Genomic DNA, 72,089 nt, shown 5'->3' with positions numbered 1-72,089 from the left:
AATTGGAATTCATTGTGAAACATGGAAGATAGTGGCATAGCACTACATAGCATCGACTCCTCATATCAAAAAAGATGCTATATCCTATAAGCAAAGCAGAATTGCAATAGTTCAAAAGAAAAAATGAGAAGCACAAATGTAGACATCTTTATTCCCAATAGTCATATGTTTCAAATTATTATCTAAAATGGTTCAATTAATTTAAAGGTTTACTAGTAGAAATCCTATTTTATTTTCACATTCTCTCCAATTCTTTTTTCTGTCATGTTACCCAATCTGATAGGTATAAGATGGTATATCAGAGTTATTTTAATTTCTAATTCTCTAATCAGTGATTTAGAGAATTTTTTCATGTGATTATTGAGAGCTTTCATGTCTTCTGAAAACTGTCCATTTGTATCTTTGACCATTTATCACTTAGAGAATAGTTCTTCTCATTTTTTGCATATTTGGCTCAGCTCCCTTTATATAATATTTATATTATGTAAGAAATGAATCTTTTTGACAATACTCCCTAAACTAACCTATTTATTTAGTGCTATACCATTCAAACTCCCAAGAAACTATTTTACTGACCTAGAAAAAATAACAACAAAATTCATCTGGAAGAACAAAAGGACAAGAATTTCAAAAGGAATTAATGAAGAGAAGAGCAAATGAAAGTGGCCTGGTTGTACCAGATCTAAAACTATAGTATAAAGCAACAGTCATCAAAGCCATTTAGTATTGGCTAATAAATAGAGAAGTTGATCAGTGGAACAGGTCAGGTTCACAGAATAAAGTAGTCAGTGATTATAACAAACTAGTATTTGACAAAACTAAAGGCCCCAGCTTTTGGGATAAGAATTACTATTTGACAAAAACTTCTGGGAAAATTGGAAGCTAATATGGCAGAAACTAGATATAGCCACACACCTAACATCATATAGCAAAATAAGGTTGAAATGGGTTCATGATTTAGACATAAAGAATGATATTATAAATAAATTAGAAGATTATAAGATAGTTTACCTGAAAATTCTGGTTCAGCTTTCTTCAGGTCTTTGTACTAGCCTTTGTTTCAGCTGAGTAATCACCATGAGAATAGCCAGATAATAAAGTCCAAATTCTTTATTATCTTCTTGACAGTCTTGTCTCTTTGTAAGGGCCTTGGCTAGGTTTCTGGAGGACTTCATACTGGCCTTGGTCTCAGTGAGAAATGAAGGACAGGCCAGCCACCACAGTGGTGGGAGATGGAGTGAATATGTCTCCTCCAGTCCTCCAGTTGGTTCTTATATAATCTATTATAATTACAATATTGCAGGTGTGAATCTTGTAGAATAGGTATCAATCTTGGAGAACTATATTAAGTACTAAGTACATGAACTAGAGAACTATAAATCACCATGCTAAACTAGATAACCATTGTATTATCAATTCCACTGAATCAACACCTTGTTGTAAGAATTTCTCCAGAATTCTGGTCCATTACAATTTACCTCTCAGATTTGTAGATGAGGAAGGAATTTGTGACCAAAGAGATCTTAAAGAAGGGCAAAAAAATTGGTAGCCCTTTTTTGTAGTGGCAAGAAACTGGAAATTGAATGGATGCCCATCAATTGGTGAATGGTTTAATAAATTATTGTATAAGATTGCTATGGAATACTATTGTTCTGTAAGAAATGACCAGCAGGAGAATTTCAGAAAAGGTTGGAGAGGCCTACATGAACTGATGCTAAGTGAACTGAGCAGAAGCAGGAGACCGTTATACACAATAATAAGATGATCAATTCTGATGGATGTGGCTGTTTTCAATAATGAGAGGATACAAACCAGTTCCACTTGTTCAGTGATGAAGAGAGAATCTATACCCAGAGAGAGAACCATGGGTACAGAGTGTGGAACACAACATAGCATTCTCACTCTCTCTGTTGTTATTTGCTTGTATTTTGTTTTCTTTCTCATTTTTCTTTCCTTCTTTCCTGATCTGATTTTTATTTTTTTTTTAATTTTACTTTTTTATAGCTTTTTATATACAAAACATGTGCAAGGGTAATTTTTCAACATTGACCCTTGCAAAACCTTCTGTTCCAACTTTTCCCCTCCTTTCCCCCACCTTCCCCCATATGGCAGGTAGTCCCATTCTGTTAAACATGTTAAAGTATATGTTAAATACAATATATGTATATATATATATATACATATATATATCCACATAGTTATCTTGTTGCACAGGAAAGATCGATTTGGAAAGAAGGTAAAAATAAATTGAGAAGAAAAAAACAAAAATGCAAACAAATAGTAACAGAAAGAGTGGAAATGTTATGTTGTGGTCCATACTCATTTCTCAACGTTCTTTCTCTGGGTGTAGCTGGTTCTGCTCAATTCATTGATCTGATTTTTCTTGTGCAGCAAGGTAACTATAAATATGTAAAAATATAGTAGATTTAACATGTGTTTCAACATATGTAATATGTATTGGACTACCTGCAAGTGAGGGGAGGGGGTAGGGAGAAGGTGGGAAAAAAATTGGAACAAAAGATTTTGCAAGGATCAGTGTTGGAAAAATTACCCATGCATATGCCGTGTAAATGAATAAATAAATAAACAAAAGAAATATATCTTTTATCAGAGAAGATTGTTCTGTAAATTTCATTCCAATTTTGACTACCTTAGTTTTGTCTATGCAAAAGTTTTGCAATTTCATATACTTAAAATTGTCCATTTTACTTTCTATCATCTCCATCTTGTTTGGTCATAAACACATTTCTTATTCATAGATTTAACAGGTACATTTTCCCATGCTCCCCTAAATTACTTAAGATATTACTCTTTACATCTCACTCCTCTCCATTTTGACCTTAACTTGGTATATAATGTAGGTTATTGGTCTCTCCCAGTTTCTTACAAACTGCTTTCCAGTTTACTTAGCAAATGTTATCTCTTATAGAAATTATGAACTTTGCAAGTATGAACAAAAATGCTGTCCATTGTAGAGGGCTGGAACTCTGGAGAAGTATACTTGAAACAAGGATACTTACAACAAGGTGTTTACTCAGTAGAATTGATGAGATAATAGTTCTCTAGCTTACATATACTTAATACTTTGTATGATAATGTAATGGTTCTCCAGTTCACACATATTTAGTATGTTGTAATGAAGTAATCCTAATTGGGTATTTAAGGCCTGAGAGAATCAGGCAATGAGTCAGTCAGAGTGAACAGACTGTGAATGAGTCAGACTAGGAAGAAGATAATAAAGACTTTAGATTTTATTACTGACCATACTGACCATCCTGCTGAGACCAAGGCCCATCCAGAAATCCTCCAGAAAGCTAGCCCAGACATTACAGTGCACAAAATAGAACAAAAAAGTTTATATGTGAAACTTTAAATATTATAACTAACTTTAAAATAGCAAATTTACTATTTTACTTTCAAAACTACCCTTATTTTCTTTCCTTCTGGGTCTCTACCTTTTTAATGTGCAAAATACTTCAATGACTCTTTTTCTTTTTTGTTTTTTGTAATACACCAACAGCTCTCTGCTCCCTATCAAATCACCCCAAATTACAAAGAAGAAAAAGACAAAAAAAATCATTTGTAATCAATAAACATAAGTAAGCAAAACAAATCTCCACACTGACCATTTCAGAAAACGTATAATTCATTCTAAGTACCTTACAATGAGAGGTAATTTTGAAGACATTAAAATAGTTTTATAGCCCTTGGGAAAAAGTTCCAAACTCTTCTCCAGAAGATCTTCATATCTTCACTAAAGTGCAGTTGAATACCTATTTTTCCACATTCCTTCCAGCATTTGTCATTTTCTTTTTCTGTCATGTTAGACAATCTGATTGGTGTGAAGTAGCATCTCAGAGTTGTTTTAATTTTCATTTCTCTAATTAGTAGTGATTCAGAGCACTTTTGTCACATGACTTTTGATAATTCTGATTTTTCTTCATCTGAAAACTGTCTATTCCTATCCTTTGAGTATTTATATTAAGTGAAGCATAAAACAAAGAGATAAGCTTCACTAAAAGATCTTTGCTACTGACACAGACGATGTCTAGTAAGGAGTCCAAGTAGAAAAGGACTTTTAGTTGTTGAGATCCTCTGGATGTTCTTTTTTTCAGGGGTTGTGCTAATTGCATTAAGGTTTAAAATATATAGAACTTCCATAATCATTTAAAGATTCCATCATAGCTATATATGAAAACAAATAAACAAACACAAAACATGAATATCTGTTTTCTAAACTATGACAACCACTTGAATAATCTGGGCATCAGCACACATATCTTAGATGGATTCAGCTCATCACTAAATGGGAAAAAGTTGCAGGTTAGTTTGCTTTTCAGCAGTTGTACAGTAGCTTTAATGACCTCAAGGTTTCATTTTTAACATAAATATTCTTCCACAGTTATACAACTGTAAAATAATGAAGTTTACCATTTCTAGAGAAATTAACATTGTATGTTTCCAAAAAGGTAATAAAGAGATGTATGTTAGGAATTAATGGACTGCAGAAAAAAAAATTTAAAAGATATAATCAGAGAAATGTTTTACCAGCAAAGGAGGTTGGTGAGTAATTTAGTAAGAGCAAGTAATAAGCTCAGAGCCACATCTTATATTGATTCCCATATTATACATACCTAAAAGATATCTTTGAGAATGTAGGATTGATCCCTTATGGTAGATTTGTGAAAGTACATGAACAAAAGTCACACAAGAGGGAAAGACATGAATGGCCATGATCTATGCTTGTGGAGGAAGTTATTTATTGTGGTGGTTATTGCTGCTGTTTGTTCTTTGTTTTTGAAGAGGACCAATGACATTTTAAGGTTGTAATATTTCAGAGTCATGTGTAGATTGGATTTAAGTGAGGCAAAGTTAAACAAAGTCATCAGCCTCACCCTCTCTTCCAAAATCATCGAGGACAAGTTAAGATGATTGGTGATGGTGGCTTGGGATGTATTGGATTACTTTTTGCTGCATTAATGACAAACAGATAGCTCTAGAATACTGGGTATGGAGCTAGGAAGATCTGAGTTCAAATCCATCCTCAGATAGTTATTAGTAGTATGAACTCCACAAGTCCCTTAACTTCTATTTGCCTATGAAGAAGTTAGGTGGCTCAGTGGATGTGTCAAGTCTGGAGTCAGGAAGAGCCAAGTTCATTCATATATGGCATGAGATATTTGCTACCTGTATGGATCTGAGTAAGTCATTAAACATTGGTTTACCTTAAACCACTAGAAAATTAAATAGCAAGCTACTTCAATAACTTTGCAAATTAAACCCCATGAACTGTTTGGCACATGGGGTCATGAAGAATTGGATACAACTGAATAACTGGACAACAATTATATTTGCATTGATGAGATGTATGAAAAGATTAATAATAATTATGTAGCTAGCATTTATGTAGATTATACTATGTGTCAGAAGCTGTGCAAAGTACTTTACAAATATTATCTTATTTGATCCTCAAAAAAAAAATTCTTGAGGTAGGTAGTACTGCCAAGGATAATCAAACAGCAAGTTGTGTATGATAGTCATTACTTAGTCAAAAATTTGGAAGATGAGGATCACCTGAATATATATGTATTAGCTAGTAGATGTGAGAGGAAATAAGAGAGGAAATGAGAAGAAACTGAGACCATTTCTCTAAACATTTGGCAAGCTAATTTGCAGGCCTGCTCTTGGTCAATCAGCCTTATTTCAGGTTCTCTTCACTTAGTGATCTCATGAATCCCTCTAGCTTTCCCTCTGCCATCTATTGAGAACTTTCATCTAGTAATTCAAAAATGAGTTTATATAATCCTGTTTAGACTTATCAGTTGTTTTCATAGCACTATAACTGAGTGCTTAATACTTTCACAGTCTCATTAATGAACCCAGCTAAGAGCTAAGCCTCTGCTAGTATGTCTATTTTCCCTATGTCCAGGAAGACACTAAAAAAGTAGCTGACTCGATAAATTGAATTCAAAACCAGCACAGGGATCATCTGGAATCTTCTGATGTCCTTACAGAGCAAAAATGAGGAGACTAGTATGATTTATTTCTCTTTAGCTACATATTACAATTTTATACTTCTAACAAAAAAATGAAATGATGTTCCATTTTCTATTGTCTTGATTTTTAAAAATATCAGTGGGACAATCCTTCCTTGGATAATTTCTGAAAAAAATATTAAAAAGATAGATTATATAGTTTCTACTTGGGGAGTCAGATCTCCCAAGCTGAGTCTGAAAGTCATACGAAAGCTAACAACTTGAAGGAATAGCATCTTTAGATCATCAGAGAAGCTTTAGGAAGCAGGCATGCTGAAATTCAAAGTAAATTAAAAATAGTATTCATTCAAACCAATTTCACTGATCCTCTTAGCAGTAGCCAATCTCCTGTTTTTTCTCAGAGGAGAGTCCAAAAGTTGGTTTTCACTAACTTGAAAAAAAAAAACAACCTTTATGAAATTTTTTTCAGTTTTCTAAAGACATAACTAAAAATTATAAAAGCCAATTTTAACATAACTTTTACCTAGACCACTAAAAATATAAATAATATGAGACTGGGGATTTACACAAGTAGATACTTTCTGATAAAGGTTCCAATGGGCATAATATGAGAGGCCAGGGCTGCCATTGATGCTAGTGATGATAATACTTCTGTTTCTATGGTAATGACAACAACAAAGGATGATTCTATCTATAAACTCACATTGCTATAGTATTCTTTTCTCTTAAAAAAAAAAAACCTAGTGAAAAAATAAAAGTCCTAGAAGGAACTCAGCAGTGATTGAAAGGAGACAACAAGGTCAAAGGAAGGCTAAGGTAAAATATGGTAAAGTCCAAAGATCGGAAAAATTAGTTGGGAGGGTAATATGCATAAGTTCTTCTTTGTATTTCTTTGCAGTCTTATCCCTACACACAATGCCTGGCAGTTAGTCATTAATAAATGTTTGTAGACTGACTGTGCCATTTGGGGCAAATCACTTCACTTCTGTAAATCTCCAGATTCCTAATAAGTTCTGTAAATCTTCCAAGAATAAATGTTCCTCATTTGTAAAATGAGGGCATAAGATTAGACAGACTAAGTTCTTTTTATCTCTATGCTCTAAATAAAATAATATAAATCACATCAGGAAAGGAATAAACCCAGGCAATAAAAAATTATTGAGGTAGTCACACTTAGAAGTGATATGATAACCTGGATTAATTTTAAAAATGGGAGTAAAAATGCAGTATAATGATTTATACACACACACACATATGCTTATATGCATGTATATACACACACACATATATTTGTGCCTGTAGTAGTCATCTCTAGGGTGGAAGGGGAGAAGAGAAAAGAAAAAAAAATCACACCATAATTTTGTTATATATTTGAAATGAATAGTAAGTTGTACATAATAGATTTGCCACTTAATATAAAATTGTATTTTTTTTGTTTTATCATGTTATATAAATGTTTTTTATTTCTTAAATTCAGAATAAAATAAATTATTTTTAAAAAGAAAGTTAATGATTGGAGTTAATGATCCACTTGAAAGCATTTTTCTTCTCTTAAGTTTTAATTTGTCATTGTACATATTTTCCCTTGATATTTCTCCTTTATTAAACTAAAATTGTGGAAGATATGAACAATACATTCTCACAATGTGCATGTAAGATCCTGTCCTAGGTAAAGACAAAGGAATCAGGTATTTTGAGGTTATGACAATCATAGAACCCCCTAATCATGGTCTGTTACTCACCAAATCTTGAGGGAAAGAGAGATCAACTGGCCTCTGGTTCCTTGGTATTGTAATATAAATCATTACTATGGAGATAGCCATAATAATATCCTTGTTTATACAGGAGAAGAAACTGAGTCTCTGAAGATTTTAATTAATTTTTGAAGTTCTCTTGTTGGCAAAATTGAAACCCAGACTGAAACCCAGGTCTCTGATTATATGTGTAGGTTTTTTCCCACTATATCATATGGGCTTTCAAGATTTGGAGCTAAAGCATTTTTTTTTTCAGCCAGGAATTGTTAGTTCTTACTCATGAAAAGTAATGGTGAAGCTTGTCTCTATTATTTATTATTATAAATAGCTAAATAAGAGTAGGAATGAAATTGTTAAAATTGTTACAATGATGAGGCTACTATATCTGTATAACATAGAACCATTACAAATATAGTAAAGTGGAAGACAAGAGAGAGAGAAAGGACAAGAATTTAACCCAGGAAACAGCAAATTGATTCTCAGACTGAAAAGATGAAAAAACCTGTGCTGAAAGTTAAAGCAAGAAGTCTAAGCCAAGTGCTTTAGGGTTGTAGGAAGAGTGAGAAACTGTAGCAGGAGAAACATTATATCAGAGATAAGTGAACTTTTTAAAGGAGAAAAAATGCACTGGACAACAACTCTTAATTAAGGTTCTCATTGACATAGAATTGTATAATCATGGATGTAAATCTGGAAAATGTCTTAGAGATTAATAGTTCTAATTCCCTTGCTTTATACTAAGAAAGAGAAAACTAAGGCACAGACAACTCAAATGACTTGCTGAGGGTCACAATTCAAATCTAATTCTTTCTAACTCCAGGGTCTAATTCTCATGGTACCTCATTACATTTCCCATGGTTGTTGTAAAAAAAAAATCCTCCTAATTAATTTGCTTGTCTCTAAAACATATTCTTCACTCAAGTATTAATGTCATTTTTATTTTTTAAAATACATTTTGTTGATATAATTTTATATCATCTAAATTGCTCTCCAAACTCTATAGCACTTTTAAAAAATGCTTGTTGCTTTGACTTGTTGCTAGCTCTTCAGAAGGATGCATTGTAAAGAGAAAGAGGGGAAGGGAGAAAAAGGAGAAAAAGGAGAACCAGAAGGAGGAGTGGGGACAATCTGATGATATATACATACCTGTTGTGTTTTCTCCCTATCCTCTATCTCGTCAAAGGAATGTGAAGAGGTCTTTTCTAATATCTTTTCACTGGGCCAAATATGTTCATTTTCTATTGCTTTTAGGTTGCCATTCTTTCTATTTACATTGTTGTAGTCATTTTACTTTAGATCTGCTCATTTCACTTTGAATCAACTTGTGTCTTTTTTTTTAATTATTTTTTTCAACAAAAAGCTTCCTTTTCACTTTCTACCTCAAACCCCAGTTGAGAAAGAGAAATGAGACCCCTGTTACAGACATGTATAATAAAGAATAAAACTAATTTCCACATTGACCATGTAAGAAAAAAAAGTCTCATTCTGTGCTATAAATTATCAATACATCTGTCAAGAGGTGGATACCATGTTTCATCATTTAGTCACTAAAGTCTAAATTTTTCAAAGTTGTTTGTCTTTAAAATACTGGTGACAGAAATTATTCTCTTGGTGCTATATTCTTCACTTTGTATCAGTTCATGTAGAACTTCCCAGATTTCTCTGAAACCATCTTATTTACTATTTTGTTTTTTATTTTTATTTTTATTATAGCTTTTTATTTACAAGATATATGCATAGATAATTTTTCAGCATTGGCAATTGCAAATTCTTTTGTCCAACATTTCCACTCCTTCCCCCCACCCTTTCCCCTAAATGACAGGTTGACCAATACATGTTAAATATGTTAAAGTATAAGTTAAATAAAATATATGTATACTGACAAAAAAGTTATTTTGCTGTACAAAAAGAACTGGGCTTTGAAAGAATGGACAATTACTCTGTGAAGCAAATAAAACATTCAGCCGGACAAAAATAGAGGGATTGGGAATTCTATGTAGACGTTCATTGTCATCTCCCAGAGTTCTTTCACTGGGTGTAGCTGGTTCAGTTTATTACTGCTCTATTGAAACTGATTTGGTTCATCTCATTGTTGAAGAGAGTCATGTCCATAAGAATTGATCATCATATAGTATTGTTGTTGAAGTATATAATGATCTCCTAGTTCTGCTCATTTCACTCAGCATCAGTTCATATAAGACCCTCCAGGCCTCTCTGAAATCATCCTCCTGGTCATTTCTTACAGAACAATAATATTCCATAATATTCATATACCGTAATTTACCCAACCATTCTCCAATTGATGGGCATCCACTCAGTTTCCAGTTTCTGGCCAGTACAATGAGGGCTGCCACAAACATTCTTGCACATACAGGTGCCTTTCCCTTCTTTAAAATCTCTTTGGGATATATAAGCCCAGTAGTAAAACTGATGGGTCAAAGGGTATGCACAATTTGATAACTTTTTGAGCAGTTTCAAATCATTCTCCAGAATGGCTGGATGTAGTCACAATTCCACCAACAATGTATCAGTGTCCCAGTTTTCCCACATTCCCTCCAACATTATGCATTATCTTTCCTTGTCATTCCAGCCAATCTGACAGGTGTGGAGTGGTATCTCAGAATTATCTTAATTTTCATTTCTCTGATTGATAATGATTTGGAGCACCTTTTCATATGGCTAGAAATTGTTTCAATTTCTTCATCTGAGAATTGTCTGTTCATATCCTTTGACCATTTATCAATTGGAGAATGGCTTGATTTCTTATAAATTAGAGTCAATTCTCTCTATATTTTGGAAATGAGGCCTTTATCTGAACCTTTGACTGTAAAAATGTTTCCAGTTTATTGCTTCCCTTATAATCTTGTCTGTATTAGTTTTGTTTGTACAAAAACTTTTCAATTTGATATAATCAAAATTTTCTATTTTGCGATCAATAATGATCTCTAGTTCTTCTTTGGTCATAAATTCCTTCCTATTCCACAGGTCTGAGAGGTAAACTATCCTATGGTCTTCTAATTTATTTATAATATCATTCTTTATGTCTAGGTCATGAACCCATTTTGACCTTATTTTGGTGCACAATTTTAAGTGTGGGTCAATGCCTAGTTTCTGCCATACTAATTTCCAATTTTCCCAGCAATTTTTGTCAAACAGTGAGTTCTTATTCAAAAAGCTGGGGTCTTTGTGTTTGTCAAACACTAGATTATTAAAGTTATTGGCTGTTTTGTCCTTTGAATGTCACCTATTCCACTGATCAACTAGTCTATTTCTTAGCCAATACCAAATAATTTTAGATCTGCTACAGCTAGGCCACCTTCATTTGATTTTTTTTTTCACTAATTCCCTTGAAATTCTTGACCTTTTGCTTTTCTTATTCGCTATTTCTTAATGCATAATAGTATTCAATCATATTTATATGCTTCAACTTATTCATTCTTTAATTGATTCTCTCTCAATTTCCAATTTTCTACCCTCAGAGTTTGTTTTACTTAGGACTAATCTCACCCTTAATTTGGGTTCCCTCTAATTCTTCCTTTTCCTATCTCCTCTTTTTCTCCTATTTCTCTTCAGAGTGGCTGCTTAATCAATTGTAATGCCAATAATATTTCATCAGTATTAATTCTTTCTTTCTGATTTTATCTTTAATTGCATTAAAAACTATAATTGATTTTGGCTTTAACATTTCTGGAGCATCATTTTGTGGGGGTCATTTTAGGAAATGACCAATGGATTTTATATCTAATTTATCTTCTTGTTGCAAGAGGTCTTAATAGTTTAATTCAGTTGTTTTTGAAATATAATCTCTCAATTCTTTTTGATCATGACTTTCAGGTAGCCAAATGATTCTTAGATTATCTCCTCTCAATCTGTTTTTTTTAGACCTTTTTTTTTCTTTTGGCTTTGTGATGCCTTACATTTTCTTTCTTTTTTTAGTTTTGCCTTTTTAAAATTTGTTATTGCTTCATAGAATCATTAGCTTCTATTTGTTCTGATGTAATTTTCTAGCAGTTTATTTCTTGGGTTGTGGTCCCATTCCCTCTTAAGAAATCACAGAGTTCAGTGATTTAGCAGATGTTGCTTGAATATTCTGCCTTGTTGCTTTTTATATCACTTTCTTAACTTTGGGATCAGAGGTTTGCAGGACTCCACTCACTTCCTGTTTATTCTCAAATCATATCAAAATCTCACCAGGCCTACAGGTACTAGAACTTTTATTTCTCCCCATTCTCTTTTTTTCTTGGAGTTATTATTGCTGTCTATAAACAACCCTATTTAAACATTTCTTAAATTAAGGTTTTGTTTCTATAAGAAGAATTTATCTCCTAATTTATAAACTTCATGATCTATAATCTGGAAAAAAATTTTTATCAAGTACTTACAGTAAAGTGAAGTCATTTTTATAACTGTTAGTAGAGTGCCTAATAGTATTTATGAATAAAGTCTTATTACATAACTTTATTAGAGAGAAGAGCTAATTTCTTCAGTGGTTTTTAATTCTCTAGGACCTTGCTTCTTCATCTCCCTCCTGTTTTGCCCCTCTGCTATTGCTACTAATGCCGCTTCACTCTCTAAATGGGCTCTTGTAGAGAGAACTACCAGCAGGTGCTGTCTTAAGAACCTCAGAACTTTTAGGATCATGCTTCTATTTTAACTTCTTGTTCTAACAAATGTAATCTATCAACATTGTCATTGCCTTGGAAAGGATATGCCAGTCCAAGATCCAATTGCTCTACTCACTCTCCTGTAACTTCACAGCATGAAAAATCCTTCTTTGACTACTGCTCTTTTCTTATATGTAATGTCTTCTCCATTGGACTATAAGGCCCTTGAAACAAAAGAAAACCTTGCTTTATATTCCTATTTCCAGTACTTAGCACAGTGCTTGACACATAATAAGAATTCAATAGATACTTTCTATTCATTCATTAAATAGAAATATCAAAAAAATAAGCAAGAAATATATATGCTATGAAAGAAGGTATCTAAGACTCCACAATTCTGTAGCTCTTCATTCACTTAGAGAAAAAAAATGATAATGATAACAATAACAGCAACAATAACAATGAGGTTGTAATAATAGCTAGCATTCATATAATGCTTTATGGTTTTCTCAACAGTTTACATGTTATACTGGAGTTACACAAGTGCTAGGGAAAAATGGATATGAAACAAATTGAGTTTTACTGTGTTTATGTAGTGTCTTGCATGCTGTGGAAATGAATGGCAGGTGTAAACTTTTGAAGATTATAAAAGTAGCTCTTCTATTGCAGCTCATTGATCTTTCACATTCTTCCCTGTTATTGCATATGATATCTGGCTCCTGAGTTCACTCTACTTCCTACCACAGCTTCTAGAAGCAGCAAGGAATCAAGTTATGAGTATATCAAAAATCACATAAAAGTGATGGTGATGAGTGAAAAACTCACCCTAGACTTGCAGATCTGAGCCTCAACAGCTGAACTCAATTGCCCATTGGAATTTAATGGGAAGAACCTTGACCATATTTATTCTCAGACATTTTGTGATTCATTTGCCTAAATCCTTTTGCCTTTTTATGATTCAGTTCTAGCCTTTAAAAAATCTGTGTGTGAATAGAAGGAAGAGGAGAGGTAAAGATTTTATTTATCATCTACCATGTGAGGAAGAGGCAAGGATTTGTTTAATAATGAGATCTGCTTTGTAGTTGTTTTTCTCACACACAACAATCCATAATGCTTCCTGTGGAGAAACAGACCACTGACAATATCACTCCCCCCAAAATGATGATGATGGTGAACATAAAAGGTAGCTCAGAATTATTTTTAAAAAAAGACAGTTCATGCAAATCCAAAATATCTCTATTTCTTATGATAGACTTTCTAATGTTCTCTCAGAGGATTGGTCTTACCAGAATGGAAAATTATAATCTTCTGAGTCAGCTATGTTGGGATTCTCCTACAAATTGATCCTTAATTCTAAAAAAAAGTGTAGTTCTGAAGATTCCTTCTCCATACTTCAACTTTGTGCCTGGAGCAAGGGCAGTTTTGAAATGCACTAGCTTAGCCACTTGCCGGTTTTTCATTCCTCTTCCCTTTAAAGAGAATCATTTATACCTGATGTAGCTGAATTATAGTCTGCTGAAAAATGAAGATTTATAAATGCACAGTAAAGATGTAATGCCATAATAGGAATCATAAAATAGCATTATCAAGAGTGGTTGGTGGGCATGCTTGGAAGTGATTTTTCAAGTATTAAATACTGCCTTTTAGTTATTTCAAAATCAAAACATGCTTTAAAAATATTCATGTGCCAGAGGTCACATTCTGAACCATCTATAAATTATAATCTTTATGAGACTTTTTTACCTGAAAGCAGGATAAGAAAGGAAGGTTTAATAAGGTTTAAAAAAAAAGTCACATTTAGCTCATGAACAGCATTTTAAAATGTTTTGATAAAATCACAATTCTTTTAGAGTATTTTTATAAACTTGGAATTTGAGTCTTTTTGTATCTATTTATATTCTGATTCTTCCTTGAAGATGCTTGTTGTAGACATGGTAATTTCCTGGACATCTAGGGCAGTGTTGACAGATTTCAGAGTGTAAGGAACTGCTTACTTCTCTAAAATGTCTATAAGCTATTAGTTAATGCACCATCAAAAAAGCCAGCTCTTTGCTTTTAAATGGCTGAGTAGTTAAGAAAATACTGTCCCTCCTGTTTGCTGTTATCATTGTCTAAGATATAAAGACCAATATAGTCAGTGTTACTTTCCTCCATATCTTCCTCCCCCATAAAGTTTAGTCTTAACAATTAGCTACTCACTTGCTCTGACCCATTCTTTGAATGATATAAACTTTTCTTTATTGTTTATAGACAACACTGGGTTTACCCTTTGGGCTTGTCATGATGGGAAGGCGGTAAAGTAGAGTAATGCTCTAAGACCATTTGTTCTTAATGAAAGCGATTTATTATGAGCCAAAGGAAAAGTGTCCTTTGTCCTTCTGCCAAAACTGCCTTGCTCTGTCATCTGCATTTGCTGAGGTTGTGCAGATTAATGGGACTATTGCAAGATGCATTAAGATAAACAGCATTAGTAGAGGGACACAAAACATTCTCCTAAAACAATGCCAAATACCGGTGAACTGGTGTCTTATTTAGAGTCATCAATTATGCAACCTGCCTAAAATTAAGTTCATTATTCCTAATTGCCTTCCACAAAATGGTGCCTATCTTGCCCTGTTATCCATTCCATGATAAAATGTTCTGTGCTTTGATTTCATTGAGTAGGGAGGCAGAGGACATTGAATAAGAATAGTAGCATGCACCAAGACCACATAGTTTTAAAATTATATCTATTTTATTTTATGTAGGATTAAGCCTAGAACATATAATCTCATTTTACACTTTATAATCCCTTTGAGATTAGTGTTAGGACCAGTTGGGGAAAGGACACAAACAACCAAACAACCTTAAACATCCTCTGAGATTAACAGGTGTTTTTAAAAAAATAAACACTGAAAATGTAAAAGAAGATAATAAAGAATCTTGGCAAAGTCATAAGTGATACAGATATTATAAAATTTTTTTCATCATGTAATTGTTAGACAGAGAAACCTGAATTTAGAGAATGTTCCCTTTTTGTAAAACATGTTCTAATTTTAATAATGTATAAATGCTTAGTTTGCAATAAATTTTTATACAGGGATGATTCCACTATTTCTCAATAACTATCCTGGACATTTAGATTTAGACATATAGAAAACATCTTCTCTTTCCTTTTTTAAATTATATTTGATAGCTATTTCCAGTACCTTTCCCCCTTCTTTAAATTCTATAAATTCTTTTTTGTTCTTTATAATAAATACTTGGTGAATAGGATTTTTGTATTCAGTGAAAAAAGAGGGAATGGCAAATTTGAATTTGGGATTTTAACAAAGTAAACCCTGTTATTTTTTATTGTCTTCTCCCACTGCCAGTATGGTTTCATGCAGTGATAGCTATACATGCTGAAGAGAATATTAATCTTGGAAAATAAATGATGAAATGATTTCTGCCTAAGGGAAACATGTCTGACTCATTGTGGACTGTGAGTGAACCACTGAGGACAGGGATATCCCAGGTTTTCAGTTGCTATCTTCATCATCTCATTTCAGGGGAATGCTTTTTCATTAGATGTTTAAGTCAGTGTTGATTCATCTAACTCCCTCAAGTTCTGACTGGTTTTGGCCTTGATATTTATAGCTCTGAGATCAGAGAGCTCTCCTTCCACTCCAACACCAATCATAGAAATAAGGGAGAGGTGGGAGTAATTCATAACTTTGTACCAGAATCTTGCTTTAGGCTAAACTATATTGTGAAAGTTGACTGCTGAGAACTCAAAACACAAATTTTATAAGAAATATAATCTGCAGATGTGATCAGAGTGAGTCAACATTAGTGTTGACTCTTTTTTTGTTCCTTCAAAGTTTTGTTGCCTACAATATTTATAACAGTCTCTCTAATACCTAATTTAATGTTTTAAGTAAGTAGACATAATAGAGGTTTAAAGTCTTAGTTTATCAGGACCAGTGGAATGATATCCTTTTCATCATGGGATCATTGTCTTGTGCCATAATATGTATGGCATATCCCATTCTGAAAGGAATACCACTGGAGATAAAAAGGGAATCCATCATCTTCAGTCATGTGCCTCTTTATATGTCTCTTAGCTGAGTTTATTCACTTGGGTACCAATTAGTATCACTTGTGATAGTACATTAGCTGCCTGAACACATGCCAATGAAGCACCTTGACTGCCAACTCTCCAAATTGTTATCTGATTTGGCAGGGATGTTTGGTAACTATCACCATATAAAAAGCAGAGACAGAGATCTGGCTCATAATGGTTCATGATTCAATAGATAACCAATTTGTTTTTCAATATTTTCATGTGGGAAATTTTCAAAAATAGGGAGGAGAGTTACCAAAAACTTTGCTAAATAATTACAGCCTTCTTAGATTTTCTTATTAGCCATCCAGAGGCAACCAACTGAGGCAGTAAATAGACCACTGGACCTGGAACCAGAAAGAACTGAATCCAAATCCAGCTTCAAAAACTTACTAGTTTTATAATCTAGGGAAGGTCATTGAGCCTCTCGTTTTCTTCAACTTTAAATTTTTTTCTTTCTTCAACTGTAAAATGGGGATAATAACATCTACTTCATAGACTTATTATATAGATCCAATGATATAATATTTGTAATACATTATGTCTGTCATAAGTTCTTAATAAATGCTGATTTCTTCTCCTTCCCTCATGTCTTCTCTTCTTTCTTCTCCTCTCATCCTTTCCCCCCTTTTTTTGGCCTTTCTTCCTCTTTTGTTATCTTCTTAGTAATGATGAAAACAATAACCATGGGAGTTAGCTAACAAAATGATCAGATGAATATTTAGAAGACGTTCTTCCTTAGCATCTGTGTTTATAACCACAGGCAGAATAGCCTTATGTAAATCACATGTCATCATCAAATATTAATTAGTAAATGGAATATAAATATTGGTTGTTATTTTTAACTGGAAATGAGAAACCAATTATAAGATATATGAAGATCAAATAGCAACCATAATAGTAATATCTTATATTTTAATAGTACTTTAGAATTTACACTGTGCTATCTTGAAAGTGAGGAAGTCAAGTTTTATGATTACTCATCTTTTATAGATGAGGAAGGTGGGTTTAGAAAGGTGAGAAGATTTGCCTCAAGAAAAAAGTTGGTGATAATGTTAAGACTGGAACCCACATTTCCTGATTATATAGTCAGTTATCTTCCAGTCATTACATCATGATTCCCTTTTTCTTATAAAAGATAAAAAAAGGTGTCCAACAATTCAACTTAATTAGGTGAGCTTATTGTTGCTATTATAGTAAGTTGACAAATCTCATAAATCTCATAAATGTGAAATTTGAGCAAGAAGGTTGAAGATAATGATGTTTTATGGGGGAAACCTAAGAAAATTAATTTTAGATATATTTTCTTTAGTGGATTTCATTATTTTGTATTCAGCCAACTATGTTTTACTATTCCAAGCTGTTGACTCTTGCATATCTCTCATTTCTCTTCCCAATTTTTCTTCTACCTTTCTTATTTGACCTTTAAAGGTTCTTTGGGCTTCAGACCAATTCATACCATACTTTGAACTTTCACATATAGGCATTTTGTCCTTTTCTGAGTTGGTATTTTGGTCTTCCCTGTAGCTATCTATGATCAAGGATCTTTCTTTCTTCCTTTCTTCCTTTCTTTCTTTCTTTCTTTCTTTCTTTCTTTCTTTCTTTCTTTCTTTCTTTCTTTCTTTCTTTCTTTCTTTCTTTCTTTCTTTCTTTCTTTCTTTCTTTCTTTCTTTCTTTCTTTCTTTCTTTCTTTCTTTCTTTCTCTACATTTCTTTTTCTCTCTTTTTTCTTTCTCTTTCTTTCCTTTCTTTCTTCCTCCCTCCCTTCCCTTTCTTTCCTTCCTTCCTCCCTCCCTGTCTCCCACCCTTCCCCTATTCTTCTCTCTCCCCTTTCCTCCCTCTCTCTCTCTCTCTGTCTCTCTCTTTCTCTCCCTCTTCCCCACCTGTCTCTTCCTCCTTCATTATTTCTTTCCTTCCTTCCTTCTTTCCTTCTTTCCCTCCTTCCTTCTTTTCTTCCTTCCTATTTTGTGACTTTAAAAATAGAGCTCTGCTTGTGATGGTGATACTGTTCCAGCTTCTTGTGCAGATTTGAGCTTTGTTTTTGAGCACAAGGGGCTCTTGTGTTTGGGGTCAGTACTGAGGTAACTCAATCTAGTCCTACCTGTTGTTGCCTATTTTCTGGAGCTAAAAATTACCTTCTGGTTGGCATAGGTGGCTACCCCCCTGATCTGCACTCTTCAATATTCTATTAATTCAGGACTGAGGGTGTTAGTTGAACCATTCTGTGATTAAGATCCTCTCCTTGTAAAACTCTATTTGATCTGGGGTGTGTAATCCTTTTCCATCAGTGAAGCCTATCTTTTTGGAAGTCTTTCCAAACTATCTTGAGGTAGAAAATAATTCCATTCCATCTCTTCACTGACTTTGGTGTTCCAGACTCTGAAACTGGGAGAACTCAAGCAGCTTCCTGGCTTCACTCTACCATTTTGGCTCCCCTCATTTTGGACATATTAAGTTCATATTTACACAAGTTGGAAAGTGAAAATTCTCAAATAGACTTTCATAATTCCAAATACTTAAGATCATGTGTGTCTACAAGAAGCTTATGATAGCCTTCTCAAAATGATGCTTTTAAAACCATAAAATATAATATATGAAATTACATAAGAAATCAATTTCATTGACATAAAAATTAACTTCTTTTCTATCCAAGTTTATGAACTGTGGAATCTTTCCACTGACCTTAGAGTAAGATCTGCTGATGAAATCCAAGGCCTTTATTTGACAAATGAGAGATATTAGATGACACATCTAATTTTGGCAGATCTCAGATTCAAACTCAGGCTCAATGACTCCAAACCTGATTCTCCTCTATTGTATACTCTGACCATCATGGTTTTTCAAAATTAAATTTGCCCTTAACTTTGTATAATTAAACAACATATTTGTAAAATGCTTCACACATAGTTAAATATATGCTTACTAAATGCTTGTTCCTTTTCTCTTTTCCCTTAATTACTTTTTTTTTATTTTGATGCCTTGCAAAGGGAGTCATTTTGATATATAATGTCAAGAACAGATGAATTTAATACATTAAAATATGACATATGTTTTAATATGGTTAATAAAAAACACTGAGAAAATTTAACAAATGATTTTAAACATATTCCTGATTAAATTTTGGTTTTCCTGCTCTACTTTGCTTTTGTTGTTTTTATCTCCAATGTATACTTTCAAAAATAGAACCTCAAGTGAGCTGTGATTGAACATAGAGCAGGAACAGAGATTAACAGAACCCTATAGATCCCTTGACTATAAGCAAAATCTTATGAAATCACAGAATTTGATAACTTAGAAAGGACCACAGGAGTAATCTAGTATAACACTTACTCAAGACATGACTTCCTTAATTAATTGGACATTTGCTTTGTAGCTTGCAATTCTTGAATAATACTGAGACAGACTGAAGAATTTTATAACCCTGAAAACTTTTACTAGAAAGTTAGTAAATATGTCATGCATCAATAGTTACTTAATAAATGCTTATTGAATAGAACTGATATCCAGAAAGTATGAGGAAAAGGGAAGTGGTAAGTATTTGGATAGTATTATGATGTGCCAGGCATTGTGCTAGGTGCTTTGCAAATATCTCATTTTGATCCTACACAACAATCTGAAATAAATGTCATTATCAGCCTATTTTATAATTGAGGAAACTGAAACAAACAGAAGTTAAGTTATCCAAGTTCACATAGCTAACCAGTGTCTGAGGTCAGATTTGAAATAAAATCTTTCACTTCAGGTTTGAACTGTAATGACTGGACCATCTAGTTCCTGGTATACCTGCTCAGCTTTGTGGAAGTTGCTCAAATTTGGGGAAATCAGATGTAATGAGCATAACATGGGAACCTCATCAATGAAGGCATGGCCATTAGTATTCCCATTCTCAATAATAAACTCAGTCTACACTGTTTCCAATACATTTTATGTCCTTTCTTCCCACCATACTCTCTGAACTCATGTTCCATTATTAAATTCTCTTTCATTTTAGATCTTTCCCTCTCCCATTCCTTCCATGTTCCAGTAACTTGCTAAAACCTCATTTTCTTTTAAAGACACCAACTTTTCATATCTCTTTAAACTCTCTTGATGAATCTTTCCACTGACCTTAGAGTAAGATCTGCTGATGAAATCCAAGGCCTTTATTTGACAAATGAGAGATATTAGATGACACATCTAATTTTGGCAGATCTCAGATTCAAACTCAGGCTCAATGACTCCAAACCTGATTCTCCTCTATTGTATACTCTGACCATCATGGTTTTTCAAAATTAAATTTGCCCTTAACTTTGTATAATTAAACAACATATTTGTAAAATGCTTCACACATAGTTAAATATATGCTTACTAAAAGCTTGTTCCTTTTCTCTTTTCCCTTAATGACTTTTTTTTTGTTTTGATGCCTTGAAAAGGAAGTCATTTTGACATATAATGTCAAGAACAGATGAATTTAATACATTAAAATGTGACATGTTTTAATATGGTTAATAAAAAACACTCAGATAAAGTTAACAAATAATTTTAAACATAGCCCTCTTCAAAACTGATTGTTTCTTATGCTTCTAATACTTAGATTCAGGTGGAGAAGTTGCATGTTTATTCTCCTCAAAGACATTTTTAGATATTTCAGCCAGCACCATTACTTAGCAGTCACTTTAAAGTTCACTGTCATTTTCAGATCATTATCACTACCATGTGTGATGACATAAAAGTTTTTTACTTATTCATTCATTCATGGATACCTAGATTGTCCTCTTCTCAACATTCACTTGTTGGACTTTGCCCAACAACAAATCTATCCCATTGCTAAAATTTTTAGATAGATTCTAGGAAGAAGTTATCATATTATTCATGAAGTATATTCATTCTCTTCCAGTATGGACCTTTTCATCTTTGTCTTTATGTTCCTAGCACTCAACACAACAACAAGCACATAATAGATATTTAAGACATACAATCATAAAAATAGCATTTAAGGAGGCTGCCAATTTGGACATTCTGATGCAGAAACACAATAGATCACATGGTTTCAAATAGTGACTGATTCAGCCTCTGGATGTTACATAATTGTTTGACCATGGATAGATGATTAGAAAAAGGTAGGTGGGAAACATGAGTGTCAATGTGTTTCAAGTCTTTTGGAATGAACAGGAAAATACTTTTCTCAGAGTGTGGGGGAAAATACATATACTCATTCACACATACACAAGTACACAGAAAAGAAATCAAGACTGACTTTAACTAGTTTTTATTTATATGTAGTTATCTTATGCATCTAGAAGGCCTAAGTTCAAATTCAACTCCTACCACTTAATTGTATTGTGACTTTGGAGAAGTAACTCAATCTCATTCAGCCTCCCTTCCCTGTATGTAAAAGCAAAAAGTTACTCCCAGGGATTGTTGTGATAATGAAATGAAATATTTGTAAAATTTGCAAATCTTGATGAACCACAAACATGTTTTAATAATTGCTATTATTATATAGTAATACAGAATAATATCTATCACAAAATACTGTTAACAGTTTTATCCAAATTAAAATAATATACTTTAAATTAAAATTTGAAGCTAGGATTTAATTTTGTGCTTTAAACTCAATTGCCTGCATTCATTTTTGTTGTGTTAAATTGTCTTTACTGAACTGTAAAAGATGTATATCTATACATCTCTAGCTTTATATATTTTTAAATCATGCCTTTAGTTAATTGATAAATCATAAATTTTGTTTTGAGATTTTATTCATTTGAACAAGGAATATGTCAAGCTATTATATATATATATATATATATATATATATATATATATATATATATATATATATATATATATATATATATATGATTCTTTTTCTTCTTTCTTAATAATCAGGTTTATTCTGTTATTTTAAATCACATTTATTCCCAAATGGAATATCAGCAGAAATAGAACCTAATCATTTCAAAATCCCTTAAGAGTTGAAAAGCAGAAGCAATATGTATACGTTTTTGCTAGTACTGTAATATTTTCTAATAAGAGTTACAATTTCCTGAGGTTATTACACAAAACCCTATGATTGACGAGCCCCATTGAGATATTCACATGTTAGAGTTTTGAACTGCAGGAAAGCTCATCAACATTGATGCACTGAATGATAAATGAAATGCTAAAACTATGGGACACTTTCCAAAAGAAAAGTTAATCTAAATAAATTAAGTTAGTTAAGGGGGAGGGTAGAAATCCTAATTTCTAAGTTAAGGATTTATTATTGGAATTAATAAGAAACTTAATAAATGATCTGGTTATTCTAAAATGTAACATTCAGGGAAATGGTTTCCTTGGTTATTGAAAATACTACTGCAAAGTCATATCATGAAAAAAAAAACCACAAGGTTTTATAGCTTTAAAGAGAAAAATATTCTATATTGTAGTTGGAGCCCACATGTAAGTTATTTTTCTGTGACTTTTACATACATAAAACTTCTATTAAAATGAGGATACATAAAAGTTAGAAATGAGTAAAGGAAAAATGGGTTTCTTTTTCACATTAAAAATTGTTAACTTTTGAATTAGATCTTGAAATTCTTGACCTGAATTTTCTGAGTTGGCTTTTTGAATGAATAGAAAACAAGGAGGAAATTGCTAAGATCCCTCATATTTTCTGCATATCAACACATGAAGAATGTCTTCTTATTTTCAACTTTTACTAGATCATTATACATGAAAATATTAGCATTTCTTTTTAAGCCTTATATGATGAAAAAATGTAGAAATGTACTTTGATATTTCAGTATAAACAAAAATCTGCAATATCTTTTTTATTTTATTAACTCTAGAAGATCCAGAAAAATATTGTTTTTAAATTTTTATTATTTACATATTTCTTCACAATCTAAGAAAATTATCTGTGATTTTCTAGTAGTGAAATTCTAAAAAACAGACCTTGAAGATAGAAGTTATCTTAATTGTCAAAAATAACAACTTGAGGGTACTATTAACCATCTGAAGACTTTAAAGGAATTCTTTAGTTTTTGTACCTCCCCTCACTCCTAATAAAGTAAAAGAATTATATTTTTCAAGTGTTTTAGCTATAACACTGAAAATATTCCTCATTAAACTTTTATGAAATTAATTACTAGATGAGCCAGGAAATTTCCTTGTTCAGTTACCAAAATATGTAGGCAAAATTCACATTTTTCTGTGTGTTTTTGAATTGACATTTAATATCACATTAATTTCTGAATATGCCCATTTTCCTTTTTCTGCTGATCTAGCTATCTCTTGATATTTCCTTAAATAAAGGAAAGAAAAGCAGTTTAGCAAAACCAATGATATCATCCATATTTGATAGTGTATATAAAATTTAATACTTGTAGTTTGATCATCTCTGTAGACAGAAAAGTGGTACTTTTTTAAAACTTTGGCACATCCTATTTTTTAAAAACATCTTGTCATTCATTTACTATTTTATTAATTTTTTTAAATTCTGAATTGAAAAGGCAAACAGTATGATAACAATTGTAAATGTGAAGTTGTGCAAAATGTATTTTGCAGAATATTCAAATTACAATAACAGCAAAACCAAAAACAAACAAACAAAAAAAAAAAACAACTAAAGAAAGCAACAAAAATGTACTTCAATTTGCACTCAGAGTTTATTAGTTCTCTCTCTCTCTCTGGAGATAGATGGCACTTTTCATCATTGGTCTTTTTTAATTTCTTAGTTCTTTGTCTTGATCAGAGTAACCAAGTCTTTCATAGTTGATCATCAATACAATATTACATTACTGTGAGCAGCATGTTTGTTTGTTTGTTTTTTAACTTGTCTCCTTTGCTAAACTATTTGCTTATTATAATACACGGTGTTGATTTGTTATTGCTATTGTTCTTTCTATTTACATTGCTATAATTGTTGTGTATATATATATTTTTTTTTTCTTAGCTTTGTTTACTTCACTATGCATCAATTCATTTAGGTATAAGTTTTCTCAGGTTTCTCAGTTTTCCAAATTAATAATTTCTTTTAGCATAGTATCAAATCACCTTAATATGCCAACATTGTTTTCACCCATTCTTCAATCAAAAAGCAACAACTTTGTTTACTGGGATATCCAGTTTAGAGTGACTGACCATTCAGTTATTTTTTAAAGTATAATTCCATGTCCCTCCATACGTGGCTAAATTAGTTCAAAGATACATCAACTATCTTATTTTTCCTGTTTTTCCACAACCCTTTAGCACTAACATTTTAATATTTGTAATCTCTTCCCATTTTATAGTACAAGGTATACTTTCAAGAGATTGTTTCTTCAATAACAGGCTAATGACCAAAACAATGTAAATTTGTAAAATGAAAATGTGTAAAGACAGGTTATAGGCAAGAACACTGGCTCTGGAATCAGAGGACCTGTGTTTAAATTTTTCTTCTGATATTTACTACTAACATGACCTTGGGAACTTTATTTAATTTCCTTAGGTCTGCATATGTGTAAAATGAGAGGGTTGAAGTAAGTGTTCTTTGATGTATCTTCCAGCTGTAGAATTTTCTGATGAGCCATTGGACTAATATTAGTAAGACCATTGTGTTTGCAGGGGGAAAGGACCTTGACTACAATCAAATCCTTATTTCAGAGAAGAGGTAACACACTCAGAAAGATAAATAGATTTGTGCAAAGTTAGACATTGTGGAAGTAGCTAATTTGGAATCTTCAATCTCCACCAAAACAGCTTCTTGCCACTCTTTTCTATGACATTTTTCTATAAGCAAGAGTAAAGGGAAGAAAAAAATTGAAAAATATTTCAAAGGAAAATTGGATAGGACTTGGTGAAAGACTAGAAATATGCAGTGAAAGAAAGAGAAATTGTGTTTTTTTTAATATTTGATAATAGTATTTTATTTTTCTAATAAATGTATAGATAAGTTTCAACTTTCAGTTTTCTAAAACTCTATTCCAAATTTTTTTTTACTTTCTTCCCTTATGTCTCCTCTCCCTAAAATAGTAATCAATCTGATACAGGTTAAATATGTTTTAATTCTTTTAAATATATTTCAATTCTTTTGAATTGTTCAATTCTTTAAAACATATTTCCATAATTGAAATATTGTATAAGAAAAATCAGATCAAAAGGGAAAAAACACAAGAAAAAAATAAACAAGCAAACAAAAAAAAAAGTGAAATTACTATGTTGTGATCCATGTTCAGTTCCCATAGTCTTCTCTCTAGATGCAGATGGCCCTCTCCATCACAAGTGGATTGGAATTGATGTGAAACGTCTCATTGTCTAAAAGAGCCAAAGTCCATCAGAGTTTATCATCACACAATATTGTTGTTGCTGTGTACAATATTCTCTTGGTTCTACTCATTTTGTTTAGTACCAGCTCATGTAACTCTCTCCAAGACCTGAAACCATCCTACTGATCATTTCTCATAGAACAATAATATTCTATTATATTACATTCATATGTCATAAATTATTTAACCATTCCCAAACTAATGGCTATCCACTCAGTTTCCAATTCTTTGCCTCTACAAAAACGCTGCTACAAATATTTTTGTACATGTGGGTTCTTTTTCATGATCTCTTTGGAATATAGATCTGATAGAGACACTGCTATATCAAAGGTTTTGTATAGTTTTATAGCCCTTTGTTCATAGAGGAAAGGGAAATTGTGTATTATTTATAAAGTACTTCATAGCTACTTCCAAAGTCTAAAAGGATAGCAAATTTGAAACAATTATATATTTTTCATAGGGAATTTTGGTATTGTCACTAAGGAAGCAGAATGATGGAATTGAAATACAGAGTAAGCTGATTCAAAATCCCTGGATTTTATTTCCAGTTTTTTCAACCTTAAAAATCATAAACTGGGGTTTCCTAGTCGTGCAATAGATAGACTATTGGCTCTGAAATTAGGAGGATCTGAATTCAAATTCAGCCTTAGATAATTGACCCTTATTGGCTGTGTGAGCTTGGTCAATTCACATAACCCCACTTGCCTTGCTAAAAAAAAAAAAAAGAAAAAAATCAGAGAACCTTCTGGGCCTCATTTTCCTCATTTCTACAACGATGGGGTTGGACTAGAATGGTTTCTAATTTCCACTCCTACTTGAAAATTGTATTGCTCTATAATAATTGTCACCATCGATCCTACAGCAATTAGCTGGGCAGACAGAACAATAGATCAATCCAAAACTATTTACTGAGTGCCTATTCAGCAATCTTCTAGGATAGAGAAGATGTAGAAGACACAATTCAGGAAATAATCCCATTTGGTTGTTATGGCAGCTAAAATATCAGTATAAAGAGATGGCAAGGTGTAGTGGAAATGTTACTTGGATGGTCCCCTATCAATAGTCTTTGCCTTATATTCCAATTCCAGGAACTGGTTGATTGATTTGGTCTCTCGTGTAAATTACTGTCTCATTATTTTCTGGATGGAGTCATCTCTCTGTCCTTTCATGCCAGTACTTTGAAGAAATGGAGTTGTGTTCTAAACTTTAGTTTAGTTGCTGGGGCCTGCCACCTTATCAAATCTTGTCTCCATTTCATTCTATACCATCTTTAATGTTTAAGTGGTTACTTATTGAAAATATCAGACACTGTAGAAGACCTTGGAGATATAAGGACAAGCTGGAATAGTTCCTGGCCACAAGGAGCTTACCTTATATTGGAAGGAATAACAAGTACATAGATGAATAAATTCAAAATATATACTATAAAATATTTTTAAATCAGGATATAAGCATGGATATCTAAATCAGACAAGTTTTTTTTGAGAAACTTGATCTGAGATTTGATGAAATTAGGGATTTTAAGAAGTAGGCAGGAGAAGGAAAACATTCTAGGACAATCTAAGTGAAAGCATGGAGGTGGGAGATAGAATATTCAAAATAGGGGATATATCATAGGATGATTTAACCAGTATACAGAGTGAATGAAGTAAGATAATGTGAAATCAAATAAAAAAAATGGATTGAAATCATATTCTTAAGGATATAAGCCCCAAATAGATAAATTTATAGGGGTTTTCCCCCTAAAGACAATAGAGAAGTACTGATGGTTTTTGAACAGCCAATTGGCATGGTCAGACCTATGATTTAGAAATATAAATTTCTGTCTGTTTCTCTGTTCTCAGGATCTTTTTTACTGCCTCTCTACTCTGTGACAACATGCTTTTCCTGTTTATCAGGTTTATTATTGTATGTTTGTAGGACTGATGGATTCCAACTGCTTGTCTATCTAGATGTCCTTCTATTGCCTTCTAGTTGGACCACCCTTGACCATATGTCCTATTCCTGAGGTTCTATCTGTTCTCCTAATTCCCACCATGCCAAATCTGACTCATTTCTATCTGGAAAGAACCTTATTATGTCCAATTTTTCTTTAGCCATGAAAATGAAAAGGTAAGAGAATTTTTCCCTTGTAAATATGTAATGAAAGTGAAATGGAAAGTTAAGTAGCTACCCAATATCAGTAAGGGCAATTCTAGGTCAGAATACACATAAACAATATTTCTTCTAAAACAAGTTTCTTAATTTATATATTTTAAGTAGATCCCAAATTGTGAACTGTCAGTGAAGTCATACATAAGAATGATATTAATAGATAGTTGCTGTTCCTGGTCTAGTCTTATGGCTTTCCAGGGTCAGGAATAAAATGGTGGAGACATGGATTTATTTAAGAACTCTGCTGGCTGATATGACACTAATTGTGGCTTCAGGAAATAGGCTTGTTGTATGCCTCTTCATTTAGTCTAACTTAGCCTCCCTTTGGTTCCAGTAATATTGACTCTTCTTCAGGAAATGCAGTATTTTATATTCATAATGGCTCATCCCTTTTTTTATTATTATTATTCTTTCAGCTCTTCCTTCTCTTTATTCTTTCAGCTATTATTCTTCTCTCACTCTTCCCCAAATGCCCCCAAATAAAATTTAGGATCTAGCATTTTTGGAGCTGTTTAACTTCATTGGGTCATTGCCATAGTGCTGCATATGCTCCATTTAAGTTTGTGGAATAGTCACTTCTACAGAGCTCTAATTATGGCAAGGTGACTTTGGATTTGCCCCAGGTACTTTTTCCTTTTGTAGGAAAGAATTTACTGCCTCCTAACTGTAGTTCAGAGTCTGCAATCATCATGACTTCCCTCTTCAATTAGTCTAAATCAAAGCTTTTTAAACTGTGAGTTGCATATAGGGTCACAAAATTGAGTGTGGGGGTCATGACAAATTTGGCAACAGTAAAATGTATTGGATATTCTGCCAAGATTTAATTCTCTATGTAAAAATAAAAAAAGCATATCTATCTCAGTAGGATGCAAATTTGCTTTCATCTTTAATAAATTATATTATAACAAAGAATTGCTTTAAAATAAATTTCTTTACTATTTATTATCAGTAAATGTTTGATTTGCGTCCCTATTTTATAAATAACACACACACACACACACACACACACACACACGCACCCCAGGGTTCCATAAAATTTTCTCATGCAAAAAGGTGTCATTAGTGGAAAAAGTTTAAGAAGCCCAATTCTAAATAGTGTCATAATTCAACTCCTTCATAAAATCTTGAGTGACTATCTCTGATGCATTCTTTTTGACTGGTCTCTTTCAGAGCTCTTCTCTACCTCTCAATCCTATAGGTGTGTGAATCAGATTCTTGGTGAGGGGATAGGGTAATAGGTCAAACTACTTTCTGCATCATTCTCTCACTCCTATGATCTGTTGCTTCTGGTTTCATGGAATCTCTGAAGCTACCCTACTTCTAGCTCTCTCTATTTACTAACTAATCTCCCCCACTGCAGTGCATCCTTCATACTGATTCCAGAATAATTATGGAATCTTTGTGAGAATTAAGTGTGATAATACATGTATAGTGAAATATTCTTATAATTCTTCCTAAAACCAGGCTTTTGTCATATCATTCTTGTTTTCAAGTTACTAATGTCTCCCCATGGTCCACTGCTCAAAGTTCAGTTCTTTGATCTGAAATATAAGATTGATGACAACCTACCTTTCCAATATTATTTAATACAACTCCTTTTCATTTAGTCTAACATAGCTTCCCTTTGGTTCCAGTAAAACTTCATTAGTCATATTAGAGCCATATTCAAAGCTGAAGTTAGCTCACATTTATGATTTCTCAAGTTAATAAAACTTTGTAAAATGTTTCCTTCTATCAGATAGTTATACAACATCTTTAACCAGGTCTGTAGCATCATCTATTCAACTTAAAGCATATTGTTTCCCTTCTCTAATTTTCTTAAATCATATAATCAGAAAATAAGTGAATTTAACATTTCCCTTCAATTACTAAACAATTCATTATTATTGAATTATGTCAGAAACATCACTCCCCCTACTTTCCTCTGAGGACATGGCAAACAAATCTAATATGAAATAAACATGAGAAATTAGAACAATTTCACATGAAGAAGAATTAATTGGGTAGAATGGCTTATTCAAAAAACAAAAGTAGAATTAATTTCTCAAAATAGGCAAACTTTAGTTCTTTCCCAAATAGGTGACGATAAAAATTAAGATAGCTAGATATTTTGCCTTTAAATGTTCTATATGTGTTACCTAAATAAAAAGTATATGTAAATTACACATAAATATAAAATAAATATGCATTTAAACACTCAAAAGTTCCCAAGCATCAACTCCTGACTTAAAGTCAGTGTATCCATAGTAAAACTTACTACATTTAAATGCATTTGTGTTGCATACTGATGATAGAGAGATGCATTGGCTCATTCTCTATTGCTGAGTATTTTCTCTAACTGGAAATTGCAAATCTTGTAATTACATGTTTCTTATGCCTTTGACTAATTTGTCACTGATATATGACTCTTGACAAGATTATCTAAACATGAAAAGTTGTAGCATACTAGGAACTGAAATTGAAACCCAACTTCCATGAAGCAGAAAAGTCAGAACCTTTTCATCTTTGGCAATTGGGTAATATAATCAATACATTTCATTACCTCCCTACTCCTTATGCAAGAAGTACATTGGGGGCTTGGCTGGGGAAAGAGGAGTTCAGCTATTGATTTGTGAGTGATAAATTGTACAATCTTCCTGAAAGCATATGTGTAAAGGGGAAATTTTGCATATATTTCAACTTCAGTGAGGGAGCACAGAGGCCAGGAACAAAGCCAGATAGGATTGAACTGATCTACCAATAAATGAAAATTGATATTACTCCAATACTTCAGTGGATCTGTGATCTTATTCATGTGTGTATTCTCTCCAGTAATACAGATTACAATCCATCAATGACTACCCTTCTAGAGAAGGGAAGTGTGTTATATATAATCATGTCCTTCACATTAATTCACCACAGGGAATTATTTTGACATTTTTAGAGTCTTTCTTTTATTATCATCACATTGTATGTATTCTAGGAAAACATTAAAATTTTCCATTGGTCTGTCCTTGATTCTAGACATGTGACTATCTCATTCTTTCTCCCCCACTTCTGATCCTACATCTCTTTACAGCATTCTGAACATGACTTTTGCATGATTATTCATTTATAACTGTTTAGGATTTCTTATGAGTAAAATTCATCTCCGTATCATCTTTGGGGTAAACCTTACCTATAAATAATCGAAAAATAAGCTAATATTTGTTGCAATATGGTATGATTATAATAATGTTGATGGTAAAAAAAAAGATGCATATTTGTTCCAGGGAAAGATTTTTGGCAAGGAATTATTAACAGATAATAGACTGAATAATGAACAAACTTTATCTACTAAATTTTTTCCTCCTGTGTATATGAACAAGCCAAACTTGCCTGAATGATTATGGATTTGATTTAATTGGCTCTACATTGTTCCAGGGCTTTAGACAATCGGCATAAAATCATCTACAAACAGAAACATTGATACCCTATCATCCATTAAGAATCCACTTTCAGCTTACACTCTCCATTGGTCCTCCTTCAGTACTTTAATGATTACCTCTGGTAACCATAGGAGTCTCTGTTTTGTGATTCAGTTGATATTAATAATCAAAAGATTATCCAAAAATTATATGTTTTTTATATCTATTATTAGCTCATCTGGGACTGTAGTTATGTACTTACCCATGAAAAAATTCATAGCCAAGGATGATAGTAAAACAAATCAATGCATGAATATTTTAAAATTGGACTAGACTGAATGGAGAGATGGGGATGATGTGTCTGCATTCTCAGATCTTTTGCATTGATATAAAGATATTGTCTCATTTCCCATCTTGTCCATGTGGTTATTTCTTCCAGTAATGCAGACTGCAACCCCTCCATGACTGCCGACCCAGTAGGACTCTCATAAATCCCCATGTCCTTCACAAAAAACAAACAAAAAAAAAAAAACCCTCAACAAAGGGGGTTTCCTCAACATGGTCTTTAAACTTTAGAGAAGAATATCCCTTCTTCCTATCCTTCCCCCAAATCACTATCAGGATTGGTATTATAGAATTAAAGAGTAAACAAGAGGTTGCTAAGATAAGATTTTTATATTTGTTCCAATATGCTTAGAATACCTTATGCCTTAGTTCTTTTCTTCTCAAGAAACTTGCTCTAGAGGACACAGAAAGTAGATAGACACTCAGAGTTCTTGAAGCAACTATCTATAAATTGACTTTTTGGTAGGTCTTGCCATGATAATATCAGGCCTGGAGTGGATTCTACAAGCTCCTTGTTGCATGGTTAGGAGGAAGAACTAAACTCTTGGATTTTAGATTGGCTGCCAAAAGTGGGGTGTTTACCTGCTCTGAGCAATATTCGAGGAGCAGGTAAAATGTCCATAGTGCACATTGATGTATTTATCTTTTTGTCCTTGATAATAGTATTAGTAAAGAAATGTTTACACATCCTTATGTATGCTTTCTGATACTGTAGAAAAAGTTCTCAATTGAAATTTAGCATAAATGAAATAGGAGGTGAAGTTTTCCTTATACTATGGTGGTTGAACTATAAGATCTCATTTGAAAAATCCATATTAAAACTCTAAGACTGTTGAGATTATGGGTCACCTCCTTGGAAAAGTAAATTACATTGACTTTCATAGATTTTGGGGGGGGGCTCTAGAAGATGTGGCTAATAGTCCAAAGTGCATAAAGTAATTACAGCAGCCACTTTCTTGATGGCAATGCCATGGTCCATATTATTAGTTGAATTCTGATACTGTCTACACTGACAAAGTTTTTAAACCCATAGCCTGGGCCATACAAAAACTTCTCAATTATATCTGAACCAACTTAAAATATAATTGGGAAATATTTAATAAAAGTTAAAAATTTCATTCAGCATGAATTATGTTAACATATAATTTTCTAAGTCAATATACAGCTTTTAAGGATTTATTTCTACTTTAATTTAACTCAATTGGTCCAAAGTACCCAGTGATATTAAATATATTTCAGGACATTTCCTGTGGTTTTCATATATAGAAGGAAGACATTTTATTGGAAGAGATGGAATTTTGTTCCAATGAATTTTTTTAAGTCACCAACAAATACGCAAAATGGGTCTGAAAGCAATTTGAAATAGCAACCTTGCCAAAGCTATTTTTGATTTTACAATACCATAATTAGATACAGAAGAAATCAAATAAAAAGAAGAAATAACTACATATGCAAAAAAAATTATAGTAACATTTTGTTATGGCAACAAACTGGAAACAAAGCGAATGCCCATCAATTGAAGAGTGACTGAAAAATTATAATATATTAATATGTTGGAATGTTATCTGACATAAATAATGAAAGAAACCTGGGGACACTGCATGAGCAAATGAAGAGCTGTAAGGTGTATCCTGAGAATTGTTTACATACTAGCTGCAATATTGTGGAAGAAAATAACTTTGAGTGACTTATGAGCTCTAATCAATATAATAATTATTCAAGATGTTTGGAGGGTAATAAATAAAATATGCCCCCATCTCTTGATGGAGAAGTGATGGACCAGATACAAAATGAGACAACATTATCAGACACAACTATCAGAACACAACTGTATTATCTTTGAAAATACTTTTGTTACAAGGTAGGGATTTTATTTAGGTAACAGAAAAGTGGAGTAATAGTAACTATGGAACAACAACAAAATAAAAAGAAAAGAAAAAAGAAAAAGAAAAAAAAAGAAAAGAAATTCTGTCATTTAATGATTCTGTGAAGTCCAAATCAAGGAAAGTAAAGATCTTTCCATTTTCTGTGCCTTTTGGAATCCATGTTGCCTGTCTACCTTTTTCTTTTCCCTAGATGACACACTTTTAGAAGTACATCGACCCGTACAATATGAAGTCTGGAAACTGTGGAAGTCAGTTCTCAATTTCTGGAATTGATGAAGTGTGATTTGATGGTCATTTGTCAGATATGCAGATGGCAGGGGAGAGAGTGCACTAATAATAGGAAAGAAATAAGGCTTTAAGCCAGTTTTGAAATCCAGTGAATTTTGAAGCTCTGGAAGATAAATGAAAGAATACAACTTCTATGATAGAGAGGAGAGAATGCAAATTCAGACTGGATGAACTCGATTAACTTTAAAGCATCAAAAATTTTTGAAACAGTGATATTGCTCCTTCCTTTGTCTGTCATCTATCTTGACATGATCTTTCTTCAGTTTGATACTTTCACAATCACTTATATTTCTTCTTCTACTGCTTACCCTTAAAAATGCAAATATAAAGGACTAATAAGCAATCAAGAAATCAATCAATAAATGGATGAATCCCCTCCAGGGTGTTATAATCACAAATTATAATCACAAATAACATTGGATAAAGGGGACTTTGTTTCACAGAGCTGACATATTCTTTGTGAACTTCCTCTTAGGGGTTATAAGGGAGTTTTCTCATCCTATAAACACACTATCCTGACTTGGCAATATGGCATCCCAAGATTTTCACTGCTTATTATACCTCCTCTTCCCCAAAATCCAGGGAATAAATGGGCTGCCATCTGTAAGGGATAAGTTTCCCTTTTCCAGAGTTATTTTATTTTACATATGCAAAAGGACTATCTTCTATTCATTCACATTCTTACCCTCCCCCAAGTCAACCCAATTTGTTCCAAGAACAGTTCTAATCTTGTGGCTCTGTAAAGTAGAATTATTTAAAGATGTTAAAGATGTTTCTGTAATACTTATAACTATCATGGCAGTATAGTGTATTGGGAAAATCACTTGAATTGGAATGAGAAGACTTGTGTTTGAGTCCTGTTGTGCTACTTGCTTTCTGTGTAACCTCAGGCAAAATATTTCATTTCATAACCCCTAGTTTTCTCATTTATAAACTGAAGAAAATGTATTATATTTGAAATCTAATAGTCCCATCCACCCTTCACATATTATTCTGCATCCAGAGATTTTTATCTATAGATGCCATAGAGGGGAAATTGACTTCATGACCCATACATTTCCATTGAAATAACTACATTTCTCATGCTGTTACATAAGTTATGACTCTTCTATTCAACAAATAAAAATGGGATGATAGAAACTAATTTTAGTTAAAGTTTACCAGACACTTCAAATAATTTGTAATTACACAACTATTCCTTAATCCTCACTTTTTGGAGATGTTTTAATTTTTTTCAGGTTACCTGGATCCTGCTAAATATCTTTCAAAAGGGCAGTTTATAAAATGAATCCTTACAGTTTGATGGAGATAATTTTTCTGTAAAAAGTGAGCAACTTAATTCTTCCTCTGTAAGGGTCATGAACCATTAAGACCTTGATATTAATTTTAAATGTAAATAATTTAAAAGTCATTTCCACATTTTAAAAAATGAAAAAATAATTTTTAATGAGGGTGAAGTAGACTTTATAATTACAATCAGTAATATTAAAGACAACATTGTATTTTTTGAAATACTATATCAATTCAGAAAGTCACTAAATAGAAACAAGTCAAAAGAAAGAATGGAAAGAAAATATAAATAATGTTTTATGTGACATCTGAATTATTATATGCAAATAAGGAGTAAAACCCTGATTTTCACAAGACTCATGTAGTTAGAATTACTCAAACAATTCATCCCCTCAAACTCTGCCTAGATTTGGATTCCTCATATGCAAAATCCTGCAAATATGATGTTAAAGTACATCACACAAAAACAAAAGAAACCAATTAAAATGTGTAACACTGTCAACACAAAATTTATGTTTTAATTCCTGCTGATTCTAATAACATCACCAATTATTAACACTGAAAGACTTTTAGAAATCCAATTTATATTTCATCATTTATGGACATGATTACCTTTTTTTTTTTTTTTTTTTTTTTTTTACATTCCTGTCAGACTGGGTCCTGTATAAAAGCAGACTGCTTTCTTGATTCTAATCCTCTTTTTTCTAGTGCTCATGCATAACAGTAGTAGTTCTTCCTGGAAAAAAACTGAAAAAGGCTGAATATGAAAACATTTTTCCATATAATGTTTTAAAATGTGACAGTGATTGTTTCTGGAACTTTTTGCTATTTCTTGTCTTAATTTTTTTTTACAAAAATAATATAAAATACCTTGGCTAAATGAATAATATAATTAATGATAATAGGCTAACAGGGATTTTGAATCTTCACCCAGAGAGCTGTAGATTTGGGTCACATAGGAGATTATCATTTCATGTAATGCTTGAGAGAAACTGTAATTTTGATATTTTAATAATTACTTTTTTAGTTTGACAGAGAATTTGTTTGTCAGCCCCTCTCCCACTCAAGTACAGCACTAAGGAATTCATCATCTTTCTGATAATTTTGTTAATGAAATTCATTGTTTATCCTGGGATCTACTTCTAAATTATAAAGGTATAAGCAAAAAAGTGGCAATCTGTGGAAAGAAACCATTTTCTTCAGTAAAGTATTTCTCCTCACTAAAATTGTAGGCAAGAAAGAAATCTCCTTCAAGTCTAAAGATGTTTCTTAAGTGAGTCAGTGGGGTGTAACAGAAATAGCATGGCCCAAAAGTCCAGATGAATTTCCAAGTAACAGCTCTGTCATTCACTTTTTATTTAGGGCAAATTGTCTGATTTTTTTAAATCTCAATTTTTCTCTCTACAAAATGAAAATATTTGATTAGAATAATTTCTAAAATCCTTCTTAGCTCTAACATTATTTAATGCCCTTATCTGTCTTTTAATTGTAATAGAAGTCTTACAGAAATATATTTATATAAATGATAATGAATGTGGCCCTGACATATTGTTGCCTTTTAAGGAACTTGTAAAATTTTATAAAGTTTCTGTAAGTGAATAGATAGTTGGAAGGAAATAAGAGGAATATAGGAAATCTGAAAGTGTTAGAACAGAAGTTAACTAGAATCAACATTGAAACAAAAATTTAAATTATAAAAATATTTTAATATATTATCAGTAGTCTTATATATGGGGCATTTGGAGGGCTCAGTAGAGAGAATACTAGGTCTGGAGTCATCTGAATTTAAATCCACCTCAGCTATTTACTAGTTCTGTGACCCTGGGCAAATAACTTACCCATTTTCCCCACTTTTTTTCGTCTATAAAATGATTCAAAGAAGGAAACGTATCTTTGCCAAGAAAATAGTCATGAAGAATTGGATGAAACCGAAAAATGAATAAATGACAAAGGCTTATACAGTTCAGTTTGCTGATAAGTGAAAAATTGTTCAACTAAGTCAAATAATTTTGAACAGTATAAGTAAACCTGTTCTCATTCCTGTAATTCTGCTCATTAATAACTACTCATTAATTTCTACTGACCATTTTTCTATTCCTCTGTTTTCCCTTTAAAATACAATTTTCAAAGGAGGAGAATTTTAAATTATTAATAATAAAAAATGACTACTTAATTTATCTAGATTTTAAGGGTTATAAAGCATTTCACATGATTTATTTTATTTGATAATATTCTAGTGTAAAACATATTTCTCACATTGTTTTCTTCCAGATTATAATTGAAAACTTGGATTTAGAGAAAGAATCTAGATAAATTGATAAATAAATAGATAAACAGACATGAATAGGTCATTTATTAAGTGCCAAATTTTCAAATACAAGTAAGCAAGATCAAGTCTGTTCTCAGGTAACATATTTAAATGGAAGAAGTTTATGTATAAAGAAGTACTAGAAAGGAGGGGGTGAATGGGAGGAAAAGCAGGAGATTACTAGATAAAGTGGAATGATAAGAAGATGGCTGAGAAATGTCATGGAAACCTGGATTTCCCTATGAGAACCTGGGGACACAGGGCAGAGACCAAGTTTCTAGTAGAATTGAAGATAGTTTGAAAGTAAAACATGGAGGAAACATCTGGAAAGGGAAAGTGGTAAAAAGAAAATCTTTTTTTTTTCCAGCAATTTTTACAGGCTTATTTATATAATCAAACCTCTGGTAAAAAAAATGATAAGTATGTATTGATTAACTATTAATAACCAAATATGCGTTATCACTATTAGGTGTAGGGATAGAGAGACAAAAGTAAAACAATATTGTTATTATTTACAAAAGTAAGTATAAAAATATATTAAAAACAAATTTAAAGGTGACTTTAAAGAAAGTGCTAGAACTTTAGGGAAGTGGAGCCCATGAGCTGAGGAGTAGAAAAAAAAAAATCTATGAATAGTAAGAGGTGAAGACATCCTCAGGTATGAGAAGTGCATTAGGGATTAGGAAGTAGAATATTACTTATAAGGGATTATAAGAAAGACAGATTGATTAAATCAAAGATTTCATGAAGGGGAAGGGAAATTGTGTTATAAGGCTGAAAAGATAAGTTGGAGTCAGATTGTAAAGGGTTTCAATTGATTGAGCTTGGAATTTTTCCCTAGAGGTAATAGAGAACCACTGGAATATATTGAGCTGATAAATGACATGATCAGATCTGCACCTCAGAAAAATCATCTAATGATTTGGCATCCAAATAGAGGATGGATTGAAATGAAAAAAAAAAAAAAACCTGAAATAGGAATACTCATTAAAAAAAAAAAAAACTTTTGAAATAGTTCATATGAGAGGAATTAAAAGTTTGAAATAGACAAATTAAGGGTCTAAGCTGGAGTTGTGACTAAGTGAATGCAAAGGAGGTGGAAGAGATAAAAATGACATGTTCAGGCCACTGTTTGGAAAAGTGTTATGAGAGTGAGAATGAGAACAAGAGTGAAATGTCAAGATATCCACATCAAAAGAGAAAGAAATAAAAGCATGGTGGTGCCCTAGACACCAAATAAGGCAGTATATATAGCTCTGGAAAATGTCTACATAAATACGAACCTAGGGAAGTTAATGAGGCAACCAAGAAAGGAGAGAAGAATTTAAAGTCCAAGAGTCTTATGATTTATGTGTTTTCTTCTTCAACTCTCTTCACCCATTAGAATAGAACCTTAAATAGTCTAATCAATATTAAGTAGGTTGTTATCAAATGAAGACCTAAATAAGGAAATTTTTTTTACCTTTTTTTTATTTAATAATTTTTATTATATATATATTTTTTATAATATTATCCCTTGTATTCATTTTTCCAAATTATCCCCCCCCTCCCTCTATTCCCTCCCCCCGATGACAGGCAATCCCATACACCTAAATAAGGAAATTGAAAATGAGAGATCAGATAAGTAAGAGGAGAACCAAAGAGAGAAAGAAAACATCTTTACAAAAACTCAGACAAGAATACTAAGGAAGAGAGAGTAGTGAGTAGAATCAAAAGCTGCAAGAGAGGCTAGAAAATTAAAACCTGAAAAAATTATAATTTCTAGCAATTAAGAGATAGTAATAACTTTCAAGGCAATTTTAATTGCCCAATTAGATCAGAAGACTAATTTCCAATATCTGAAATAAAGAGAAGTGACAAGAAAAAGATAGCTTAAAAAATGTTTTGGCTGGGAAAGAGAAGAAGTATACAGTGTCAGCTTAAAGGAATGGTTAGGTCTAGTAAATTTTTAATTTTTTTTTTTTTTTTGCCTTTTGGGTTTTACTTTATTTTATTTTATTTTTAAGGACTATTTCCAGATATATGGGAAGGGAAGAGAAGCTAAAGATAAAAAAACAAAACAAAACAAAACAAAACAAAACAAAACAAAACAAAACAAACAAACAAACAAACAAAATGAAAGTTCCTTCAGGTAGTATTGCCAAAGCAAGTAGAAATGAGAAAATGTCAAAGGATTGTGCAATATAAGTAAGGGAAGAAGAGGAAACTAAAAGTTAAAGACCTCTATTTTCTCAGGAAGTGGCTAAGAACTTACTTTGAGAGGAAGGGATATGGGAAAAAAAAAGATTTAGAAGAACTACAGGGATTATCTGATAGATAATCAATTACCAATTATGGAGAAATAAAAAGATTTCCTGATTGTAGTGAGGGCACATTTAAATTTAGATAATCTAGTCAGCTTGTCTATTTGACTTTTTATAGTATTATTTAGCAGCATTCCATAAAAGGAGTGAAGAAGCTAGATGATAAAATTAATCCAGGATTAGGTTTCCATTTAATTTAATCCTATGTATTCTCCAGGTGATTCTAAACTTCCTCAAAACTGATAATTCTATACTAAGTTTGATGAAACAACAACAACAAAAATACAGCTTATGCTTTCTAACTCTCCATAATTTAATTGTTCCAAATATTTATGTTTTTCCCTTAGCAGTTCCTTATCTTTTTTCATGTACAAATTTGTGCTAGACTTTGGGGAGATAGAAAATTTAGAAAATGAATATCTACCCTCATGGGCATAACAGTTCAATAAGCGTAATGTACAGTCCAAATGGAATCGCTTTGTATTTTTTTTAATCAAACTGATTTAATTAACTAAAAACAAGAAAGGAAAGAAATCTTGATTTACTGTTCAAATTAATTGTAGTTCAAACTGTAGGTGCTTTTTAGGGATTTATGAGTTCAGAGCTTCTCATATCTCATAAAGTAACATTCAATTATTTTCTTTTTGTTATTTGGAATCTACCCAAATTTTCTGAGACAGAGGACTCAAATGGATATCTTGGTAGAGAGTTAAAAATTATTTGAGGCAATAGAGCCTACTTTGAAGAAACATATGCAAAAGATATGTATGTATATATGGATAGATAGATAAATATACTCGCACACACAAACACATGTGTGTGTATATATAATATGTATATATACATATATGTATACATGCATATATGTATATATATATATATATATATATATATATATATATAATAAGGTGTCTTAGACTAGAAAGATGGCATGATGTGGTATTTATTAATTTGTGGGAGCTTTAAGTATTTCCATAGAGCTGTAGAAGTTTCAAACTATAAAGCTACTCATCACAACTTTTCTCTTTTTATCCAACTTCTAACACCCTTTCCCTTGCCTCGATGACACATACAAACCCAAGAAATTCACATAAATTTCTTATTTGCTTTATTTAAGGAAAATAAGGAGAGTTTTTTCTTTCTTTCTTTTTTCTTCCTATGTTAGCCATGATGAGTTCTTTTCCATATCTTTAGCACTTGGCTGTCATTGATCCTTCATGTTTTGTCCTCCAATCATCTCTAAACAGGGCAGCTTGGTGGTTCCATTACATAATGTCAGGCCTAGAGTCAGGGAAACTCAATTTTCTGAATTCAAATCTAGGCTCAGATACTTAATACCTGTGTAATCCTGGGCAAGTCATTTACTCTTTTTGTCTACCTCATCTATAAAATGAGCTGGAGAAGCAAATGGCAAACCATTCCAGTGTCTCTGTCAAGAAAATCCCCAATGGGGTCATGGAGACTTAGACATAACTAAAAATAACTGAATAATAACAACCTCCAACCAACGCTTCAACTTTGGTCTATTTTGTGTTAGTATTTCATTGGAAACAACTAAAAAGCATTCTAGGACTTTATGTCCATGGGTAATTAATCAATGAGATTAATTACCCTCCCATGGGTAATTGATACTTCTTCCATGGGAGAAAAAAAAAATGTATTGAATACTGAACCTCCAATTTTTCTTCTAAGGAAAAAAAGTTAGCAAGTCTTCTGCCTCACTACTAGATAGACAATCTCAAACACCTAAAAGTAAGGCACACAAACTGTCATAAAATGAATAATGTTTTCTACCTTTGCTGTTTCTCATCTTTCTATGCTCCATTCCAGAGCAAACATGCAAACAGTATCATAACCTTTGAAATAGGAAATCTGTCTCCAGGTACTGCTGCTGTGCTGTCACAGTCATCCAACTAAGTGATATTGATGGGACTTTAATGATAGAAATTAATTACAGGGTTGAGCTATTTCGCCACCATGAGCCACCATGTTGTCACATAGCTTTCAGCTTCAATGCCTCCTGTCACTTGTCTCTCAAGAAAGTTTTGCTTGTAATTGAAGTGTCTGCATGTTTATCTTAGCATAAGTGTGTACACTCTGTGTGTATGAACATGCTTGTATATTTGTTGTGAAATTCTATTTTGCTGATCAAAGCTTAAAATGCTCACTTGATAATCATTTAAGCCTTTAGATCAAATTTAACTTGACATGACACACTGACCCTTTTCTGTGATCTTTAGTGATAAGTGATCTGTATAATGTTTTTGATTCAAGACTTATAGGGTGTGTTCTTTGCAATATTGATTTTACAAAATAAAAATAACTAATCATCTTAAACTTGATCTATCTACTTAGATGGAACTTGCACTTTTGTTTTTATATTCTAGATAAAGCTACATTTTAGATGCAAAATATAATTTGTTGGCTAATTACTGATGGTTTTTATTAAGAATTAATTCAGAAGTAATACTCTTTATGGGTAAAAAGGGATCTTGCAGTTTTTTATCATCAGGGATAAGAAATAGACTACAAGGGGCAGCTAGGTGGTACAGTGCATAAAGCACCAACCCTGAAGTCAGGAGGACCTGTGTTCAAATCTGGTCTCAAGCACTTAATACTTTCTAGCTGTGTGACCCTGGGCAAGTCACTTAACCCCAATTGCTTCAGCAAAAAAAAAAAATAGAAAGAAAGAAAGAAAGAAAGAAAGAAAGAAAGAAAGAAAGAAAGAAAGAAAGAAAGAAAGAAAGAAAGAAAGAAAGAAAGAAAGAAAGAAAGAAAGAAAGAAAGAAAGAAAGAAAGGAAGAAAGAAAGAAAGAAAGAAAGAAAGAAAGGAAGAGAGGGAGGGAGGGAGGAGAGAAGGAGGGAGGAAGGGAAGGAAGGAAGGAAGGAAAAAAGAAAGAAAGGAAGAAAGAAAAAGAGTACAAGGGAGAAAGAAAGGAAGAAAGAAAAAGAGTACAAGGGAGTGAACAAAAGTCAGTGCCCCTTACTTGAGAATTCTATGGTATTTAAATAATAACTTTACTTCATTTGGAAGCTAGGTAGTGCCACAGACTTAACAAATTTTAGGGTAATTAAAGAGTCTAAAGCAGAGGTGCTGTGAGGCTCAAATTAGATGGAGGACATTATGCTGTAGCATTTTGCAAATCTTAAATCTCTACATAATTGCTAGTCATTTGAATAATAACAATAATAATGATAATAACAACAATAATAATCTTCCAGTCACCGCACCTCCAGTTTGGTGATGACTTAATTTCCTGAACTTTCTATTGCGTATCTGCTGACCTCAAAAATTATATAACAATGTAAGCATATTTTAGTAAATGTTAAAAATCTTGGTTTTCTGAAAAAAATATTCATATGCTTTTCAGTTTAATCTGCATTATTAAGACTTTTTAAAGTCTAAAATTCAACAAACTATTAAATCTGATTTGTACCAATTTCTAAAGTGTAATTGTTCACAATGAAAATTTAATTAAAGCTGACTTCAGAAGATCCCAGTCTAGAGATTATTTCCTTATAGAATCATATTATCTACAGTTGGAAAGAAAGTTAAAGATCATCTTGTCTAAGTCCCTCATTTTATAGATTAGGAAAGTGAGGCCCAGAGAGACAAAGGAATTTTGCAGTATTATATACATAGTAAATCACTTATCCAGAATTTTAACTCATGCCTTCAGATTCCAAATTTATTTTCTTTCTACTATATCTTCCTTCATACTCTCACCCCATAGCAGTCCATCATAACCCTTTTTCTCGTTCTCTTTACTCCTTTTGTCTTCTTCCTTTTTCTTCTTGCCCCAATTCTTGATAGTCTATTTCACCCCTCTATATTTGGCCTTATTGACAGCCTAAGCATTTTAAGAATCTGTCTGACTCTGTGACTGGGTTCATTTTAACCTCATTTTTTTTTGTCTATTTGCAGGCTTCTGGCTTAACACAAAAGTGCATTAGAAGGTTAGAATGATAGAGTGAGGGGAAAGATTTGAGCTTGTACTCTACAGCTCAGGGTTCATTTCTGGAAAACTGGTGTCAGATTGCAAAAGTTCAGTGAACAGATCATTCATAACAGTCTCCTATCACTCTGTCCTTGAGCAGAAGGCCCTGCTTTAGCTGCTCAGCTGCCCCTACTTCCCTCTATCACCCAGTTTGATATAGCCTCTCATACTATCACAAAAATCCCTACCCTTTTCCTACACACACACATAAAACGTACATACACACACACACACACACACACACACACACACACACACACACACACGCCCTCCTGTGAGAAGTCTCCAGGACGAGGTTATGTTTTTCTTTTCTGGACTTATCTCCAATTTTATTATTTTATTATATTATTAGAAACATTTCATGATTTCTTCAAGATTACATATTCTGTGGCTATGGTGTGATTGGAAGAGTACTTAGCTGGGAATAAGAAGATCTGGATTTGAATCCTATCTCTATCATTTACTAGCTAGATGAACTTTAGTTACTTTATCTCCATTAGTTTTGTTATTCTGCAAATTTAGAGAGTTCCAATACAATGATTTAAAATATATGAATCATGTGTTCCTGGATAGGAATGAAAGAATTCTCAAAAAAGGTCTGATAAAAATGCATCTTCTTGGAGAATGAAATGCAAAAAACAGCAATGATATTTTAGAATCTTATAATCAAACTCTAAACTATAAAGGAAAGAGTAAGCAAGAAAACTACAGATATAGAAATATCTATTTTTCTATCATCTATATAATACATATATCAAAAGAATAAAGAGAGACATTAAAAGAATTTATAAAAGACAAAAATTAAGAAAGGATCTAGCTCTAAAATGGTCTCATATTTCTATCCACAAGTGTACAAAATATAGGAAACAAGAAAAAATAAATCCTAATTTAAGGAGGCAAATTTTGATGGGAAGAACTCATGGCTGGAATAAGACTTTTAAAGTATATGACTTATTTAAAAGGAAAAGAATGCATAAAGGAATAGTAAAGTGGCATTGTACATTCAAGATTATACTGAGGAAATCCAGGAATGCAAGGGAGCAAACATTAGAGATAGTTTGAGTGGAGATTAGTGGAGGAAAAAACAGAAGTCTGCAGAGTATACTATAAACCTCCTAGTCAAAAAAGGGAAATTGATAAAGAGTTTAAAAAGTAGATCACAGCACTATCATGGAAGTGTGATTGATTAATGAAGGGGGGAAAGGAGAGAGGTTATAATTCTCTGGGAATCTGTTGGAGGTCTCACTATTTAAAACAGCACCATTAGACTTCCTTCCTCCCTTAAGAATCAGGTCAGCAACAGAACTCACATATTATCCATAAAAGGCTATAGCTGAGTTATATAATGTCAGTTAATGAAAGCACTGAGCTTTCATCTCCATCAGGTTTCCCTGTCCAGGGTTATCTTGTTGCTTTGCTCTCATTTGGGTTCCTGGTATCTGGTACTTTCCATGCTCTCCGTGATATTCTATGATACATCCTGACTTGAATTTTTCAACTATATTTTAGTAGTCTCTTTTGACACAGGTATTACTAATTTTGTTTTTCTGTCATTGTCTTTTGTCTTGTGTCAATGTTTGTGGGGTGTTTGAGATGTTCAAGGAGGATTAACACCTGTGATGTGAAGACTTGCTGAACCTTTTTAGAGATGTTCATTTACCTTTGCTGTCTACTTGGTACTTAAATGTCATGTGTGACTACAAGAAGCCAAGGTCACATTCTAGTAATCACTATGCATTGGGATCTATCAAACCAGTGTTAAGAAATTATTTCACCAGGGTTTCCCACCCACCTCCCTGAGACAATGAGAAAGAATCTGTTGATTATCTGAGCTCTCAGTCATATAAGCCAACTGAGTCTTTTAAGGAAAAAAAAAAGCTAACCAAACCTACATGGAGTAGATGAGTTAAGAAATTACTCCTACCACAACCTCTCAACATCAATTGTGATAAATTACACTGAGAAAAAGGAATCAGTGATTAGTGGGATGGAGAACTTAAGAATTTAGAGCATCAAGCAAGGAATACTCTAGAAGTTATATTTGCCCTAACTTTAAAATAGAAATTTATCAATGGATAGATTAAGAAAGGATGAAAATAATAAGATTTGGAGATAAGGGGCATATGGAGGTGAGAAGGGTATAGACAGGAAGGTGGAAGAGTTCCAAGGGTAAACATCTAGGTAGATAATTGGTTATAAAGAAATAGAAAATATTGGGATAGAGACTGGACCTGCAGCTTCACTAACACAAGGAATTGCCAGATGAGGAGACTCCCTATCAATGTAGGTCAGTCCAGTTTTTCTAACTTAAAGTCTTAATTCATTACAATAAGGAAATCAAACTCAAATAGAAATGGGCCCATAAACAGTACTTAAGAATCCTCTTTATGTAGGATATATTGACTTAGAAAAATCACATATTAATGTTATCTATATTCTATTTTTATTTATTAAATATTTTCCAAATACATTTTATTCTAGTTTACTTCTGGCCTAGAACATTTATAAATTCAGTGACTTTCCCAGAAAAAAACATAATCAGATGTATCAGAGCATTTAAATTCAGCTTGTCCTGAACTCTGAGGCATGGCCTCTATTTTTCCATATAGCACATTATGCTATGAAAGATGAAAGAAGTACCTTTCTTTTTTCTTTCCTCTTTTATTTTCTTCCTCTTCCCTTCTAAATCATTTAGTCTTCTGTTCCTAGGATCCAGATCTTTTTATTATTATTATTATAGCTTTTTATTTACAAAACATATGCATGGGTAATTTTTCAGCACTGACCCTTATAGAACCTTCTGTTCCAACTTTTCCCCTCCTTCCCCCCACTCCCTCCCCTAGATGGCAGGTAGTCTAATATATGTTAAATATGTTAAAGTATATACTAAATACAATATATGTATACATATTTATAGTTATCTTGCCACACAAGAAAGATTGGATCGAGGAAGAAGGCTAAAAAACCTGAGAAGGAAAACAAAAATGTGAGAAAACAGTAACAGAAAGAGTATAAATGCTATGTTGTGGTCCACACTCATTTTCCATATTTCTCTCTCTGGGTGTAGCTGATTCTTTTCATTACTGAACAATTAAAACTGGTTTGGATCAACTCATTGTTGAAGAGAGCCATGTAGGATCCAGATCTTAAACCAGTTCTATGGATAAACTAGTCCAATTTTACAGGTTAATTAGATTTTTGAAACTAATATTTAACCCTTGTGACCACTAATCATGCCTCCTTGGGAAAATGTATTCCATGATCTAAACAATCAACTTAAAAATTAACTCTTAGAGTACAATAAATTTTTAAGACAGAGACTATCTCCTGACAGGTATATATAGACACAAGCACACAAATCTTTAACACACACACACACACACACACACACACACACACATACACATGCACACATACATATAAAACAGTTTTAAAAATTGAAACCCAGAGGACTGGACATTGTGCTTAGAAATTGTATTTAATTTTGGGTAGTCAGGATCCAAGCTTTATTTCTGAGTTTTATGCCTTAGGATTAGTAATATATGAAGAAAGGACATGAATACATACTTGGTATTCACAAGTTAAAAGAGCCGACATAAGGTGGATCTAGCTTCCTTGGTATTCAAGACCACAGAGCTGCCATTTCACTTCTTTTTTTTTCATCTGTTTGTTTGCAATTGACCATAGAAATGCTAGAGCCTGTTTTCTGTCTGTAGCCTCAGGCACTGTATTTTTCATGGAAATTTCTGTTTGCCTGTCAGTATATCAAAGATGCACCAGACTTTTTCTTTTTTTTTCTCTTCCTTTCTTTTTCCCCCTTTTTTTCTTCGTTTTGTTCTTAACACAATTCATTTCACGTCATTGCTTGAGCAAAAGTAGCAAATTTACCAGAGTGGGCCTTGGGCGGTAGAGACTGAATTACAGAAATAATCTCTTGCTAAGGAACTGTTATATGATCTCTTTTGTTATAGACTTCCAAGGAGTTTGACTACAAGGATCAAGATAGGCCCTGACATCCATGATTTGGTATTGGCATAGACACTCCTAAACTGCTGACCTGTAATATAAAAGGGTAAAAGCCAATGTCGTCTCTTATAAAAAAGGGAATATTTAGGATAATTTGCTTTCAAGGTACATTACAAATGTCAGGCTTTATAGAACTGAAAATGGTGCAACAAACATTCCTTGGGTTCTCAGATAAAGCTTAATTTTATTTTACTTAAGAGTCACTAATAATTACTATGAAAAGTCTTATAGCAAAAATGCTTGTGCTGTTGGAAAGAAAAAGGACCATTTTATGTATGCATTGTAAAGAATCTAAATGTTCTTTTTGGGGTCAAAATTATGGTGAAGACATTTAAAATAGCAGGAAGTTTAAATTATGTGGTATATTTAATCAAATTGCTAAAGAATCTTTGTTTTCATTCAGTCATTTCTGACTCTTCATCACCTTGTAAAGCTAGAGCTCACAAGTATTCTTCCCTTGTGATTATCAGCTGATAATTTTATGACTGTGACTGTATCTTAGCCAAGACGTTAGAGTGGTTTGCCATCTCTTCTTCCAGTAGATTAAGGCAAATAGAGATTGGATAACTTGCTCAGGACTTGCTCAGGATCACACAGATAGTAAATGACTGCGGCCATACCTAAATTCAGTTCTTTCTTGACTTTAGGCCCAGTGCTCTATGTACTGAATCAACCAGCTGCCTCAAAAATTACCTTAATATTCTTTATATTGTAGTTGCTGCTACTATGATTATTATTAGACAGGGTCTTTGATTTTATTATTATATAGAACTTCAGGTATGGAAAATCTCTTCAAAATTGCAAATTGGCTACACATCTTTAATTTAAAGATCGTTAATGGCACTGATTTAGAAAGTTGCATAGGGTCCGTTGAGATTAAGCATCTGGCCCAAGAGACAGCTAATATGTGTTGAGGATAGGGCTTACTCTCATCTTCCATTTTGCAGGGCCAGTGTTCTATTATATCATGCTTCCCTCATTGTTATTATTGCTATTCAATATGTATTGGGTGTTCAGGGAGGAATAGCACCTCTTCTGTGAGAGCTTCCTAAGCATTTTCAGGACTGCTTATCCACTTGTAATTGCCACCCAACTTTCATCTGCATCTCTAAGAATCTGTAGCATGTGTAGCAGCCACACTCTAGTAGTACGATCATCTTAAGAAATGGGCAAAATCAGGTTGAGGGTAACTGACAGGTCTCTGGTGGTTTGGGGTTATATCTACCTCAAAAATATAAAATTTTCTTTCATGAATGGGCAAATGAGAACAATTTGTTCCAAAGATCATTACTGAAACAGGCCCTGTGGACCACTTAAGAGCTTAATCAATTGCTAAGATGCTAAGGTCATCCACTGCATCCCTGTGCAACTTTTTTTTTTTTTTTTGTCTTGTCACTGGACTTTAATGATTTAGAGAGAGATAGGTTAATAACTTGGGTAGTTCTGCCTCATTGAAATGCAATTCATAGATGAATAAAGACAACACGTGCTATCATTTGTCCTTTTCAAAAATGTAAGCTGAGAAGGGGCAGAACCAAGATGGTGCAGAGTAGATAGGTCTTTGTCTGAGCTCTTCCAGGCTTCCCTTAGATTGACACTAGATCAAGCCTTTGAATGGATTTTGGAGTAACAGAACCCAAAAATATTTGGAGTACAACAAATTTCCAGGAAAAGATATTCTGAAAGATATTTCTTTGGAAGAAAGGTCTGTCTCAATCAAACTGGGACGTGTGTGTGTAGCACACCCAGTACAGCATGGGGAGATTCAGGGCAGAGATATCTCCACACACAGGGGGAATCTAGTAGTAAGCTCTTAGCCAAAATACAGCAGCATTGGCTACTCTGTCTTGTTTCAGAAGTCAGTGGTTCAGGAAACTAGCTGTGAGACCTTACAAGGCAAATAGTTAGCCCCTGAACCCAGCATAACAAGCAGGACTTGACCATGCTCACCCAATGAGAAAGGAAACCGGCAGCACCAGCCCCATGAAACTTCTTTTGCCTATGGAGGAAGCCTGGAATAATCTCTCCTTTGCCCTCAAGCTTTAAAAATGAGCAAAAAAGCAAAAGAGCTCTGACCATAAATAGATTTTATGAAAACAGGGAAGAACAGACTTCAAACCCTGAGGACACTAAAGATAAAACATCTCCAAATGAAGGCTCAAAGAGTGATATGTTCATCTCTATCTCAAAAGGCTCTCTTAAAAGAATTCAAAAAGGATCTTAAAAGAAAGTTAGAAGAAAAATGGGGAAAGAAAATGAGAACTCTGGAAAAGGATATATAGAAATTGTCTAAAGAAAATCACTCCTTAAAAAATAGTTTTGGTGAAATGGAAAAAGAAAACAACTCCTTATGGAAGTAGATATATTTGACAAAGAGAAGATCTAATTCAGTTCCAATTGATCAATGATGGATAGAATCAGCTACACCCAAAGAAGGAACACTAGGAAATCAGTGTAAACTTTTTGCATTTTTGTTTTTTTCCCTAGGTTATTTTTACCTTCTGAATCCAATTCTTCTTGTGCAACAAGAGAACTGGACAGTTCTGCACACATATATTGTATCTAGGATATACTATAACATAGTTAACATGTATAAGACTGCCTGCCATCTAGGGGAGGGGATGGAGGGAAGGAAGGAAAAAAAAAATCAGAACAGAAGTGAGTGCAATGGATAATGTTGTAAAAAATTACCCACGCATATGTTCTATCAATAAAACGTTATAATTATTAAAAAATAAAAAGAAAACAACTCCCTGAAAAACATAATTTATAAAATGGAAAAAAAATTCCAATGGAAAAAAAAAAACAACACACTTAAAAGGTCACTTGGCCAAATGCAAAAGGAGATTTTTAAAAAGTAACTGAAGAAAATAATTCACTAAAAATTAGAATTGAACAAATGGAAGTGAATGACTCAATGAGACATTAAGAATCAATCAAATAAAACCCCCAAAAATGAAAAAAAAAGAAGAAAATGTAAAATATTTCATTGGAAAAACAAGTGACTGGTAGAGACAATCCAAGAATTATTGGATTACTTGAAAACCATGATGAAGAAAAAGCTTAGAAAACACCTTTTTAAGAAATCATCAAGAAAAACTGCCCTGATGTGGAAAAGAGCCATTGAAAGAATCCACTGTTCACCTCCTGAAAGAGACCCAAAATGAAAATTCCAAGCAATATTGTAGCTAAATTCCAGAATTATCCGATCAAGGAGAAAATACTGCAAGCAACCAGAAAGAAACAATTCAAATATCAAGCAGTCTCCACTTCAAAGGATTTAGGGGCCTGGAATAAGATATTCTGGAAGGCAAAGGAACTTGGACTATAGCCAAGAATCAACTATCCAGAAAAATGAAGCATTATTTTTCAGGGAGAAAATGGAAATTCAATGCAATAGGGGATTTTTATTTATGCTTGATGAAAAGACCAGAGCTGAATAAAAAATTTGATCTCCAAATACAGAACTCAAGACAAACATAAAAAGTTAAAAAGGGAGGAGAAAAAAACAAAACAAAACAAAACAAAACAAAACGTATTTGAACTAGCTATTAATGAGCTCTCTAAGAAAAAATCTCCAGGGCCAGATGGATTTACAAATGAATTCTACCAAACATTTAAAGAACAATTAATTCCAATAATATGCAAATGATTACGAAAAATAGGAAAAGAAGGAATACCACCAAATTCCTTCTATGCCGCAGATATGATACTGATACCTAAACCAGAAAGGGTAAAAACAAGGAACAAAAATTGTAAACTAATTTTCTTGATAAATATGGATGCAAAAATCTTAAATAAAATATTAGAAAATGGTTAAAGCAAGTTATTACCAGGATAATATACCATGACCAAGTAGGGTTTAGACCAGGAATGCAGGGCTGGTTTAATATTATGAAAACTGTCAGCACAATTGACCATGTTAATAACCAAACAAATAAAAAGCATCTGATTATCTCAATTGATGCAGAAAAACATTTAACAAAATCCCAAACTCGACAGCATAGGAATAAATGGAGATTTCCTTAAAATGATCAGTAGCATCTATTTAAAACTATGAGCATCATATATAATAGGGACAAACTAGAGGCATTCTTAATAAGACAAAGAGTTAAACAAGATTACCTACTATCACCCTTGATATTCAATATTATATTAGAAATTTTAGCTTTAGCAATAAGAGAAGAAAAAGATATTAAAGGAATTAGAGTAGGTAATGAGGAAACAAAATATCACTTTGCAGATGATAGGATGGTATACTTAGAGAATCCTAGAAAATCAACTAAAAACTACTAGAAATAATTAAAACTTTAGTAAAGTTTCAGGATACAAAATTAATCCACATAAATCATCAGCATGTATATACATTATCAACAAAGTCCATCAGGAAAAGATACAAAGAGAAATTCCATTTAACATAACTGTAGATAATATAAAATATTTGGGAGTTTACTTGCCAAGACAAAGTTATGAACTACATGAACACAATTGCAAAACACTTTCCACACAAATAATTTTCACCAAAAAAACTCAGATCTAAATGACTAGAAGAATATCAAGTGCTCATGGGTAGTCTAATATAATAAAAATGACAATTGTACTTAAATTAATCCACTAATTCAGTGCCATACCAATCAAACTCCCAAGAATCTATTTTACAAAGCTAGGAAAAATATAGCAAAGTTCATCTGGAAGAATAAAATATCAAAGACTTTGAGAAAATTAATAATACAAAAAATGAAGGTGACCTAGCTGTGCCATACCTAAAACTATATTATAAAGCAGCTGTCATCAAAACCATTTGGTACTGGCTAAGAAATAGACTTGTGTATCAGTGGAATAGATTAGCTATACAAGGCACAATAGTCAATGACTATAGTAATCTAGTATTTGATCATCCCAAAGACCCCAGCTTCTGAAATAAGAACTCACTATTTGACAAAAATCTCTGGAAAAATTGGAAACTAATATGGCAGAAACTAGGCATTGGCACAACTAACACCATGTACCAAAATAAGGTTGAAATGGGCTTATGATTTAGACATAAAGAGTGATATCATAAGCAAATTAGAAAAACAAAAGATAGCAGATTTGTGGAGAAGAAGGAATTGTTGGCCAAAGAAGAACTAGAGTACATAATGAAATGCAAAAGAGATAATTTTGATTATATTGGTTTAAAAAGTTTTGTATAGATAAAACCAATGCAACTAAGATTAGAAGGGAAGCAGAAAACCAGGGAACATTTTTACATGCAAGGGTTCTGATAAAGGCCTCATTTATAAAAATAGATAGAGAATTGATCTTTAATCCAGCAGCACTATTACTGGTTGTATCTTAAGGAAATCTTAAAGGAGGGAGAAAGACCCATATGTGCAAAAATGTTTGTAGCAGCTCTTTTTGTGGTGGCAAAGAATTGGAAGATGAGTAGATGCCCATCAATTGGGGAATTGCTGAACAAGTTGTGGTACATGAAAGTAATGGAATATTATTGTTCTATAAAAAATGATGAACAAGCTTATTTTATAAAAGCCTGAAACTATCTACATGAATTGATGCTGAATGAAATAAGCAGAACTAGGAATGCATTGTGCACAATAACAGCAAGAATCTGCTATTATCAACTATGAAAGAATTGGTTCTTCTCAGTGGTTCAATGATTCAAAGCAATCTCAATAGATTTTGGACAAAAAACACATCTACGTCCAGAAAAAGAAGTAAAGAGACTGAATGTAAATCAGCACATGCTATTCACTTCTATTTTCTGTTGTTTTAACTCATCTATAGTTTTTCCCTTTTGCTATGATTTTTCTCTGCCAACATGACTCATAATGTATATTAAAAATGAATTTACTAGAAAAATAAAAAAAAGAAAGAATTGACTCAAATTTATAAGAATACAAGCCATTCTCCAATTGATAAATGGTTAAAAGATATAAACCAGGGGTTCTCAAACTATGGCCTGTGGACCAAATGCGGCCCGCTGAGGATGTTTATGTGGCCCACCAGGTTATGGCAAATGGGCTGAGGGGCAGAGACAGAGTGTAAGTTTTTGTTTTTACTATAATCCAGCCCTCCAACAGTCTGAGGGACAGTGAACTGGCCCCCTATTTAAAAAGTTTGAGGACCACTGATTATAAACAATTTTCAGATGTAGAAATTAAAACCATTTCTAGACTATATAAATTCTCTAAATTGATATTGATCAAAAAAATTCAAATTAAGACAACCCTGAGGTACCACTACACATGTCTCAGATTGATTAAGATGACAGGGAAAGATTATGACAAATGTTGGAGAGAATTTGGGGAAACTGGAACACTAATATATTTTTAGTAGAGTTATGAATTGATCCAATCATTTTGGAGAGCAATTTGGAACTATACCTAAAGGGCCTTAAAACTATGTATACCCTTTGATCTAGCAGTGTTTCTACTGTGTCTATATCTCAAAGTGATCATAAAACAGGGAAAAGAACCCGATATGTAAAAAATGTTTGTAGTAGCCCTTTTTTTGTAGGAGCAAGGAACTGGAAACTGAATGGATGCCCATCAGTTAAGGATTTGCTGAATAAGTTATTTATATTAATATTATGGAATATTATTTTTCTGTGAGAAATTATCAGCAGGTTGATTTCATAAAATCCTGTAAAGACTTACATGAACTGATGCTAGGTGAAGAGAGTAGAACCTAGAGAACATAGTACACAGCAACAACAAGATTATTCAATGATCAACTGTGATGGACTTGGCTCTTTTCAAAAATGAGGTGATTCAGGCAGTTCTAATAGATTTGTGATGTAGAGAGTGATCTATCTACAGAGAGAAGACTATGGGGACTTACTGTGGGAATCACAATATAGTATTTTCACCTTTTTATTGTTATTTGTTTAGTTTTTGTTTTCTTTCTCATTTTCTTTCTTTTTGACCTGATTTTTTTTTGTGCAGCTTGATAAATGTGGAAATATATATAGAAATATATGTTAAACATATATTGGATTGCTTGCTGTCTAGGAGAGGGAGTGGGGGAAAGAAGGAAAGAAAAATTAGGAACACAAGGTTTTACAAGAGTGAATGTTGAAAACTATCTTTGCATATATTTTGATAATAAATTATTATTTAAAAATGAAGACTGAATAATGCTATTATACTCACAAAAAAGATTTAGAATTTATATAGCGCTGCATAAAATAATGCAAATTACAATACCTCTGGATGCTTGAGGGTAACAGAAATCTACTTTACAGATTAACGTTATATGACTCTTATCTTTGTTATATGTGACTCAACCATGACCTCCCACAAATTCAATGAAAATCATCTATCCAATTGACTGCAATTGTCTTGTTTTCATTTTTCATTTGCTATTAATGCTATGAAACTGTTGTCTAACTATTTTGTTTTAGGATAAATTTCTTTTTTAAAATATTTTATTATAGCTTTTTATTGTAATTTTTCAACATTGTCCCTTGCAATCACTTCTGTTCCAACTTTTCCCTTCCTTCCCTCCACTCCCTCCCCTAGATGGCAGGCAGTCTCATATATATTAAACATGTTAAAGTATATATTAAAATAATATATGTATATATATATATATATATATTTGTACAGTTCTCTTGTTGTACTAGAAAAATCAGATTCAGAAAGGTAAAAATAACCTGGGGAAAAAAAACAAAAATGCAAGTAGACCACACATTTCCCAGTGTTCTTTCTCGGATGTTGCTAGTTTGATCAATTGAATGGATCTTCTCATTGTCGAAGATATCCACTTCTATCAAAATTTATCCTCACATAGTATTGTTGTTGAAATCTATAATGATTTCCTGGTTCTGCTCATTTCACTTAGCATTAGTTCATATAAGTCTCTCCAAGCCTCTTTGTATTCATATTGCTGTCATTTCTTACAGAACAATAATATTCCATAACATTCATATACACAATTTATCCAGCCATTCTGCAATTGATAGCATCCACTCAATTTCTTGTTTCTGTCACTATGAAAAGGAAAGGGCTGCCACAAACATTTTTGCACATAAAAGTCCCTTTCCCTTCTTTAATATCTCTTTGGTATATAAGCACAAGAGTAACACTGCTGGATCAAAAAGTATGAACAGCTTGATAACTTTTTGAGCATAGTTCCAAATTGCTCTCCAGAATGCTTGGATTGGTTCACAACTCCACTGACAATGCATCAGTGTCCCAGTTTTCCCCGCATCCCCTCCAACATTCGTCATTATCTTTTCCTGTCATCTTAGCCAAACTGATAGGTGTGTAAGTGGTATCTCAGAGTTTTCTTAATTTGCATTTCTCTGATTAATAGTGATTTGGAACCCCCTTTTATATTAGTAGAAAAAAGTTTCAATTTCATCATCTGAAAATTGTCTGCTTATATCCTTTGACTATTTATCAATTGGAGAATGACTTGATTGCTTATAAATTAGAGTGCCTTCTACTGTTCTTAAGGGCTTAACTGCCACAGCTCTCACTGATTATTTGTTTCTAAATTGACTTTCTATTTTATGTAAAATGCCAGAGCACAACCAAATATCTTTGATGAATCCAAATATTCTTTCTAGGCAACTTCACTCTACTGTATCTAGTTACTTTCAAGAACTTTTAAATTGATCACTGAAGTTTCATACCTAGCATAAAACCCTTAATTATTTGATTTAATAAGTGTCTGGGTCTTGTTCATACCTGACTTACACTTCTGATTGACTAATGAGATTGAGATGAATTCCATAATGATATAATTTATGAAGGCTAAGTGGGGTGGGGTGATTGATTTATTGACTGAATCAACTTCCATCCTTCTATATGGATATAGTTAGAATGTTCTGTTTATATATTGGTTGTCTCTTATCCTCTCTGAATAATTTATCTGTCTTTTTTTTCTGGTAATACATGTTTTTTTGATGATATCCTTCGGTTACTTCCTTTCCTTTCCTTGATTCCTCATTTGCCATGGGTTGTACTCTGATTATACTTATCACAGGTCTTTCCATTGCTTTTTGAATGATAATATGCTGTGATTTGCAAAGTTCTAGGATATCTTTTACATTAATAAGATTAAAAAATTGGAGTAGTGGAGTGCAGTTTGTCCAACAACCCCCTTATTGCAACTACATAATAGTGTAATCATCATTTCCATTTTACCTATGAGGAAATGAAAATAAAAGAAGTTAAATCATATGATATATTTAGAGCTGGAAGTAACTATAAAGGTCCAAGTCAAAGACCCCAGTTTTATAATTTAGCAACTTGTGGCACGAGAGATGTGTTGTGCTTAGGATCAACCAACTTTTGTTTAAGTTACTATCTGAATCTAGACTTCTTTACTCAAAGTACAGAATTTTATCCATTGACAAATAGCTTGTACCACTCAGTAGTTATCTCAATTTCACAGGTCCAGTGGATAGAAAAGCTGAATCTGTAGTTCAATGTGCTTTGCAGCTCATCCTCACTACCTCTCAATAATAAAGGAGTAATGAGTAAACTAGTCATTTCAGCTATTCTTTTTCTAGGAAATCAAATTACTTTCTGCAGGTTTATCATAAAAGTTTCATCTGTAGTGTTGACCTGGGTGTCAACCCAAAAGTTATCTTTAAGGTTGAAGTTATGTCAAGTAGCTCATACAAATATTTTTATAAAGGTATTGATAGGTACAAAAACATTTTCCAGGTCAAAGTAGTGTGCTGGTGGGTGGACCCTTCTCCACTTCTCCACTCTGAAAATGTTTGATCTGGTGACCCAGCCTTTCAGCACTCTGATTAAGTTGTGGTCCTTGCAGGAAGTAGCCTGAGGGAGTATCAGCTTAAGTTATTAGTGCTTAACTAAAGCACTTAGTAAAATTACTGTATTGACATAGCCATCAATTTCATTTATAAAGAGTTGCTTTGGTGGGTTTCTCTCCCCTGTCAATCACTCTTAGGCACTAGACAATTAGGTAAGGAGCAAAAGGGCCTAGATGAGAGGGAATAAAACAGAGAGATGCAATTATTGAATGTGACTGCATTGTCTTTGGAACAAGAACATTTTTAGGTGACTATATCACTAATTTCAACATTATTTTTCCTTTTAAAAATTTTAGGGGCAGTTAATATTGACAAAGATGTCCTTACACTTATAAATAACAGGTATTCAGAATTCTGCCTAATTGATTGCTATGAAAGAGCTTTGCATTTCTAAAGGTGATACTTACATGTTTATAGGGACCCATTCATTGTGACCATATAAAAGGACTTAATTGTAGAGGTTAATATAGATGGACATCTGTTCCTTTGTTTGTATTTATTCCTCCCTCCTTTCAACCTCAATATATTTTTTCAAGGTTTTGGTAAAATCTTAGCTAACTGGAAAACAAACCTCTAGTAAGCTTAGACATCAGAATGTGAATGAATGTGAATGAATAATAATGATGATAAAAAGAGATGCTTCTGGTAGAAAAGAAATTGAAAAGTTAACAATAATAAAAACATCCAAGAGCCAACAACTTCAACTTATACTCACTATGGCACTATGATTGTCTGGTGAGATAGAAACAGAGGTATGTTCTCATTTTATCTGAGGTATTTCAAAGAGGACAGCCTTTGTATTTGGAAGCAACTGAGCACAGAAGGAAGATAAGGGAGACAGGGGCATAAAAGAAATCAGTTCAATTTAACAAGCATTAATTCAGCTCCTATGGAGTATTAGGGACCTTGCTAAACAAAGGGGAAAAAAAATCTGCTCTTACCCTCAAGAAGCTATCTTTCAAGGGATAACTATATTTATAAACTACATATAAAATACATCAAAAGTATGTAAAAATTAAATATAAAACATGTATAAAGTAATTTCTAAAGAGAGGGAAGCTAATTAGAACAAAATATAGTTGTTAAAAATAGAATAGGGGAGAGAAGGAGTTCAACAGAAATTCATGGTAGATAGATGAGATAAGGCTGACCATATGACTGGAAAGAACAGTGAGTGGTATGACTAGAGAAAGAAGCTTTAGTTTAAGCCAACCAATGATTCATAATCACAGGATTCTGAATTGAGTCAGGTAGCTTTTGTCAAATCTTTCACTAGCCCTCATAGTGTTGTTGACTTTATTATCAGTCTTTGAGCAATAGGCAGAAAACAGAGAAGAAAAAGACATGCAGACAAATAAAGAATCCCTGCTCTTGCCCAACTGTAAAGTTAGGGGTTGGTGGAGTACTGAAAATTGGCTTACAATTTTCAGTCACTTCTTTTTCCTAGGGTTCACTCCAATATTTTGTAATCTATCTCCTATAGGGTGGATAAAAAGGGCCTTAATTCCTAACCCTAAATAGATGAAGAACCCTTGCTTTTACACAAGGGTCAGAAGACAAGAATAGATATCTAAATTGGTAGCAGTAGCTGTGAAAATTAGAAAGTAGGATTAGAATGAGTGACAAAGATTAGAAATAACAAAAGAGGTGATGAGCAGTTGACACTTTGATTGTAGAGGAGGAGGGAAATCAGTGAGTGAAGGATCAAAGATAGAACAACAGTGCAGCACTTTTTTTTTTTTTTTTTCTTAAAGAGGGGGTGGTTAACTAACTTCTGCCTATACCTCAATAAACCTTGAAGTGCAGTGCTTAGAGGTTAAACCTTTGGTTATTTGAAAACCTCTTTTTATCCAGAATATCATTTATCTCTTGGAAATGTCAACCAAATAAGGCCTTATTGTGTGGCTCTTTGCATTTTTCCTCCTTGATCATGGCTGATGTAATTATGAATTTCTTGAACTTACACATGAAGCAGATATAATCTTTTATCATTTCTCCTGGCATTTCCTACTCCTTTGTGCAAATCAAGAGATCATATACTTTACAGGAGAATTTTTTTTTTCCCCTTCCAAATTAAGTTCAATGAATCCCACTTGGTAACACATAGAGAAAGACAGCTATCGAAATCAAAGTCAGTTTCTGAAAGTAAATTGCTGAACTCTAATGATGGGTTATAGTTTTAATAGAATAAAAATTTGTGAAAAAAGATAATTTAATTGACAGTTTGCTGGTATTGGAAATTACTCCCTTCTCTCCTTCTATTCTGGTTATTTATTTATCAAGTGCTACTACCTAAGTCATCTAATTTGTTTTGACATTTCAGTTTCTAAGATGTTCAATAGTACTGATGGTTATGGAAGATTTTCTTTCTACACTAAAAATATTCTCCCTAGGGGGTTTTCCCTGAGTTTCTGTGAAATGGACAATTGCATATCATACTTGCTTCACAAGTGAAAGTGGATATTGAAAAGATTTTTCAATGACATATTATAAATCAGTGATAGAAAGGAAGGTTGGATTTAGTGTGCTAATGTCTCAATTAGCACTTCCCTTGAATTTTTTTGTGTGTGTGTCTCTTTGATTTTGTATTCGGGAAAATATCCCAATACCCAATGGAACTTCAGTCTCATAAACGCAGATAGTTCTACTGATGACACACTTTGTAAAACATCCATGGCTGATAATCCTATTTCCTCTCATAAATTCACCATAAAGTTTGGATGTGGGAAGGTGGGGGGAAGTTGTTCCTTGAGTTTTCTTCATAATATATGGATAATGGAAGTACTCCAGTCATAATTTGCACATTGAACCATGTTTTCTTGCTCCTTCTATGTGGCTGGTCCATCATTGTGGTTATACATTTCCTTTACACTGATATGTAATCCTTCATTAACATATGTAGGTATTTTCTGTTATAAAAAGCAAGTGCTCAGTTTTGTAAAGTGAAAGAACTGGTGGAAGCTAAAGAATTCTCCTAGTAACATTATTCCCTTTAATTGTTTCATCTCTACCTCTGTAGTTCTACAGGTGCTCACATTAGCTAAACTTTCATATTTGTCATATTTGTATAATGGGAAAAAATTGATTATGAGTAAGCATACAAACATAGCTACAGAAAGAAGCCAAAACCAAAACACCTGGGCACTAAAGTAAGCTAAGCTCTGCCACATATAGTGGTTTGGGTTTATTCTTATGGTGTTTTGATAGAGGCCTCTTAGAAAAGAGCACCTCTATTGATATTCTTTGAATCAGGTCTTTAATGTTTTTCTGAAGTTATTAATTGTATAATCATCTGGCCCAAGCAGGTATCTTTTACACATAGGGATAGCATGGCTGATTTCATCAAATACTGCGTGAAATATAGGAAAATAATTCCCTTAATCTACTCGTCTAATAACCCTGTAAAGAGAAACCCAAGGTTAGTTTGATATGACCTCTTCTTGTTAAGACCATGCTGGCTCTTAATGATCACTGCTTCCTTTTCTTAATGCTCACCAACCATTCCTTTAATAAGTACAACTGAATAGAATGACTTGAATCATTATGAAAAATTGGTTTCTTTTGTGTGCTCTCTAGTGCAACAAGACAGAATGCTTAGAAGCTACTTGAAGGTTTAATGCTTATTGCCTGAGGAGAGAAATTCATTTAAATGAATTTCATATTAGGAATTTTAAGTATCTTTCTCTAGTGTCCATGAATTTATTATGCTTTTGAAAGCTTTTGGTCATAATAAATAGGCTAAAAGAATATAGATTTAGGTTTAGGAATTTTAAAAATAAGCATTTAGCTCACAGAAGCTATTAATATGGTATAAAATCTATATTAGAGGGATATTAAGAATAATTATTGAAACAATGACCTCCTTTCTGAAAAAAGAAAAAAAAAAATCAGGTGCTATATGTACCTAGTACTGACTCATAGAAGAATAGGAATTCACTTCAAAGGGAAATGTATATATACAAAATGTCTTTTTAATTTTCTTCATCATTAATGTAAAATTTCTTTTTTTTTTTCCTGTCGTTGCACACAAAAGAGCACACAAAAGAGACCAATTTTTTTGTAATATTCAAGTCATTCTATTCTGTGGTATTTATTAAAGGAATGGTTGGTGAACATTAAGAAAAGGAAGCAATGAACATTAAAAGCCCAGCATGGTCTTAACAAGAAGAGGTCATATCAAACTAATCTCAGTTTCCTTTTTTACAGGGTTACTGGACTACTAGATCAGGGGAATCATTTGTCAGTATTTCAGTGAAGTATTTGATGACATCAATTATACTATCACTCTGTAAGGTTGGAATTAAGTAGCCTATTATAGATACAAGAAGAAAGATCTGGAGGAGAATAGTGAGAAAAATAAATCTGAGAATTAAAAATAACCAAAATTGTTTGCTCTTCAAAAAATAAAAAGGCCCTGAAGTCAAGAGGACCTGAGTACAAATCTGGCCTCAGACACTTAATACTTCCTAGTTGTGTGACCCTGGGCAAGTCACTTAACCCCAATTGCCTCAGCAAAAAAAAAAAAAAAAAAAAAAAAAGAAGAAGAAGAAAAAGAAAAAGAACAATACAATAGAATCTTATTGAAACACATCCAGAAAAAAGTCTAATTGCCTGAGATTTTGATTGACATCAAAACAAGCAATGTTTTTAAATTACCCACTCTGCCCAAGTCAGGTTATATAAAGGATATGTAAAAGTATGTGAAAGAGTCCCTTTCCTCATTAAAGTTTATAATTGAATTGAAAAGATTAATACATAAAAAGTAATTAGATAATAATACAATTATATAATTGAAAGGTAATATATATCATTCTAGATACATGGTAAGTTTTAGAGTCAGGAAGATCTAGATTCAAATCCTGTCTCTAAATCAACTGGTTATGTGACCATAGACAAGTCACCCTCAAAATACTACAGGAATCTCTCTAAATCTACAAAATGTAGGACAGTTTATAATAGACTTTAGTAGATGATATTTCCATGCTGATGAATTCAAAAGTCAAGTTTTATTAATATCTATATCTTTAACTATTGGTATGGTCCTAGATATGTCAATAAGTATGCCTTATTAGGGCAGAGCAGTTAATTATACAATTAGGACAGTTCTGGGAAGAGCCAATTCTAGAAGTTAAAAGACTTGATAGTCTTTTTTTAGTTTTAATATATATTCAATACTTTTAAAAAATTTTTCTTCATTTTTAATTTATGGAATAAAGCAAGCATTTCCACAACATAGTATAATAAAAATGATAATATATACAAAACTGCAAAACTGCCATGTACAATTTGGTATACCTTTCAAATATACAACAAAATTATCATGTACATTTCTTTTTTTTCTCCACCACCCTAGAATTGCTATAATTAGACATGATTAGATATGTGTATATGTGTGTGTATATATACACACACATATATACATTCATGTATGTATATATTTATGCATGCATACACATTCAACATTAATAGCTATTTATCTGTAGATAGATCTCGTTGTTTTTCCTTCATTTTAGTCCTGTCCTATGCTTTAGGACCCTATTTGGGGTTTTCTTGGCAAATTGCCATTTCCTTGTCCAGTTCATTTTACAGATGAGGAAACTGAGGTGAATAGAATTAAGTGACTTTCCCAGGGTCATATAGCTAGTTACTGGCTAGATTTGAACGCAGACCTTCTTTACTCCAAGTCTGACACTTTAGCCACTAGGTCACCTAGCTTCCCTTAATCTCTTTGATTTCTTTCTAAAAATAGGCCTCAAAATTTGTTTATCTGATAGTAAGTGTCTGGATGAGCATATCTCTTGACACCTTGCCTATCTCTAAGGATTCTATGAAGAATGGAAGAATAGTAGACTTAGTATTAGAACTGGAGTCATAAGATCATGGATCTAGGTTGAAAGAGCCTAAAAGGTCATCTAATACAATATCTTTGTTTTATAGAATAGGTAAACTGAGGTCCAGGGAAGTTAAATAAACTTGCCAAGGTTCATAAAACCTTGTAAATGTAGTAAATGTCACTGATGGTATTCAAACTCAGGTCTCATTTTCTAAAATGAGAACTCATTCTTCTGCACCATGCTATCTTTGTTTGTGGCACAACTATGCCACTCAATACCTGTGTGAATTGGAATAGTCACATAAACTCTCTGAACCTGATTTTCTGATCAAATGTTTTCAGTGGGCATTTGTACACCTTACATCACACATTATTGTAAGGGAAACTGCTATTCCTGAGTTATGGAGTCAGAGGTGTGCTGATAATGGATTGTAATCACACTATGATTCTTTATCACTTAGTCTATTTGGAAATGAAATTCCATATTTTACTGATATTTATACTACAGCTAAATTTGTATTTGCTTTCTTATCCTTAGGTGGACTCTTTAGTCTAGAGCCCAAAATGGAATTGTACCTTAGAATGTGAGGTGGGGTAGAATTGAAATCTAAGGTGGAGGCAGAATTGAAATAATTCTCCTATTAAAGAGCAAGTGGGCAATCCCAGAGAAATGAGCCAAGGCAAACTTCATGGATAGATAAAAGACATAAACTGTCAAACATTACTAGCCTCTAAACCTCAATCTACCAGTGGCTGCCTAGTTATAGTGTTAGATTTGGATGACCAAGATCAGCTTCACAGAACAGTGATCCTCAGGTAGGCCTGGACATTCCTATAATTTTAACTCTGTGGTTAATGATGCAATTTATTTTATTCAGTGCATGCTATGGGTACCTACATTATGGACCCAGTTCTACAGCTCTCTTTAATCATTGGCTAAATGTGCCTCTCTAAGTCACTAACATTTCTGTCAGTGTTGAAAAAAACATCAATTTAACAAAATCAGAAACAGTATGAAACCACACTAAAGTCTATAATACAATCAGAAAGAGGTCCATCTAGAAGCATATTTTCAGTATTAACTAATGCTGATCTCATCAAGGCCAACATGCTCTATTTAGTATCCACAGATACATATATTATCAGTAGGAAGTTCTGAGAATGGAAGTTACATAAAGGCAAAATAGTGTGAATGGAAGTTACTGAGGCAAATTTCAGCTCAATTTGAGAGAAAACTTCTTAAAAATTCAAAGGACTGGACAAAAGTGGAATGAGCTTTACTCTTACATTCTACAATTCCACATGCAGCTTTATAGGTATTAGTGAAAATAGATTCAAATACAGAAATCTAATACTTGAAGAAGTTATGTTTGTACTTGACCTTATGGAATTTCAGATATCTAAACTATCAAAGAGAAAAAAAAATAGATTTTAAGGCACAATGTAATCTTGTAGCCATTTATTCAGCACCTAATAGGTGCAGGTATTGTTCTAACTTCTGAGAAGAAGTAAAACAATGAAAAACAGCACTGCTCTCAAGGAACTAACATTCTACTCAGAGAAAGACAAATTTGTAAACACAAGTAAAGATACACAGATACAAGCATACACTGTGCTGTTGTAGGAAATGGAAGAAAAATCAGTGTTTCAGAATCCTCTAGCCAACCCAACAGTTGTTAATATCCTGAGGAAGAGGATGTAGAAATGACACTAAAATAATTTCCATCCTATAATGTCTCTCAAATCATTTTTGTCTTAAGAAATTACCGCTAAGGAGACTAATGATGTTTCAACAATAATGATGTTTCAAAATACTAAAATGGGCTTCTGATCATAGATCAATTAAACTAAGAAGACTGAAAAATAAGAACTAAAAAGGGAAAGCTTTAAAGAAAACCAGCAAGTTCACCTAAAAAGTTCAATTCAGTGAAGAATTCAGAAGAGAAGTATTTGATAAAATAAGTTTTAGAAAAAGATAAAGTTTAGGCATAGACTTCTATGCTTACTGCTATAGCCTTGCTGATGAAAAGAACATTTCATAGCCATCATTAGAGAAGCTAAGTTAAGCACACTACAAATAACTTCTTAGCTATTGTTTTAAAATATTAAATGAGGATAGTTTGCAGCCTTCTCTGAAAGGGGAACAGATTTTAAAGTTTCTCCATGGAAGGCAATTAGTTTTTAGCTGGCTCTGTCTGAGAAGAACACATGGAATGAGGACCATATTTGAGGCACAGAAAGTAGTTTGACCACATTGATTGAAAATTCTGTAGCCCATCTTCCTTAGGGGAGAGGCTTATCAATCAAAGCATATGCAGTGCATTGATGAAGATGATTCAAAATGCTGGTGGATGAGCCACAATTACTGTATCAATGATTAGATGACTGAAAATAGTAACTGGCCAATTAGAGCATAGAAAAGAATCTATTGAGGAGCTATGGAGAACATGACCTTATAGAAAGTAATAAAGAGCAACATCTAGTGGGGAGCAAGTCTAGAAGAAACCATTTTGGTAAAATCAGTAGAACATAGTTTTATAGTATCAGAACCAGGAATGGCATATTGTGTTTAGATAATCATTCTCTCACAGACATAGGCTGAAGTGTTCCTTCTGTGTTGATTTGCCACACTTAATTGAAGAAGATTCTTTTCACTGAGGATGTTTGTATTTGTGTGAGGATGATATCAAAATTCATAGAGAGGAAATATTCTGGTTTTATTTTATTTATGTTATTTAATTAAAATTCCATTTTACAAAATTGGGGCTTATAAATGGTGATTTAGAAAATATTTACCTGCAAAATATAGAGAAAAAATACACCCAGAGAGGAAGTGGGCCTACAGGTTATTAATAATAAAAATAATAATAACAGTAATAATACAGTAACATTTATATAGTGTCTAAAGAATCTCACATAATCTCATTCAATTACCAAAACCCTCTAAAGGATTGGCCATTATTAGACTAATTTTAAAGATGAGGAAATTGTATAGAACAGCCTCTTTTTCTTCTTTCTCTTTTTAAAAATAAAACACATGCATCAAAATGCAATAGCTATTTATTACAAAATGAACAGTGACACAAAGCATTGTTTACCTTCACAGTATACAATAGGCAAATATATTATATTTGGTATATGTAATTCAAGTTTGGAAGCATTCTTATTTATTTCTTCAAATGCTAAGGCCTCAGGGCCACCTTAAATGCAGGAGTGAGTATATTCTTTCCAGACCTTTAGTGAGCTCAAGTTTTGATTTATTTCCCTGTCAAATTGCTCCTGCTTTTACCAATTAAGACAAAAAAAGCCACATTACCTGTACATTTTCAAGTCTTTTGAGTGTTGGTTTCTTTAAAGGTTATTTATTATTAGTGCTTGAAAATGAAATTTTACTTACAACATGGATATATTCCATGTTTTAAAGGATATTTCTTTATATACTAAATAAAGAATATAAAAAGAAATCTTTTTTGGAATGAACAACTAAGATTTCTTTTTGGTGATTGTACAGAACTGAATGTCAATAATTCAGACTTCACTAATGCTGAAAAGCTATAATTCAAAAACATGGGTCATGATTCTTGTAGGATAAATATTTTATTTTTTTCTCTATTAATTTTTAAGGTATAACTTACCAGCACATAAAGTGATATTTGGAATCACCAGTTTTTTAAAACTAAGACTTCTTAGTGTTATATGAAAAAGAAATAGATCTTTTACATTCATTTTACTTGTTTCCATTTATATCTGTTATGACACACTCTAGTTGAAAAGCGTAATGTGTCATCCACATTAACATAGTCAATATTTTTCTCTAGCTTTTTCTCATTTGTCTTGATTAGTTAGATTCTATCACATTCCTTTTTTTTTTTTTTTAATGAATTTGGGCAAAGATTTACCTCATCATGCTTTAATTCCCTAGACAGCCAAGAAGCTCCTCACCATACTCTTGTGATTTGCAAATAATTCATGTCATGATTGTTGAAGACATCTTCAGTGTCTGTTTACAGTTTATGGCTTCCAAGAGTTGTTCAGATACATTGTCATCAAATGATGATTTTTTAATGTGACAGCAGTGATAAATGGTCATTTAAATATTGCTTAGCGCCTCTTGAAAACTATAATGGAGCATAAGTGTGGCTATTGGACAAAAGGTGAAACCACTCTGAACTTGTCAAGAAATATGCTCTTGTTGCACTTTGGGGGAGGGGAAAGGGTTGGAGATGCAGAGGAAAGAAAGAGGCCCATATATTATGGAAAGCAAAGTAGTCCCCATTGTAGTATTAGAGCACTTGTAATTTTATGTGGCGTTCTTATGACTAAAGCATTTATAGTATCATAAGAATGGCTTAATGAATGCACTGCCTTGTAATACTCCACAGAGCCTACTTTATGCTCTCTCTATTATTGCTTTTCTTCCTCAAATACTTCCAAACGCTCAGTGTTAAGAAAGCAGAACGGCTACTGATCATGTATGTTTATTAGAAACAGTTGGTCATGGGGAACACCAGTGGCTTGAATGATTCAAACTTATCTACATTTTTTTTTCAGGTAATTAAACACAGATGAGAATTGATGACTGCTGGGATTTTTTTTTCACTTTTTCTATTGCACTGGATAATAACATATTGGTATGCATTGAAGCAATATTATACCTGCTGCCTCTGAGATTTGAAAGATAAAATCCTTTTTTGTTTTTTGTTCCCAAACATTTCTGCAACTCAATTATAAGGCATTATAAGGCAAATGTATGTTGATGAGCCTCTTTACTCTCTGAAGAATCATTATACTCTTGATGGGGCTGTTTCAGCTCACTTTGGCACCATGACATAGGTAAAGAGGTTTTACTTTGGTCTTGTCTTGATTTAAAGTTCACTGATGAAGCCTAATAACATTTCTCCATCTCTTCTCTCAAACCATTAGTCTAATGAGGGTTGAACTTTTCCCACAAAACACATTGGAAAGTTTAGGTCATTCCACAGGCCACAGGACAAATTCCTGGCTGCCTTTGGAGTATCACAACCTTGAGAGCAATAGATGCAGACTCTTGACTCCATTTCTGTGGCAAGTGAGGGCCAGGCCAAAGACAGACCCTTTCAAAAGTCTTCTGAAATTGCTTATTTTGCAAAAATTGAAAATGTGATGGAAATAACTTTGTCACCTGAATTAAATCATGCACACCGTATGTTATTCAGAGACCAGCAAAATTTAAGTATTAGTAATTATTTTAAGTAGCTTCATTTGGTGTTGCAAGAATATCTTTTATTCTTCAATTTTCTGGGATTTTGCAAATAAAAACTTACTTTGGCTCTATTGTTCTTCCTATTTTCCTAAAATTCTAAAGTTCTATTGAAGACAACTATTTTCAAAGTGTAAAATTTCTCTCCAGCTGGTTATTTGGTAGCAGAGAGATTTTTATTTTTGAGAAGAGAGGGTTTATTGCAATTTATTTGGCCTTATCTTAGTACCTTTTTGAAACAGTTCATCAGCTCAAACTGCTAATGATGAAAGAGCTAAGTGCAGATGGTACAGCTTATGGGACAAACCCAATAGCCCAAGTATGAGGTAAATTTATTCTGACTCATTCTCCCATAATTTTTTTCCATTCTAATAGATTATGTCTCCTTTGGTTACAGCCTGATATTAATAGCTAAAACTACTAATTAAGTACCCATTTCAAAATCTTTAATCATTTGCTGTTGATTTCTGGACAGTCTACATATGCCAAAATCAATGTAATGTAGTAAATATATATGAAGAGCAGAACTCTACTGAAATCTGAGATTTCCATCTTATGAAGTGTCATTTCCTCTCCAGATTGATGGAACATCTTCCACTAATGCATCCAAACATACTTTTCTAGTGATAGGAAAAAAATCTTCAAACATAAACATACACTACACATTCATAGTTTTTGATTACAAAAATATATATAGTTTGCTTTTCCTTTAATATATGATTGGGCAAAATATTAAAATAATTCAGTGATTAGTAATTATGACAATTTTGTGCTTTTTAAAGATTTTGCATTATGCTATATGAAATCAATCATATGTATAAGTGAAGCAATCCTGGAGCTATACATATATATGTATACATATACACACATATATTCTAGATAATGTTTATGTATATATGCACATGCATATGTATCCTAAATAACATTTCATATATATGGAATATAGATATATGCATATGCACATGAATATATATATATATATATATATATATATATATATATATATACTTTTCATATTCAGTTGTTCTGACTCTTTGGGATCCTATTTGAGTATTTCTTGGCAAATAATGGATTGATCTGCCATTTCTTTCTCCAGCTCATTTTATAGATGAGAAAACTGAAGGGAAAAAAAACAAAACAAACAAACAAACAAACAAAAAAAACAGGACTTAAATGATTTGCACAGTCATATAGCTAGTAAATGTCTATTGTCAGATCTGAACTCAGGTATTTCTAATAAGAAACCTTGTGCTCTATTCATTGTGCTTTGTAACTGCCCCTATAGATGTGTGTGTGTGTGTGTGTGTATCTATATGGACACACACATGATGATAATTAAAATGTCAGTATTCACGTTAGCCACATAGCAAATGGTAACACAGCTTTGTTTGATATAATCAAGGTTTTGTTCTAAACTCTGTAATTATCGATTTGTCCATAGACAAATGGAATATTAGTGTATAGATTTTAAATGCTTTTTTGGAAGTTTGGATATCATTTCAGCTACTGAAAGCTGTTTGACCTTGTGAAAGTCATTTCATCTCAACGAATTTTAGTTTTGTCATCTATAAGATAATGATTAAAAAACCCTTGTAGTATTTTCCTCACAGAGTTGTTTTCAAAACCATGTCTTGTGAATGCTAAAAGATCATCATTATTGCCTAATTTCCTAAATTTCAATGTTCTCATCAGTAAAATGGGGTTTATATTATCTCTCCTGCATTCATGTAATCTGATGATTACATGAAAAAAATGTAAGTCAAATCCTTTTAAAAACTGTCATGAAGAGTCATTATAGCTTTAAACACCTCCAAAGAAACTTTCATCATTTTACCCACTTCTAAAGGTGTGTAGTTTTATCTGAGTTGTCTTAATTTCATTTCTCTGATCAAAAGTGATTTAGAGCATTTTTTCATATGACTAGAAATTCAGGCCTAGACTTTTGCTACAGACTTCTAATTGGACTTTCAGCTTTCAGTTTCTCTTATTTCCATCCATTTTTAATAAAATTATCAAAAATATCTTAAAACCCAAGTCTGACCATTTCGCATGTCTTCTCAGGAACTTTCAGGGGCCCCCAGTTACTTCTATGATATAAAATTAAGTCCCTCAAGTTCCTATTTAAAGTCTTTTATGATTTGGCTCCAACCTGCTTTTCCAGGTTTATTGTTCACTTTCATTGTATTCTACATTTTAGTGATACTTGCTTACTTTCTATTCCCTGAATGTAACACCATTTCTCACCACTGTCAATTTATTTAGACTATCTTCCCAAGTCATGAATGCACATTCTTCTCACTCTGTCAATTATTTTCCTCCCCGCCTCTTTTGAACTGGTTTTGTGTGTCACAAACTATGGGATTTCTTATCTGATTCCCTTAGCTGTGATGTACTCTATACCTTCTCTTCAACCTAACGTGTATATTTTTAACATTTTACATTCCTTTAGTAAAATAAAAGTGCCATGAGAACAGTTTTCTTTGCTTTTCTTTTTTAGGAAAGGGTATCTGTATCCCCTGCACCCAATGTAGTCATTTGACCAAAGTCAATAAATATGCTTTGGATTGTATTGGAAGTAATTTTTTATCTCAGTATTACATGAACAAAGATTTACATGATATCAAGTTTTGAACTAAAAATGGAAATGAATCTCTGTGTGTACTCTACCCTGTCTTAGTCTTGTAGGAGAGATTCTGAAAGTAGAGGGATACATTAATACAATCACTATTACAGGGATAAAATAGCCAAAAAAAATTTTATATATGCATTGAATAAAGCCTCTTAGCAGTGTATTTTGCCAGGCTGTAATTACTGACAACTATTTATATCAGATACTAAAAGGCCACATAGCTTAGTCACCATGTACTGGAGACTTAGGGGTGGAGAATTTTAAATCCCACTCTTAGAACTAATGTTTTACTTAGTTTTTGGACAAGATAATCTCTGAAATATTTTCCTTAAAAAAGAAAGTGATCCTTCAATGTATGGGAAAAGATGTCAAGTAGAAAGAGGAATGACCTTTCTCCAAAAGTTGAAGAATAGAAGAATGTCACATAGAGCAGGAAGGGAATTAAAAGAAATATACTTGGAACTAAAAAATAAAACAACTTAAAAAAGTATATTCTTGAGGAGAATGGAGGTATATATTCTTTAGAGGAATTAGCTTCTTGACTTCAAGAGTCAGATGAAAGATCATCCAATAAGGAGCAGAGAAAGAAGCAAATAGTAATAAAGGTTAATGATTTGCTTTTCAGTGGGTGTTGAGATAGATGTATGCCAACTTAATAATAATAGTAGAAAGATTATTTTCTTCTTAGTCAATTGTATCCAAGATACAATACATAATATGTCCAGATTTATCTATGGGTATCTACCTCCCACTTTTGTTAAATCACATGGGCATAAATGAAAATGAGGAATGTTGCTAAAGAGCATGAAGTCTTTGGCAAAAAGGATCAGAAGACCATATGGGCATAGTTTGTGTATTCCTCACTGATGCCTATTGAAGGCTATGGACACGTGAAAGAATGAACAGCT

The sequence above is a fragment of the Sminthopsis crassicaudata genome, chromosome 4 (assembly GCF_048593235.1).
Source record: "Sminthopsis crassicaudata isolate SCR6 chromosome 4, ASM4859323v1, whole genome shotgun sequence".
In the NCBI taxonomy this organism is placed as follows: Eukaryota; Metazoa; Chordata; class Mammalia; order Dasyuromorphia; family Dasyuridae; genus Sminthopsis; species Sminthopsis crassicaudata.
The sequence above is the reverse complement of the archived record's forward strand: the minus strand, read 5'-3'. Positions refer to the sequence as shown.